A 72,089-nucleotide genomic window follows, 5' to 3' on the forward strand; every position below is an offset into this window, starting at 1 on the left:
TTGGCGGCAAGTGTTTTGGCATTGACATGAAATTCCGAATGAAAGTAGGTGGCTTGTTGTTCAGGGGAGGCTAAGTGGAATATCCACACCGGGCGTGTGGCCAGATCTGCCATGGAATTGCCCAATGCCATAGGCCCCGGCAGGGAAGAATGGGCCCTTATGTGGGTAATGTGAAAGGCAGCGGGCCGATTCCAAATGGCTTGCTGGAGGGTGAGGAAAACATTACTCACAGGGGATGATGTACTAACACTGCCCACGGTTTCTAATATGGAAACCGCATTCACCACATAGTGGGAATCGGAAACAATGTTTACAGGCTCCGGGAAATCTAAAAGTACCTGATTAACTATGAGGAGCTCAGTTATTTGGGGAGAGTCAGTCGCAAACTGAAAGGCTTTCGGCTTGCTTCCGGTAGCAACATAAGCACCGACTCCGGTATTGGAACCGTCGGTGTACACCACTACGGCTTCGGGGAGCGGTTTGGAGGATGTAATTTTGGGGAAAATTACGGGGTGAGACTGTATGAAGGTTAACAGAGGGTCGCGAGGGGTTCTGTTGGTAATTGTAGCGGAAACTGAGCAGGCCAGGATTGACCAAGAATCAGTGCAAGCAGTGAGAACACGCACCTGCTCTGCAGAATATGGCACAACAATAGTAGATGGCTCGCGACCAAAATGCTGGATAGCCTTCTGGTTTGCCATAAGCGCAACGTCCGCCACCATGGAGGGATAATGGGCGAGGGATCTAGTGGGTGACACCGAGGGGTGGATCCAAAGAAGGGGGCCGTCTTGCCAGAGAACGCCCGTGGGCTGTTTGGGCGTGGAGAGGACCCACAGGGTGAGGTCTCCAGACGGGTCCCACCGCTTAAGTGCGGCCTCGCTGAGCGCTTCGTTAACGGCCAGCAATGCTTGTTTTGCTTCAGAAGTAAGTTCTCGTGGAGAAGTGAGACTAGGATCCCCCTTTAGGACGTCAAAAAGAGGCTGCAGGGTGGCGTTGGGGATGCGAAGGAAAGGCCTAATCCAATTGATATCCCCCAGAAGTTTTTGTAAATCGTTGAGCGTGGAAACATTCGGATATTTAATATGCAACTTTACAGGTTTGGTGTGGGTGGGTGTGACCGTGGTTCCAAGGTATGTGACCACGGAGGACACCTGCACCTTTTCAGGGGAGATAGACAATCCTGAGTCTTGCAGCGCTCGTTGCAACCCGCCGTACAGGGCCCGAAGCCTGTCCTTTGTAGGAGCAGCGCATAACAGGTCGTCCATGTAATGGAGACACTTGCAGTCAGGAAACAGGTCTCTAATTGGGTCAAGCACACGAGCAACATAGATTTGGCACATGGTAGGACTGTTTGTCATTCCTTGAGGTAGGACCACCCATTCCCAGCGTTTATCTGGTTCCTGTTGGTTAGTAGTAGGGACAGTAAAGGCAAAACGGGGAGTGTCCTCTTTACATAAAGGAATGGAAAAAAAGCAGTCCTTGAGGTCGATGACAATCACGGGCCAATTTTTTGGGAGTGCAGAAAGTAGCGGAAGGCCTCTCTGCACCGGGCCCATGGGCTGCATTTGCGCATTGACTGCTCTAAGATCGTGTAAAAGTCTCCATTTTCCTGTTCTTTTTCGAATTGCGAAAATAGGCGTGTTCCATGGGGAGGTAGATGGGATCAGATGTCCCGCCTGAGCCTGCTCGTGAACGAGCTTTTTGACTGCCTCCAATTTTTCCTGTGACAGGGGCCACTGCGGAATCCAAACTGGTGTGTCTACCAACCAGGATATTGATAGGGGCTTTATAGATGCAGGAGGCAGCGCAGTGGCCCCTAAGAAAAACCCAAACCATTTCTATTGTGTTTATGTTCGGGCTGGACAGGAGAGGGCGTGCCCTGTAACTGAATGCCGAGGCCTCTTCCCGGGACATACCCCATCTTTTGAAGCATGGAACGCACCGCGGGGGAAGTGGTGGTTAGGGCAACGTCCATTTCCGTTAACACGTCCCGTCCCCAAAGTGAAACCGGAAGGGGCAAAACGAAAGGGGCAAAATGTCCTGAGTGACCCTCGTCGTCCTGCCAGGGTAGAAGGGCCGCGCTTTTCTTTGGAAAGCTGGCGAAGCCAAGCCCCTGTAGGGTCTGTTCAGCGACGTCAGTGGGCCATGTTTTGGGCCAGTCCTTTTCAGCTATAATTGACTTATCGGCCCCCGTATCTAAGAGACCTTTAACACTTTTACCATTAATCCACAGGGTAAGCATGGGGCGTTCGTTCAAAAGCATGTGCAGGCCAGTGAAATTGGTTCCGGAGAACCCGAAACCACTCGTGCCGCGGGCGGGGCCTCTTGCAGGGAATAGGGAGTGAAGACTGGGTAACAACAAAAGTTGAGCTATGCAATCTCCAGTATTAATTAAAACGGTTCCTTGAAATGTTTGTACCATGATTTTTATCTTACCGGTAAAATCAGAGTCTATCACACCGGGAATTACCGTCAGGCCCCGAAGGGCAACAGAAGATCGGCCTAGCAAAAGCCCAACCGAATTCGGTGGCAAGGGGCCTGAGTAATCACTTTCTACCAGCTGAACTCCCATCTCCGGTGTTAGGAGGAGTGGGGAGGCGGCACAGAGGTCCAGGCCTGCGGAGCCACTGGTGGCGCGGCCTGAGGGGGTTGAGGGTATGGCAACAGCGGAGGGGGGGGCACTGAGGTGTAGGCGTTCACCTGGGGGCCCCTCGCCGGAGCGGGGAGCCCCCTCTGGCCGTTTTTTGTCCCCTGTCTGTTACCGGTGAGGGGATTGCCATCGGCATCAAAGGCGGAACGGCAGTCTTCCGCTTTGTGAGGGCCCTTGCGGCACCTGCGGCAGAGCTCTGCACTTGTGGAGTGCGCTGGGGAATGCCCAGATGCAAACGCAGGGCAGTCACGCTTTCTGTGACCAGGTTGGTGGCACTGGAAGCAAAGGCCAGAAGAGATCGTGGGCCGCGGGCGCCCCTGGCTCTGACCTCCTCCCTGTTTTTGTGTAGAGTTATAGGTGGCCAACATGGCGGCAAGGCCTGCGTTAGTAAGCGGGCCGCCGGCGTCCCTACAATACTTCAGCCAAGAATCCACAGATTTGTTTCTATGTTGCCGGAGGATGCCTTTACACTCACTATTAGCCTGCTCATATATGATTTGTTTGATCAATGGTTTTACGTCTGCGTCCGACGGAAATATCCGTGACGCGGCCTCGAGTATCCGAGCTACAAAGTCAGCAAACGGTTCGGTCAGGCCTTGGACAATCTTGGTAAGGTGGCTAGAGGATCCACCCGAAGTGGCCGCCTGTCTCCACGCCCGTCGGGCGCACTCGGAGATTTGTCTGTACACTTGTCTTGGGTATTGTGTTTGATCGGCCTGATGGGGTCCTCGCCCTAATAGCATGTCGGCGTTCCACGCGGGGTTGCCGTCCTCAGCGTTTTCGTCCGCCTGATCGTGGCAACACTCGGCATTCATAGACTGCCATAGAAGAAATGTGCCGGGACTTAAGCAGGCGCGAGCCAACTGAGTCCAGTCACTGGGTGTTAAGACCTCTTGACCGACTGACTCAAGCAGGGAGATAGTAAATGGGGCGGTGGCACCGTAGTCAGAAACTGCCTGCTTGAGGCTTTTTAGGACCGCCATGTCCAACGGTGCGTATCTGACCTCTCGGGTGCCCAGGCCCAAGACCGGGTAAGCATGGGCTGAGCCGGGGGCGTCAGCTTTTAGTTGTTTCCAGGCTTGCCGATGAAATTGCCTCCCTGTTACGGGTGGGGCAGTAGCGACAAGCGGGGCGGCAGGCGGCCACGGCGGTGCGGGTGGAGCTTGGGTTGGCTGCCTAACATCAAAAGTGCTGCCGCCTGGGGGCGCTATGATTTCAGACTGATAATCAAGTGGGTAGCCACCAGGGGGAGCCGCGGGGGCGGCATCAGCGGCTCTCAACCTTCGACGCAACCGCGAATATAAAGGGGGGGGTGATTTATGCGGGCTGTCGCCCTCCCCCTCCGCGTCAGAGGAGGAGGCGCCGGACTCAGAGTCCGGGGCCGCCAGGGAAGTCTGACACCCAATTTCCTTAAACTCTATCAGGTCCTGAGCGCTCTCGGACTTCTGAGAACGGACTTCCTCAAAGGTATCACGAGCGGCTGCGAGCGCCGGGTCGCTCGTCCGAGTCGACCCCTCCTCCCGAAGGCATGCTCGAACCAAGTCCCACAGGGGAATTACCATGGGATTGAGATCAGGTTCTTTAGGGTCCTCGGCCGTGCGCCGGAGGTCCTGTCCAAGTTTCTCCCAACAGCTAAGAGTGATCTGGCCTGTATGAGCGAACCACGGAGCAAAGAAGTCAATGCTCCCGAGGAATTCAGCAATCGTGGATCGAGAGACTTTAATTCCCTTGTTGCGCAGTAGCGCCTTTAACGGGGCAATCAAATTTGACTGGCTCGGGGCATTGCCCATCATGAATAAAAGAGGGAAAACACTTCCTCAACAAAGAGGGAAAACACTTCCTCGAAAATAGGGTGCGTCCACCCCTTACCCGTGAGACCTACCTCGCTCACGGGGCCACGCCGGTAAGACTTACCTCGCTTACCTTCCACGCCGAGAGTCAAGCTCTTTCGTTTCCCCGTACGGGCCACCAGCTGCTCGGCGCCGCTCTCGTCCAGCAAGAAACCGACACCGGGCGTCTCGTAGAAGAGCTCTTTATTACTCAGGGCGCGGGAGATCAGACCTCGATCTCTGGCGGGCAGGAACTACTCGCACATCCGGTGGTCGGGGCATATATACGCAGTACACGTCACGAATCATATGATTACAAGGCTGTGTCAGGATAGGACAGCTCAGGGGTAGCGCGGGAAACTTTGCCGGGGAAGAAGAACCCGGAAGCAGGAAATGAGCGCCATCTTAGCGCTGCGGTTCCTCGGGTTTGGTCCCCTACACCCAAAGACATTCTCTGCTGAACTTGTTACCTCACAGATGTCCTTGCCTTAGTCCCTTGTGGGGAAGAGTGTCATGGTGATAGAACTGGAAGGTGCATGCTGCCCTCGACTGTCTGATGTAAACATGTGACTTGTGTCTGGGCATTCTCTCAATCAAAGTCACATAGCTCTTGTTTGTAATCAGGTCTTATTCCCATATCCTTGCAAGGAAACCTGAAGAAAGACAGGACTGTTATAGGAAATGCTTGGTAGCTGCTATAGTTTGAATATGGTTTATCCCGTCTGAAACACATGTTGAAATGTAAATACCATTCGAAGATACTAAGAAATGGGACCTTTAAGAAAGTAGATGGCGTTGTCATCATGAATTGATTAATTTATCCATGTGATTATTGGATTACCAGATTAATAAGTCAGTGGGTTATCTTGAAGGTGAGTCTGCTATAAAAAAAATTTGACTAGGTTTCTTGTGTATCTCTTACCATGAGATACCTGGCTAGCCTCAGAACTCTTCCAAGAATCAGGCCATCACCAGATGTGGCCTTTGATATTGGACCAGAACTATGTCAAAATAAAACTTTTTTTTAAAAATAACTAATTGAATTTGTGGTAGTATGTTATTAGCAAGCCAAAATAGAATAAGGAAAAAATTTTAATATATTATTGATTTGTGTGGAAATACTATAATCATGATGCATTTTCATGAAAAATACTGTCTGGGCTTAATAGAGTCTACATAAGAGCTGACTGTGTTACCCGTTGACTATCTAAAGACTATACCCATAGTGAAGGGTTCAGTAGAAAAGAAGAAGAAAAGAAATTAGGTTTACATTTTTGTAGATTCTGAGCAGTAGCGAGTTCCTACCTTTTATTCCATGTGTGAACCATTGCTAGAGTTTAATTCAAGGGTCATGACAAGCTGCTGTCAGTATTTGTACCACAAATGGAAACTCAAAAGAATTCCATTTATCCTGCTGACTGTTGCTTTACAGTAAAATCATAAATAATGAAACCTGGGACCGGTGTGGTGGTGCAATGGGTTAATTTTTTTTTTTTTGACAGGCAGAGTGGACAGTGAGAGAGAGACAGAGAGAAAGGTCTTCCTTTTGCCGTTGGTTCACCCTCCAATGGCCGCCGCGGTTGGCACGCTGCGGCCGGCGCACCGCGCTGATCCGATGGCAGGAGCCAGGTGCTTCTCTTGGTCTCCCATGGGGTGCAGGACCCAAGGACTTGGGCCATCCTCCACTGCACTCCCTGGCCACAGCAGAGAGCTGGCCTGGAAGAGGGGCAACCGGGACAGGATCGGTGCCCCGACCGGGACTAGAACCCGGTGTGCCGGCGCCGCAAGGCGGAGGATTAGCCTAGTGAGCCGCGGCGCCAGCTGCAATAGGTTAATATTTTGCCTGTGAAACCGGCATCCCATGTGGGTGGCGGTTCTAGTCCTGGCTGTTCCTCTTCTGATCCAGCTCTCTGCTATAGCCTGGGAGAGCAGTAGGAGATGACCCAAGTTCTTGGGCCCCTGCACCCGTGTGGTAGACAGGACAAAGCTCCTGGCTTTGGATCTGCACAGCCCTGGCCATTGCAGCCCTTTGGGGAGTGAACCGACGGACAGAACACCTTTCTCTCTGTCTCTCCCTCTCACTGTGACTCTACCTCTCAAATAAATAAATAAAATCTTAAAAAAAAAATAATGAAACCTAAGCCGTGTGTTTCTCATGAGTTGTGGAACTGAGCTCCTCCTAATGAAAAGGCAGATTCCAGATAAATAGCTCCCCTCCATTTTTAAATATTTATTTATTTGAAATTCAGAGTTACACAGAGACTTGAAGGAGAGGCAGAGAGAGAGAGAGAGAGAGAGAGAGAGAGAGAGAGAAGGATATCTTCCATCCACTAGTTCACTTCCCAATTGGCTGCAGCAGCTGGAGCTGCGCTGTTTTGAAGGCAGGGCCAGGAGCTTCCCCTAGGTCTCCTACACGGCTGCAGGGGCCCAAGGACCTAGGCCATCTTCTACTGCTTTCCCAGGCCACAGCAGAGAGTGGGATTGGAAGAGGAGCAGTCGGGACTCGAACTGGCGCCCATGTGGGATGCTGGCACTGCAGGAGGTGGCCTCACCTGCTACACCACAGCGAAACAGGCCCCTTTTTACATGTGATAAAAGCTGAGAATTTTGTGTGCCATGGGGACTCCTCAGTCACAAGCAAGCCATGTGGAATAGATAATAGGGTTCTGAACCTAGATGAACTGCTTCTGGAATTATAGAAGGATTTTTACGTATGCTGTAAGTATTAGATAACGTTGTGGATAAGGAACTGTTTCCTGTTAATATAGATTAGAAAATTAGGGATTTAAAAAAAAAAGCTTTTAAAAGACTTTCGGACTCATTTTCCTCCTTATTTTCTTTTGAATTCTAGCTCTGACTCAGCCATGAAATTTGTAGTTAGAAAAAGAATAAGAAAAGCCAGATTTGTTCCTATTGGTAGAAAACTATGATTAGAAACATCAGTGCATTTACTCTGGCCTCAGAATCAGCCCTTAAGGCATTCAGATCCAGCGAAAAAAAGCCCATGAGAGTATTTTAGGCATGAAAGCCAAGACACTCTGGCCAAAAAAAACCAAAAACAAAAACAAAAGCAACAACAACAAAACACCTATATGAAAGATCTCTGTGAGTGAGATTCCAGTGGAAAGAACAGGTCAACAAAGAAGGAGGTACCTTTCTCTGAAGGGAGGAGAGAACTTCCACTTTGACTATGACCTTGTCTAAATAAGATCAGAGTTGGTGAACTCAAAAGGCCTCCATAGCCTTGGCAACTCATGACAAAAAGAGCCTAGGGTGATTACTGACGCCATAAACAAGAGCGTCAATTTGTTAAGTCAACAACAGGAGTCACTGTGTACTTACTCCTCATGTAGGATATCTGTCCTAAATGTGCTGTACATTGTGATTTAATGCTATAACTAGTACTCAAACAGTATTTTTCACTTTGTGTTTCTATGTGGGTGCAAACTGTTGAAATCTGTACTTAATATATGCTAAATTGATCTTCTATATATAAAGAGAATTGAAAATGAATCTTGTTGTGAACGGAAGGGGAGAGGGAGTGGGAGAGGGGAGGGTTGTGGGTGGGAGGGAAGTTATGGGGAGGAAAAGCCATTGTAATCCATAAGCTGTACTTCAGAAATTTATATTTATTAAAGTTAAAAAAATCAATGCACTTATATTATATTTTACATGTGGGATCATATTGGGTAATTATAGTGGGCACATAATTTTATTTTGAATTATTTCTTCTACCATTTCTTATGACACAGGTATTTAAGAATGTTGATGTGTTCTTTTTTGTAATTGTGGATGTTAATAGGAAGTAATTAAGGTTAAAAATTATTGAAATGTGCATTGGTCTTAATCTTGGAGATTTGGTTGTTGGCACGTATGTAGACCAGTGATTTGCTTATTTAGGTAAACAGAAGTGATATGTAACCACTAAATGTTACCATTAAAAATCTTCTCATGTTGCCTTCCATGAAAGATAAAAATTGTTTCTTAAATAATTGAAGAAATATTAATAATTCATGCAGGTTAGAACACTTGGAAGGCTCACCTTGTCCTTTAAGACACCATCTCTCGTGATTGTCAGATTCTTGTATTTTTTCAAACATTTCTGCATTTGATTTTCCAAAAAGATGTACCTTGTGCAGATTTGTCTATTTATTAATGACTGAACAAGTAATATACTAAACGGTGACAATATTGACATTACATGGTGACATTGATTATTTACAGAGCTATCTTTTTATATTCTCACTTAGCTACGATAAAGAATATGCTACTATATGGGGACAAAGTCCAGGTCTTATTTCTTCTAAAAGCTTTCAATATTGGAAGTTAAAGTAAATAATTTAATTTTATATATAAAAAGAATTGTCCTGCTTTCAAAGCAGCTGTATGCTAGCTAATTTGGAAATATAAAGAAGTTATATAATAACATTAGAAGTAGAAAAATGACTGATTCTCACTGACTAATGGAAATAAAATAATTGTAAATCTTGGCCAAGCCAAAGTTTTGGGCCAAATTTGAACAATTTTTAGTTCTAATGTAAGTATCAGATATTCTCAAATAGGAGAGAGATGTTTTTGCACTTACAGGTACTATTCTTAAACTATTTACTGTTGAGATACTTTTATATATACTCCTTGTCTGTGTAAAAATTGGTTTAAAGTTTGGGGCCGCTTGTATAATTTCCTCATTCCATTTTTTGTATGCTTATCAGAATAAAAAATACAAAACTCAATTGTTTTTAATCTTGTTCAGATTTTTCTGTATCATTGATTTATTTTTGATGTTAATCAAATCTGAGCCTAATCTAAGAATTGATACCTCAGGATTCCAGGACTTTGACTTAAGTGAGACAGAATCACAGTTTGGTTCTTAATCAGATGTATGCAATTTAGTAACATTATCAGTTTATCTGAGATTTAAAAATAATGTTTCAATATTAAATTTAACCTAATCCTTGGACTCATAAGTCTAATTGTATGAGAAAATTCACAGAGATATGTCATCACTGACTAAATCAGGCCACAATTTATTGCTTCATCCTGTAGCTATATTCTACAGTCAGAAGGAAATGAAATATAATTGAGTTATGTTATTGTTAATAATAAAGCTAATATTAAACATAGTAAGAGCAGTATACTAAACTGGAAGAAAGCTTTCTTTTTCTTTTTTTTTAAAGATTTATTTTATTTTATTTGAAAGTCAGAGTTACAGAGAAAGATAGAGACACACAGAGAGAGAGGTCTTCCATCTTCTGGTTCACTCCTCAAATGGCCGCAACAACCAGAGCTGAGCCCATCTGAAGCCATGAGCCAGGAGCTTTTTCTGTGTCTCCCATGTGAGTACAGGGGCCCAAGCACTTGGGCCATCATCTGCTGCTTTCCCAGGTGCATCAACAAGGAGCTGGATCAGAAGTGGAGCAGCTGGGACTTGAACCAGCCCCTGTAAGGGATGTTGGTGCTGCAGGCAGGGGCTTTAACCCAGTGCACAACAGCACCAGCCCATGGAAGAAAGCTTTCAAGTTTTTGATCCCTCTTCCATTTTGTTGTTGGGAAGAATTTGAAGACAAGATAGCTTTGATGGATTTGGATGTTGATTTTTTTGTATTTTTTCTTTTCAGCTGGGGTAGAATACCTTTGTAAAACCATATATATTCAGAACCTGGGTCCAATTAAAATTCTCTAATAAAGGCTGTTTGTGTAAATCTAATAATGACCTATTTTTCCTTCCTGTTTTTGAGTTTTTTAGGTCTAGAATTGGGTAATGTTTGATGCTACTACTTTATGAGCTACTTGAACCTGTATCCCTTTATCTTGCCTCCTCTTCTTTTACTATGGAAAAGCTATCTGTTCTACTTAGGACCAAGTCTTCTGATGTAGTAGCGCCCATATTCCAAGGATATGATTCAATAATCTTTCTTTTTCCTATAATTAATTTTCCCAGTATAATTTTTGATCAGAACAATCACATGATGGAATATTTTTTCCTACAAACCTTTTATTTAGGGTATACAAAATTCATGTATTTTACAAATACAACTTTACAAATATCTCACTCTTCTTCTTCATCCCTCTCCTATTCCCATTCTTAATTTTTACCAAGAACTATTTTCAGTTAACTTTATACACATAACATTAACTCTATACTAAATAAAGAGTTCAATAAATAGAATGAAAAAAAAAACTATTCCTCAACTATAGAGACAAGGGCTATTCAAAGTAATTACATCTAAATGTGGCAATTTCATTTCTAAAGATTTCCTTTTAGGTGCTCTGTTATTGATCATGGGTCAGGGAGAACATATGGTATTTGTCTTTTTGAGACTGGCTTATTTCACTAAGTATGATGATTTCGTTTCATCCATTCTGTTGTGAATGACAGGATTTCATTTTTCTTTTTACCACTGTGTAATATTATATGGTGTAAATATCCCATAATTTCTTTATCCTGTCTTCACTTGAGTGGCATTTGGATTGATTATATATATCTTAGCTATTGTGACTTGAACTGCAATAAACATAGGGGTACAGATAACTCTTTGATATGCTGCTTTATTTTGTTTTGGGTAAATTTCCAGGAGCAGGATTGCTGGGTTATATGGTAGGTCTATATTCAGATTTCTGATGTATCTTCATAATATCTTCCACAGTGGCTGCACCAGTTTGCATTCCCGCCAACAGAGCATTAGGGTACCGTTTCCCCCAAATCCTCATCCTCATTTGTTGTTTATTGATTTCTGTAAGAAAGCCATTCTAATGGGGGTGAGGTGAAATGTCATTGTGATTTTGATTTGCATTTCTCTGATAGTGATCCTGAGCATTTTTTCATGTGTCTGTTGGCCATTTGGATATCCTCTTTTGAAAAATGCCTGTTTAAGTCATTTGCCTGTTTCTTAACTGGGATGTTTGCTTTGTTGTTGTTGAGTTTCTTGAGCTATAGATTCCTTTATCGATTCCATAGTTTGCAAATAGCTTCTCCCATTCTGTCGGTTGCCTCTTCACTTTGCTGAATGTTTCTTTGGCAGTGTAGAAGCTTCTCAATTTGATGTAATCCCATTTGTCAATTTTGGCTTTGATGACTGTGCCTCTGGAGTCTTTTCCAGGAACTCTGCCTATGCCAATGTCCTGCAGGGTTTACCCAATGTTCTCTAATAATTTGATGGTTTTTGGTTGTAGATTTAGGTATTTGGTCCATTTTGAGAGGATTTTTCTGTAAGGTGCTTCATACTTCCGCTTGTAGAGATCCAGTTTTCCCAGCACCATTTATTGAAGAGACTGTCCTTGCTCCAGGGATTGATTTTTGTTCCCTTGTCAAAGATAAGTTGGTTGTAGATGCGTGGGTTGATTTTTGGAGTTTCTATTCTGTTCATTGGTCTGTTCATCTGTTTTTGTACCAGCACCAGGATGTTTTGATTATAAGTGCCCTGTAGTATGTCTTGAAATCTGGTATTGTTTTGCCTCCAGCTTTGTTTTTATTGTATAATATTATTTTGGCTATTTGGGGTCTTCTGTGTTACCATATGAATTTCAGCATCTTTTTTTGTATGTCTTAGAAGAATGTCCTTGGTATTTTAATTGAAATCACATTGAATCTGTAAATTGTTTCTGGTAGTATAGACATTTTGATGATATTGATTCTTCCAATGGATGAACATGGGAGATTTTTCCATTTTTCTGTGTCTATTTCTTTCTTTAATGTTTTGTAATTCTCATCATAAGGATCTTTGATGTCCTTTGTTAAATTACTACAAAGAGCTGTATGCCAACAAATTGGGAAATCTGGAATAAATCTATAGATTCCAGGACACATACAACCTACCTCAATTGAGCCATGAAGACATAGAAAACCTAGATTGAACAATAACCAAGATGGATATTGGATCAATAATAAAGACTCTCCCAATAGAAAACAGCCCAGGACCAGATGGCTTCACTGCTGAATTCTACTGGACATTTAAAGAAGAACTAACTCCAGTTCTTCTCAATCTGTCCAAAACAATTGAAAGAAAGGGAATCCTCCCAGACTGTTTCATTAAGCTCACATCACCTTAATTCCTAACTCTGAAAAAGAGAACTATAGACCAATTTCCCTGATGAACATAGATGCAAAAATTATCAACAAAAATTAGCCAATCGAATATTACACATCAGAAAGATCATTCACATGGGCCATGTGAGGTTTGTCCCTGCTCTTCAGGGATACTTCAGCATTCACAAATTAATCAATGTGATACATCACATTAACAAACTGAAGAACCAAATAATATGATTATCTCAATAGATACATAGAAAGCATTTGATAGAATATGACATCCTTTCATATTGAAAAATTTAAGCAAATTGGGTATAGAAGGAGCATTCCTCAACATAATCAAGATATTTATGACAGAGCCACAGCCAGCATCCTATTGAATCTGGAAAGTTGGAAGCACTCCCACTAAGATCTAGAATCACACAAGTATGTCCACTGTCATAGTTGCTATTCAATTTAGTCCTGGAAGTTTTAGCCAGAACCATTAGGCAAGAAAAAGAAATCAAAGGGATACAGGTTAGGAAGGAGGAAGTCAAACTATCCCTATTTGCTGATGACATGATTCTTTATTTAGGGGATCCAAAAGACTCCACTAAGAGGCTATTGGAACTCATAAAAGAGTTTGATAAAGTGGCAGGATATAAAATCAACACACAAAAAACAACAGCCCTTGTATACATAGAAAATGCCATGGCTGAGAATGAACTTCTATTATTAATCCCTTTCACAGTAGACACAAAAAAATCAAATACCTTGGAATAAATTTAACTAAGGATGTCAAAGATCTCTATGATGAGAATTAGAAAACACTAAAGAAAGAAATAGAAGAAGACGCAAAAATTGGAAAAACCTTCCATGTTCATGTATTGGAAGAATCAATATCCTCAGATGCCAGTGATGCAGTCTGGTGCTTTAACCCACTGCCCCACAGCACCAGTCTCTGCTGTTCTTTATACTTCCCTATTAAGCTCTTGGTCTAGGGCCCTCCCTGATCCTTCTTATTGTATATTCTTTCCCCAGATAGCCCATGACTCATTCCCTCACTTTATTTAAATCTTGTTGAAATGTCACCTTATTTTGAAAACTTTTTCTCAGCACCAGATATAAAATAATACAATCTGCCCTAATTGCTACTACCTTGGTATTTTTGTGTATGCATCATTATTTGTAGTTATTTATTTATATGTTAATTTGTTTTTGTCTGAATTATCCCACATGGAAAATCTATGCTAAATGAAGGTAGCTTTAAGGAATGTATGAAATAAATATTCATGATATTCATATAATATAGACCAGTATTTCCTTAAATTTGAGCATAATCATTATCATATGAATATCTTGTTAAAAATAAAATATCCTTTTTAAGGGATGGGATGACTTGGTCACCGCATCATCCAAATGGCCAGTAGAGGGGTGGTTACTGCATTAGCATACGCTGAACAAATATTTTTTGAATGACTCAATGATTAAATGTATAAATCACTATAGAGATTCATCCTCCACCTGTGGGGGAAAAATGTGAGATTTTATTTCCCTTTTTACAAGTGACTAGTGACTAGTGAACATGTGTAAATTGCAGTTGAATGAAGATTGAATTATGGAGGATCTTGAATTTTAGAGATTTGGAAGAGAAGACAGAGGAGCCAAAGAGGTAGGAAAAAATTCAGGATAGTGCTGTATCGTGAAACACAATTAAGCATGTGTTTTGAGAAGGATAGAATGATCAATTATGGTTAATACATTTAGGAAAATGAATACTGAGAACTGATCACTGAATTTGGCAAGATGGAGATAAATTATTACCTTCACAAATAATTTACAAGAAATAAAAAAAGATTAATTATACTAGATTCAAGAGAAAAAATGGAAGTGAAGGATAGGAATTCAGAAAGAATGGAAAAATAATTTTGAGCAGCTTTGCTGTGAAGGGTATCACATAGATGAAACATTAAATAGAAGGTGATGGTAGCATTATTAGTTATTTATAGACATATAGGAGTGAATTAGTAAAATAGGTGAATCATGAATATAGGAAGTTATTGGTTGGGTTTTGAGAAACATTATTCTAATAGTTCTAGGTTTTCAGATAGAGATTTTGAAATACAGGAGGTAGGTTAGTTGGTTTGTCCAAATTGTACAGATAAGAAGTAAGCTAAGTGCTCTGATTCTTTCTCCTGGCAGGAATTCCAGCCTGTTGTGGGAAAAGGAGAGCAACTGAGGATTTCTATGGGAAGAAGTTGAATGATAAAAACTAATTTTTATTTATAGAAAGGGCTGGGGAATCCCTAAAATGTGAAGGTTAGGAAGTCAGAGTGGGTTACTGATGTAATACCAATAGGAATTAATGAAATAGGGAAAACCATCAGAGGGGATATTCAGTTATGTTTGAATTGTGGGCTGAATGCATGATGAGAAATGGTGAAAAGCCATTTGTAATCATGTATGGAATCTAGATAAATAAGATAAATTAAATATTCTTATTTGATATCACAAAGTTGTGATTAGACAATGATAGTATGCAAGAGTACTCTTGAGAAATGAAAGAACAAGAATTAAAGACAGTTACTGGGAATATTAGCACTATAATTTCTTTGAGCCTGCATTGCTCCCACTCTGATCTGTGACTGTTGTTATCCTCTGCACATACCATATTCACAGTGGTTTTGAGTATTTCACCAAGCGGAGGATGTGAGTACTATAAAAAAATATGGTGTTACTTCAGATGTAGTGTGAAATTGCAATGATAAATGCTGTAAACCTGATCAAATGGGAGAGCATTTCAAATTACTTGAAAAACATCAATTGAGAAAAGATAAAAATACCTATCAGTGAAAATATATGTTTAAATGACACTAGTTCTTAGATTTGCCTGTACATAGGAATTTCAAACTTGAATTTGAAAATACAAAAATAACTGTTGAGAAAGCAAGCTGTGTAACTGTTACTTTAAAAAGCAGCTGTTATCATATGTCATTACAGTTTGCAGAGATTATCACCTCCTAAAATACTGAAAAAATCAAATTGCTGACTAATGTAATTGGAGGTGAAGGTCACCTTTTAGGAACCAAGTGACTACAGTATGATCCTACTTTAAAAATCCATCTTGCTAAGTTGCGTGGAGAAGAGATTTCCTCTTAAAATTATGTTTTATTTTATCATAAATTATATTAAACCATGTAAATATATATGTATTTATGTATGTGTGTCTATATAAGTATTTTTATAATCAAAGGAAAATCCATCCTTGTATACTGTTCCCCTTCTCCCTTCAAAAATGAGCTGTAGGAAAGTGGGGGTTGGGGAAGAATTTGAATGAAAATAAAAGGAAAAACAAGCAAGAAGAATTAATTTTGTGTCAGTGTGTTGATGTGAGGTAAATGTCTGTGCTACATGTGCTGTTACTTGCTGGTGCATTATGGGATGATAAAACCTGGCTTGATGTGAACAAGAGTATCTGTTCACATAGGGTATCTGAAATTGTTCTGCATTTAAATGTAAAGTGCTCTCCATACTGTGGAGAGGGGAAATTTTTGCAGATTAATTTACATTTGGGGAAATAGTGATTTTCCTTGGAAATATGTTGGCATGTAAATGTGTGTATATATTTTGTTCTGATAGTAGAAAGAATGAGTGGGACATATTTCCACCTACTGCTGATGGTAGTTTTTCAAAATGTAGTTCTTTCCATTGGTTCACCCCACAAATGGCCACTACAGCCAGTGCACTGTGCCGATCCAAAGCCAGGAGCCAGGTGCTTCCTCCTGGACTTCCCTGTGGGTGCAGGGGCCCAAGCACTTGGGCCGTCCTCCACTGCCTTTCTGGGCCACTGCAGAGAGCTAGACTGGAAGTGGAGCAACCAGGACTAGAACCCAGCACCCATATGGGATGCCAGCGCCACAGGCGGAGGACTAACCAAGTGAGCCATAGCACTGGCCCCCGAAAGCACACCATTTTATATAAAAATTGGTGAACCTGCATATGTTATAAACTGGTGGAAATGTGCAGTGATCATATGTACCATTAAACTTGATTATTTCTATTGTTTTTGAAGTTAGGAAACTTTCCAGAAGTTAGGAAAAGTAAATCATATAATTATTCAGCAATAGGTCAGGCATACTTACTTTGTTAAGAATACTTTGTTAAAATACTTCTTGTGTTAGAATTTTGCTTTGGCGTTAATATTTTGTAGACATCTAGTATTTTTTTTTTTGTTCTAGCTAATACTGTTGGTTGAACTCTGTAATTAATACACAATTATTCTTAGGTGTTTAAATTTAACTGTAAAGTGATCCCTGTTAAATATAAGAGTGGGAGTAAGAGAGGGAGGAGATGTACAATTTGGGACATGCTCAATTGGACTTGCCCCAAATGGTGGACTTAGAAATGTGCCAGGGGATTCCAATACAATCCCATCAAGATTGCATGTACCAGTGCCATCTCACTAGTCCAAGTGACCAACTTCAGTTCACAATTAATCACACTGATAGGTCTAAGAGTCAAAGGGATAACACAAACAAGACTAGTGTCTGCAAATACTGATAGAATCAAAAAGGGAGAGAAGGATCCAACATGGGAAGCGGGATACACAGCAGACTCATAGAACGGCAGATGTCCTAAACAGCACTCTGCCTCAGAATCAGCCCTTAAGGCATTCAGATCTGGCTGAAGAGCCCATTAGAGTATTTCAGGCATGGAAAGCCAAGACACTCTGGAAAAAAAAAAGACCTAAATGAAAGATCTCCACGAGTGAGATCCCAGTGGAAAGAACGGGCCATCAAAGGAGATTCCTTTCTCTGAAGGGAGGAGAGAACTTCCACTTTGACTATGACCCTGTCGGAATAAGATCCAAGTCAGCTTCCATAGCCTTGGCAACTCATGACTAGAGCCTAGGGAGATTACTGACGCCATAAACAAGAGTGTCAAATTGTTAAGTCAACAACAGGAGTCACTGTGTACTTACTCCTCATGTGGGATCTCTGTCCTTAATGTGTTGTCCAATGTGAATTGATGCTATAACTAGTACTCAAACAGTATTTTACACTTTATGTTCTGTGTGGGTGCAAACTGATGAAATCTTTACTTAATATATACTAAATTGATCTTCTGTATATAAAGATAGTTGAAAATGAATCTTGATGTGAATGGAATGGGAGAGGGAGTGGGAGAGGGGAGGGTTGTGGGTGGGAGGGAAGTTATGGGGGAAAAGCCATTGTAATCCATAAACTGTACTTTAGAAAATTATATTTACTAAATAAAAGTTTTTTAAAAAAGAATGTTTAATGTACAATAAAAAGTCAAACTTCTGAGAGCGTTTGACTTCAGTGCTGATTAGTTTTAAGTGTCAACTTGATTGGATCATAGTATGTTCAGATATTTGGCCAAATTTTATTCTGTGTGTTTCTGTGAGGTATTTGTGTGGCTGAGATTAATGTTATGTTAGTAGACAATGAAGTAGATTTCCCTTCACATTGAGGAGGATGGACCACATCCAATCATTTAAAGACCCAAGTAGAATATAAAGCCTGATCATCACTTGAGTAAGAGAGAATTCTTGCCTGCTGAATATCAAATGAGGACGCTGGCTCTCTTAGTTTTCAGCCCTTCAAACACAGTGCAACTGTATCATCACCTCTCCTCATTCTCATCATTGTTGCCTCACCTTGCAGATCTTGGGACTTGCTAGTTTCCATAATCATGAGAGTCAATTCTCTTTCTATATAGATGAATAGATGTAAACATATATACAACCTATGGTTGTATATATGTTTCTCAGGGGAACTGCTGTCATCTTTAGCTGATCTCGATTCTCTAATGTACTTGGTTCATTTATTAGTTATCAAAAAACACAGTATTAATTGTTGCCAGGCCCAATGCTAGCTACTGAACATTCAGGAGACAACACTACAGATGTTTTTTCCTGCTTCTATTTAAAATTACATTCTAGTTAGGGGGTGACTGACAGCACACAAAAATATACAAAGAATGTTATAATTACATTATGGAAAAAAGAGAACAACTAAGTGGCAGCTTTTACCTTGTTAAAGACATGAAGATGGCTTCCCAGAGATGGTGATATTTAAGTTTGTTCTTGAGAGGTGAGTGGGGGTTTCACAAGAAAGATGTTTGGGCTTTGGAGTAGAGAAATATTGTCTACACAGGCCTGTACTCAGATGAGATTTTTACATGTTCATTGCACCGATTTATTTGTATTAAAGGGAGGACCATGAAAAGTGATAATTGAAACGAACTCTGTTATACTTGGTATTTGTGTTTAGATTCTAACAACAAAGGCAAGCTATGTCAAATGTTTACTCAGGAGTGTTACATGATCAAATACCATTTGTAGAAAGAAAAAAGAAGCCACTTTTATTGCAATATGGGGGATGAATGCTAGGATGACAGGGGTGGTTGTGAAAGAGTATTTGGAGTGACAGATGAGTTGTCCAGACAAGACAGGATGGTTGTTATGACTGGAAGGTTTCCTGGGAAAGTAGTAGGATGTTGACAGTGGTATCATTTACCCAGACATGGAAAACTGGATTGTAGCAGATCATCTAGAGTCTGGTATTAGATGTGACACAATTAAATGGCTGAGATATCCACACTGAAATGTTTAGTAGGCAGGTGCCTCAGAAGATAAAAATCTGGGCATCAGGGTATATAAATGACTTAAAGTCATGTGACTGAATGAGGTTCCTGAGGACAAGGGGTATAGATGGGAAAGAAGAGAAGGCTAGGACTGAGAGCAAGGGACTTATAATATTGTCATTGCAAGAGTACTGGAGATATTTTAAACAGGAGCACTTACTTTGTGAAGGGGAAGAACTTTTTCCAGATTGTTTACTTGGGATGACTTGTGATAGTTGATTACAAAACACCCTTACCCAAATGCCTCCACTTCTTTACTATTCACCATAAAGTGTGTTGAATCTATATATTGTGTAAACTCATATTGTCCCCCATTTCTGTGTTCTTAGATCAAAATAGATATTTCTTCATTACTTTCTAGGAGATTATTAGATTTGACTTGAGTCATCTTTTTCCCAGCTGTAATTTAGTATCCATTGTCAATGTTGCTGAATTGTACCTGGGTCAGGTAAGCCCCTGAGATAATTTCAGAAACAAGTGAGAGATGTTCAATGGTCCTCGCTTGAATTCAGTTTAGTTTGCTGATTATTGGTCCCATGGTTTAATCAGGATTCTAGAGGAGAAAAATTATAACTTGTAGGAATCACAAGTCTATTGCAGTCAATGAAATATCTATGAAAATATTTAAAAAGTGGTTCAGGACATTCTCCCACACTGGAAATGTTCATTTTCAAGGGGGGGAAAAGTTAAATCTTTCTTTTAAAAAACCCACAATCAGACTTCTATTATCAAGGTAAAGCCAATTTTAAAATATAAGGATTTTTAGATGTAGTAACCCATAGAAAATTTTTATTTTAAACCTTTCTGTTACTCAACCTTCTGGCTTTGAAGATAGCCTTCAGAATGTAAATTGATGCAGCAAATTTTGCTGTTGGAGCCCAGAACCAACACTTCTGATGCAGTATCTCAAACAATGTTACTGCCTTCCTTCTCTACCAATTACTAAGAACTTTGTCAGGACTTAAAATGGAATAGCAGTCAGGTTTTATTAGACTTTAACACAATACTTGCATGAGAATTTAAACTCCTCTGCCTGCCATAAAGTACTGTACAGACTGTTTTACCATGAAAAGTTGCCTCTTTTATTCTTGCATTTGATGGAAGATTTCGGAAGCCTACATGTCTTACAGATTTTAAAAATAAAGAGCTACTAGTTTTGTGTCCTGGAAGGAATAATGGATTTGTAGGACTTTTTAGGGCCCATTTACAAGAAGTTATTTAGCACTTAATAAGTACCAAGGTGTGCATTAAATACTATGTGCACATATAAGACAAAAATCACCATCCCCTGAGAGCTCACTGTCCAATGAAGGTGAGATAGAAATATAAATATCTTTACTGTGTTTTATTTATTTATTTATTTATTTTTTGATTTAAACTTTTTTAATGAATATAAATTTCCAAAGTACAGCTTATGGATTATAATGGCTCCCCCCTATAACTTCCCTCCCACCCACAACCCTCCCCTTTCTCGCTCCTTCTCCCCTTCCATTCACATGGAGATTAATTTTCATTTCTCTTGTATACAGAAGATCAGTTTAGTATATATTAAGTAAAGATTTCAACAGTTTGCACCCACATAGAAACAGAAAGTGAAAAATACTGTTTGAGTACTAGTTATAGCATTAAATAACAATGTACAGCACATTTAGGACAGATATCCTACATGAGGAGTAAGTGCACAGTGACTCCTGTTGTTGACTTAACAATTTGACACTCTTGTTTATGGCGTCAGTAATCTCCCTAGGCTCCAGTCATGAGTTGCCAAGGCTATGGAAGCCTTTTGAGTTCACCGACTCTTATCATATTTAGACAAGGTCATAGTCAAAGTGGAAGTTCTCTCCTCCCTTCAGAGAAAGGTACCTCCTTCTTTGAATACCCGTTCTTTCCACTGGGATCTCACTCGTGGAGATCTTTCATGTAGGTCTTTTTTTTTTTTTTTTTTTTTGAGAGAGTGTCTTGGCTTTCATGCCTGAAATACTCTCATGGGCTTTTCAGCTGGATCCAAATGCCCTAAGGGCTGACTCTGAAGCCAGAGTGCTGTTTAGGACATCTGCCATTCTATGAGTCTGCTGTGTATCCCACTTCCCATGTTGGATCATTCTCTCCTTTTTTTGTTCTATCGGTTAGTATTTTCAGACACTAGTCTTGTTTATGTGATCCCTTTGATTCTTAGTCGTATCATTATGATCAACTGTGAACTGAAATTGATCACTTGGACTAGTGAGATGACATTCGTACATGCCTCTTTGATGGGATTGAATTGGAATCCCCTGGTATGTTTCTAACTCTGTCGTTTGGGGCAAGTCAGCTTGTGCATGTCCCAAATTGTCCCAACTTGTACATCTCTTATTCCCACTCTTATATTTTAACAGGGATCACTTTTCAGTTAAGTTTCAACCCTTAAGAATAACTGTGTTATAAAAGCAGCATATATGATCTCAGTATTAAATAGCCCTGTGGTTATTTATTTATTTTTAAAATAATTATTCTTTATAAAAATGGCTGCAATGGCTATTTATTTTGTGTTGTGCACCATCGTAAATTCTTTACATATCTTATCTCAGTTAATCCGCAGAATAACATGAGGTTGATATACATTTTAAAGTTGAGGAAATAGGCTGAGAGGAGATAAGTAACTTGTCCTAAATCATGTAGACAATAAGCAGAGAAAAAGAAGTTTAACCTCTATTCTGTCAGACTTTACTCTTTGCCTTAGCTACTTTGCTGAGTGTTTCCCTAGAAAGGTGAATACTGATAAGGGATTTGAGAGATATAAATTTCAAAAAAATAATCTCAGGGATTTTATAGAACTAGCAATGAATTTTCTGGGAGATCCTTTGATTTTTTTTTTTTTTGTCTTTTTTTCATGAACTAATGATTTCATAGTAACAGGTTTATTTATTTATTTTTAAAAAATTTTTTTTAATACTTTCTTAATAATACTGATATCCCTATTTTCTTTGCCATTTCTGGCTTCTATGCTTTACGCTTTTTTTTTTTTTTTTTTTTTGACAGGCAGAGTGGATAGTGAGAGAGAGACAGAGAGAAAGGTCTTCCTTTTTGCCGTTGGTTCACCCTCCAATGGCCGCCGTGGCCAGCGCATCTCGCTGATCTGAAGCCAGGAGCCAGGTGCTTCTCCTGGTCTCCCATGCGGGTGCAGGGCCCAAGCACTTGGGCCATCCTCTACTGCCTTCCCGGGCCATAGCAGAGAGCTGGCCTGGAAGAGGGGCAACCGGGACAGAATCCGGCGCCCCAACCGGGACTAGAACCCGGTGTGCCGGCGCCGCAAGGCGGCATAGTAACAGGTTTATTACACCTACAACTAATGACCAGAAACTGTCAAAATTAAAGGGTTCAAGATTTATGTGACATTACTTTATTGCAGCCCACGAATAGTTGTCCATCCCTTATAGGAGTATATATTTGTATATGGTATATGCATATATGGAAACAGCACATGGAACCCTGTAAATTGTACAATTTTAATGTCAGCTAAAAATAAAAATCAATTGTCCCCACCTGAAAAGAAAGAGAAAGAGATGCACAGAGGTACATAGAATATGACATATCCCCTCTAATCTATAGTCCCTGCCCCAAAACTTTCATATCCATATAGTAGCTATTTTCTACTTCCATGGAGAAACAGCTGTAATTACTACAATGAGATCGGTAGAGAATAATATAAAATCAATTTTTAAAAAATTTTTATTTATTTATTTTTTATTTTTTGACAGGCAGAGTGGACAGTGAGAGAGAGAGACAGAGAGAAAGGTCTTCCTTTGCCGTTGGTTCACCCTCCAATGGCCGCCGCGATAGGCCCGCTGCGGCCGGTGCACCGCGCTGATCCGATGGCAGGAGCCAGGTGCTTCTCCTGGTCTCCCATGGGATGCAGGGCCCAAGCACTTGGGCCATCCTCCACTGCACTCCTGGGCCGCAGCAGAGAGCTGGCCTGGAAGAGGGGCAACCGGGACAGAATCTGGTGCCCCGACCGGGACTAGAACCCAGTGTGCCAGCACCACAAGGCGGAGGATTAGCCTAGTGAGCCGCGGCGCCGGCCTTAAAGTCAATTTTTCACTTGTGCCTTACAGTCGGATGAACTCTACTATAGATATATGATCCTCAGTCTTTAATGGGTACATCCATCAAGTAGTGTTTGATATGTATATACTCTGATAATCTGTATTTGGTGGGAATATGTTGTTTTCTCCTGTCCAAAATCTAGTTTCCTTCTGATATTTGCCATTCTTTTGATAAGTGTATTTTGATTTTCCTTTGGGAAGGTACCTCTTCTTAGTTTTTAACAAACATAATTTGAATAAAGTTGATCACTATCTCCACAGTTGTTTAGATATGGAAACATTACTCATTAGGCACACAGCATTCAATACCAAGAGTGTGCAAGAATGTACAATTGGAAAACAGAAGCCAAAGGGAATGTAAGCCTGGAGGTACTGAGTGCTTCTGCATGGAAAGTACCCATCAAATGACAAAGCCAATCCACAGAAAACCTATGCATCTTTTGTGTGTGATTGACCTTTGCCAACACTGAATACCTGATTCCAGCTGTTTCAAAAGGAAGAATTATTCATTCAATTCTTTAGTTTCTGAAGCTAATAATCTTTCTTTGTTCTTTTTGTTCCTCTCCCAGGGCGGTTGTAGTTGTTTCTGTCATAATCCACTAATAATGTGAAAATTACCTGGAAAACAGAAGACTTGGAACCTTTCCATAAATAATTTACTATATAGTGAGATAAAGAAGATTATCCAGCATATAATTATTATAGAGTGGATCTGTTATTTGATGTAATACTACAAAGTAGTCTAAAAATATCTCATGAGATACTGACAGTAGGCAGTGCAGAATCTCTGTTTAGTACATAATAAATCTATTCAATCTTAAATAACCTATTTAATATTTGAAAGTGCTTCCCCATAGTCATAGTCAACAGAAATGTAGAAAAAGTACCTGAAATGTGGTGAATAAACAATCATATTTTACATCAGACAAAAATCATAAAGATATATGAAGAACTCTTAAGAATATCACTTGCTTTTTGTACTAGATCAAATAAATATAATAAGAAATCATAAGAAAAACAAGCAAGCAAACACTTCCACCAATTGCAAAACCAATGGTACAAAAAAAGGGAAAACTAGACAAAGCAAATAGAAGTATCAAGAGAGTATGGTTTTGGAACTAATTATGTTAAGGTTTTCCTTGACTATTAACTTCAATTTGAAATTCTCTTAGCTATTTAGTTTTCTATCATCCATAACATAGAAATTAAAGAAATTTCAAACTTCTCTACTGCAGGCTCATTTTCTCCTTTATTATGGCAGAGTTAGACTGGTGTGCAGTTGGGAAGAGCAGGACAGAAACAAATCCCCTTGAGCCAAGGCCTTTGTAAGAGATCTGTGAATAGAGAGATATCTCAATGATGTTGATGATCATCATGAAAATGAGGATAATGATGGTGATTACTATGGGCATCTGTGGTTCTCCAGCAATTGTCAACTTTCATGGAAGAGTTCATTTTTCCCCCAAAAGTATTGTTAACTCTTATCAGTATCTAACAGAGCTCTGTGACCCAAAAAATGTGATAATTTCTTGCCAATTTAGGACTATTTATAGAAAATGATTAATCTTCTTTTGAAAAAAAATCTGTTTAGGTACTTTGCCCATCTCTTAGGTGGTAGAGTTTTTGTGGTAGAGTTTCTTGATCTCTTTGTAGATTCTGGTTATTAATCCTTTATCAGTTGCGTAATTTGCAAATATTTTCTCCCAATCTGTCTGTTGTCTCTTGACTTTCCTGATTGTTTTTTTGCAGTACAGAAACTTCGCAATTTTATGTAATCCCAATTGTTAATTTTGGCTTTGACTGCCTATGCCTCTGGGGTCTTTTCCAATAAATCTTTGCCTGTGCCTATATCTTGCAGGGTTTCTGCAATGTTCTCTAATAATTTGATGATGTCAGGTCATAGATTTAGATATCTAATCCATGTCGAGTGGATATCTGTGTAAAGTGTAAGGTAGGGGTCTTGCTTCATGCTTCTACATGTAGAAATCCAGTTTTCCCAGCACCATTTGTTGAACAGAATGTTCTTGCTCCAGGAATTGGTTTTAGATCCTTGATCAAGTATAAGTTTGCTGTACTTGGTTGGATTGATTTCTGGTGTTTCTGTTCTGTTCCATTGGTCTATCCATCTGTTTTTGTACCAGTACCATGCTGTTTTGATAACTACTGCCCTGTAGTATGTCTTGAAATCTGGTATTGTGATGCCTCTGGCTTTTGGTTGTACAAGATTGCTTTAGTTATTCGAGGTCTCCTGTGTCTCCATATGAATTTCAGCATCATTTTTTCCAGATCTGAGAAGAATGTCTTTGGTATTTTGATTGGTATCGCGTTGAATCCGTAAATTGCTTTTGGAAGAATGGACTTTTTTTTTTTTTTTGACAGGCAGAGTTAGACAGTGAGAGAGAGAGAGACAGAGAGAAAGGTCTTCCTTTTCCATTGGCTCACCCCCTAAGTGGCTGCTATGGCTGGCACGCTGCGGCCAGCATGCTGTACCTATCCGAAGCCAAGAACCAGGTGCCTCCTCCTGGTCTCCCATGAGGGTGCAGGGCCCAAGGACCTGGGCCATCGTCCACTGCACTCCTGGGCCACAGCAGAGAGCTGGACTGGAAGAGGAGCAATGGGGACAGAATCCGGCGCTCCAACCAGGACTAGAACCTGGGGTGCCGGCACTGCAGGTGGAGGATTAGCCAACTGAGCTGCGGCACTGGCTGGGAGAATGTACATTTTGATGATATTGATTCTTCCAATCTGTGAACATGGAAGATTTTTCCATTTTTTGTATCTTCTTCCATTTCTTATTTTAAGTTTTGTAATTCTCATTGTAGAGATCTTTGACATCTTTGGTTTATTCCAATGTATTTGATTTTTTTTGTAGCTATTGTGAATAGGATTAATCTTAGAAGTTCTTTTTCAGCCATGGCATTCCAAATGGCCAGCAAACACAGGAAAAATGTTCAGGATCACTAGTTATCAGGGAAATGTAAATCAAAACCACAATAAGGTTTCACCTCACCCCAGTTAGAACTGCTTTCATACAGAAATCAACAAACAACAGATGCTGGTGAGGATGTGGGGAAAAAGGGACACTAATCCACTGTTAGTGGGAATGCAAACTGGTAAAGCCACTATTGAAGACTGTTTGGATATTCCTTAGAAATCTGAATATAGCCCTACCATACGACCCAGCCATTCGACTCCTGGGAATTTACCCAAGGGAAATTAAATTGGCAAATAAAAGAGCTGTCTGCATCTCAATGTTTTTTGCAGCTCAATTCACAATAGCTAAGACATGGAATTAACCTAAATTCCCATCAAGGGAAGACAGGATAAAGAAATTATGGGGTATGTACTCTATGGAATACTACACAGCAGTAAAAAAATGAGATTCAGTCATTTGCAACAAAATGCAGGAATCTGGAAAACACTATGCTGAGTGAAATAAGCCAGTCCCAAAGGGACAAATATCATATGTTCTCCCTGAGCGGTGACAACTAACTGAGCACCTAAAAGGAAACCTGTAGAAGTGAAACTGACACTGTGAGAAGCAATGACTTCTTCAGCCCTTTTCCTGACTGTTGAGGAAGAGCTTACTATTTTATTCCTTTTAGTGTTTTCTTTTTCTACTTAATATCATTAGTTGAACTCTTTACTTAACACAGAATTATTCTTAGGTGTTTAAATCCAATTTAAAATGGATCCCTGTTAAAAATAAGAGTGGAATAAGAGATGGGAGAGATGTACAGTTTGGCACACACTCTCTTGGACTTATCCCTAAGGGTAGAGCTAAAAACTTGCCATCAGACTCCAAATCCCATTAAGTTAGTAGGTACCAGTGCCATCTTACTACTTAAAGTGATCAGTTTAAGTTCATAACTTATCATAAAGATAGGATTTAAATGTCAAATAGATCACATAAATAAGACTGATAGAATAAAAAGGGGAGAGTGAGCCAACATAGGAAGCAGGACACACAGCAGACCCATAGAGTGATAAATGTCCTAAACTGCCCTCTGGCCTCAGGATCAGCCCTTAAGGCATTCAGATCGGGCTAAAAAGCCCATGAGAGTTTCACAGGCATGGAAAGCCAAGACATTGTGGCAAAAAAAATGACCTAAGTGAAAGATCTCTGTGAGTGAGATCCCGGTGAAAAGATGGGGCCACCAAAGAAGGATATACCTTTCTCTGAAGGAAGGAGAGAACTTACACTTTGACTATGGCCCTGTCTAAATAACATCAGAGTTTGTAGACTCAAGAGGCTTCCATAGCTTTGGCAGCTCATGACAAGAGCCTTGGGTGATCACTGACATCATAAATAAGAGTGTCAATTGTTAACAACAGGAGTCACTGTACACTTGCTCAGCATGTAGGTCCTCCATCCTTTATGTATTGTACTATGAGAATTAAAGGTAAAACTAGTCTTCAAACAATACTTTATACTTTGTGTGTCTGTGTGGGTTGGAACTGTTGAAATCTTTACTTAGGATAGAGTTGATTTTCTGTATATAAAGATAATTAGAAATGAACCTTAATGAAGAATAGGATGGGAGAAGAAGAATGAGGTAGGATGGTTTGGGGGTGAGAGGGCGAGTATGGGGGAAAGAACTGCTATGATCCAAAAGTTGAACTTACAAATTTTATATTTATTAAATAAAAGCTTTCTATAAAAAAGAGAATGATTATCCTGGCTACATATTAATATTTGCTATCATATTAAATCAATGGCCTTTGAAGTAAACTGTGAAAATAGCTAATGTCTTAAATTTTTCCATTGTAAATATACCTATACGTGCCTCAACTGATGGCAGTGCAATATCACTCAAATATTTTTTCAGAATATTTAGCTTAATATCTATGTAAATATTATATTTATTAAGTATTTATATAATCAGATTTATTAAATATTTCTGCTTCTTTGGCATTAGCTTGATTTTTCTTCCTCTGTTTACAAGGAGCAAAGTTTCATACAATTCCTGACATGTATACCTATCAGCTTTTTTACTAAATTTATGTCACTTTTCAAACTTCCTAATATGAAAAATCTCCCAGGAAAATTACTTATCCTGAGCTGGATCCAGGTACCTGCAGTTGTCTCCATGTGGTCAAGGGTGTAGGTACCATGGTTGCAGACATGAATAGAGGGTATTTAGAGTAAATAATGGGGATAAGAGATTACTCTTTCCCATGAGTCTATTTCCCTGAGGTATGAGGGGTGATGGGAAAATAATAAATGTTAGAGGAGTACATGATAGGAAGTAGTGTGAGATATGATTTTGAAATAATGTGGAAATGTGCAAGTTCAGCTTGAGTGGTAGAGTTCATTCTGGGACGTCAGAAATACAAGTTATGTGAGTAGGTAATGCCTAGATGAGGAGGCCTGGCTTGTGATCAGATACTATATTTTATCATGCAAGTCAGCGTATTGTAAATATTGCAGTGGGATCACAGGATGGATGGATGGTTAAAATGCAGATTCACAAAGCCAACACTGGATACTAAGATTCCAGACCAAATTGGACCGTGTGTGTGTGTGTGTGTATGTGTATTGGGGGTTGGGGAGGAACAAAATGTAGAACAATGAATTTCATCAAGAAGTTTGGAAATTAACTGCATTGTTTTTTTGTGGATTTTCAATCAGAGTGATTCTCCTAACCCTCTTAGGTGTTCTCCCTTGCCATCAGGGTTTCAGCAGAAGAGTAATATTTCCCTTAGGAGTAGTAAACACACACATATTTGCATACACACAAAACCACACTTAATTCTCCAATCTTTGCTAGAATAAGCATGTGTAATTTAATGATTAAGTAGCTAAAACTTGACTCGTGAAGGGAATGCTTAGAAATATTGCTTCTTTAAGCTCCTGGCTCCTGGCTTCGGATCGGCGCAGCTCCGGTTGTTGCGGCCAACTGGGGAGTGAACCAGTGGCTGGAAGACCTCTTTCTCTATCTCTACCTCTTTCTGTAACTCTGTCTTTCAAGCAAATAAAATAAATATTTTTTTTAAAAAAAGAAATATTGCTTCTTTAAAGTGGAGAATGGTAGTCAATTGAATGTGTTAATTTTAATTTTTATTAAAGTTATTTTTATTTTTGCAACACTTAGTTTAAAGACTCGTAAAATTGTATAAATTTGTTGGAAGAAAATCTATCTCCAGATTCTTCTGCCCAGCCCCAACCTCTTTTTGATTTTTGTATCTCAGGGACATCTTTTTTCAACAGACTTTTATGGAAAGTACCTCCACAAATCTGAATAACAGCTTATGGTACTGCTCCTTGATTTTCTCTTTTACCCAAAACCTGTTGACTCCCTGCCAAGGAGGAGGAGATTTTACCACTCTGTCATCATCCCTGTCTTAACTGCCAAGCATAAAAATATAACCTTTCAGTCAACATAGTTAGACCATTATTGTGGGTAGATGAATATTTAACCTCTATGAATCTTTACTTTGATCATATCAATCCTAGTCACAACACAGCTGTGTAGTACAATCTGATCATTATTGCTTTGGTGTGTAACTTCCTGTTTCCTTTTAATTATTAATTGGCTTTTCTAATAAATAACTATTTAATTTATATTACACATAGATATATGTATTTATATACTAATTCTCCTACATTTGTCTAAGTGTATTTTCATCCTGTTCAAGAATTTCAGGCATTCTGTTACTTTTTTCTCCTTAACAATATTTTAGAACCTTTCTCACCTCCAGTCTGTTCAGCTATACAGCTGTCAATCAGGAATTTCCCTTCACTATTGTCGTGGGATTCTCTTTATCTCTTTCTTGAATTGGCTACATTATTTTCAGAAACTTATGACTTCTTTATTTTGGTAGAGTATCTTTTCTAGTTTCTATTTTTCAGAAATGGCATGTGGGATTTTTTGGAGACCTTGCATGTCTGAAAATATCTTCTGTCTACAAATATACTTAGCTGATGATTTTGTTGGGAATAGAATTCTAGGTTGGAAAATATTTTCTTTCAGAATTTTGATTTCATTGCTCCACTATCTTTTTGCTTCCAGTATTGACTTTTGAGAAATACGAATTTATATGTAAGTACAATGATTAATTAGATAACCTGTTTCCACCAGCTACAGAAGCTTTTAGTATCTTTTCTTTGTCTACTGTGTACTGAAATTTTAGAGATATACTTTGATTTGTTTTCTCTCCACTTTTCTTTTTCATGAACAATTGATTAGTTCTTTTAAACTGAGACTCAAATATTTCCATTTTGGAAAATTGTTTTTAAGTATTTTGTTATTATATTTCTCCTGTTTCACTATTTGTCTTTTATCTATTTCCATTATTTGGTTCTTGGCCTTCAGATATTGATTTTCTAATTTTTAAAAATCATTTTTGGAGCCAGCATTGTGGTGTAGTGGAATTAGCTGCCGCTTGTAATGCCAACATCCTGTATGGGAGCAGATTTGAGTCCTGGCTGCTCCACATCTGATCCAACTCCCTGCTAATGCACCTGGAATGCATCAAAAGATGGGGCCAAGTCCTTGGGCCCCTGAACCCATGTGGGAGACCTGGAAGAAACTCCTGGCTCCTAGCTTCAGCCTGATCCAATTCCGGCTTTGTGGCCATTTGGGGAGTGAACAAGCATATGGAAGATCTCTTTCTCTCTTTCTCTACAGTGGCTGCTCCACTTTACATTCCCACCAACAGTGGATTAGGGTACCTTTTCCCCCCACATTCTCACCAGCATTTGTCGTTTGTTGTTTTTTGTATGTGAGCCATTCTAACTGGAATGAGGTGAAACCTCATTGTGGTTTTGATTTGCATTTCCCTGATGGTTAGTGATCCTGAGCGTTTTTTCCACTGTCTGTTGGCGATTTGAATTTACTCTCTTGAAAAATGCCTGTTCAAGTCCTTTGCCCATTTCTTAACTGGGTTGATTGTTTTGTCGTTGTTGTATTTCTTGAGCTCTTTATAGATTCTGGATGTTAAGCCTTTATCAGTTGCGTAGTTTGCTAATAATTTCTACCATTCTATTGGTTGCCTCTTCGGTTTGTTGTGGTGTTTTTTGCAGTGCAGAAGTTTCTAAGCTTGATTTAATCCCATTTGTCAATTTTGGCTTTGTTTGTTTGTGTTCTGGAGTCTTTTCTCAGAAGTATAACTGTGCCAGTGTCTTACAGAGTTTCCTGAATGTTCTTTAGTAATTTAAGGTTATCAGGTGATAGATTTAGGTCTTTGACTCATTTTGAGTGGATTTTTGTGTAAGATGTAAGGTATGGGTCTAGTTTCATACTTCTGCATATGGAGATCCAGTTTCCCCAGCACCAGTTGCTGAAGAGACTGTAATTCCTCCAGGGATTGATTTAAGCTCCTTTGTAAAAGATAAGTTGGTTGGAGATGCATGGAATGATTTCTGGATTTTATATTCTGATCTATTGATCTACAAGTCTGTTTTTGTCAGTAGCAGGCTGTTTTGATTATAATTGCCATGTAGTATGTCTTGAAATCAGGTATCATAATGCCTCCAACTTTTTTTTTTAACTTTTATTTAATGAATATAAATTTCCAAAGTACAGCTTATGGGTTACAATGGCTTCCCCCTCCCAAAACTTCCCTCCCACCCACAACCCTCCCCTTTCCCACTCCCTCTCCCCTTCCAATCACATCATGATTCATTTTCAATTCTCTTTATATACAAAAGATCAGTTTAGTATATATTAGGTAACGATTTCAACAGTTTGCCCCCATATAGCAACACAAAGTGAAAAAAAAATACTGTTGGAATACTAGTTATAGCATTAAATAAGAGTGTACAGCACATTAAAGGCAGAGATCCTACATAATATTTTTTAAAAAATTAATTAATTTTCTATGCCGTTTCCAATTTAACACCAGTTTTTTTTTTCATTTCCAATTATCTTTATATACAGAAGATCGATTTAGTATATAATTAGTAAAGATCTCATCAGTTTGTACCCACGCAGAAACACAATGTGTAAAAATATTGTTTCAGTACTAGTTATAGCATCACTGCACATTAACAACACATTAAGGACAGATCCCACATGGGATGTAAGTACACAGTGACTCCTGTTGCTGACTTAACAATTTGACACTCCTGTTCATGGCGTCAGTAATCTCCCTAGGCTCTAGTCATGAGTTGCCAGGGCTATGGAAGCCTTTAGGGTTCACTGACTTTGATCTTATTCCGATAGGGTCACAAGTCAAAGTGGAAGTTCTTTCCTCCCTTCAGAGAAAGGTACCTCCTTCTTTGATGGCCCCGTTCTTTCCACTGGGATCTCACTCACAGAGATCTTTCATTTAGGTCTTCTATTTTTCTTTTCCATGGTATCTTGGCTTTCCATGCCTACAATACTCTCATGGGCTCTTCAGCCAGGTCCGAATGCCTTAAGGGCTGATTCTGAGGCCAGAGTGTTGTTTAGGACATCTGCCATTCTATGAGTCTGCTGTGTATCCCACTTCCCATGCTGGATCTTTCTCTCCCTTTTTGATTCTATCAGTTAGTATTAACAGACACTTGTCTTGTTTGTGTGATCCCTTTGTTTCTTAGACCTATCCAAGCCATCGAATGTGAACTGAAATTGATCACTTGGACTAGTGAGATGGCATTGGTACATGCCACCTTGATGGGATTGTATTGGAATCCCCTGAATGCCTCCAACTTTGTTTTTGTTCTATAAAATGATTTGCTATTCGGAATCTCCTGTGTTTCCATATGAAATTTAGCATCATTTTTTTTCTAGATCTGAGAAGAATGTCATTGGTATTTTGATTGGTATCACATTGATTCTGTACATTGCTTTTGGTAGTATGGACATTTTGATGACGTTGGTTCTTCCAATCCAAGAACATGAAAGATTTTTCCATTTTTTTTGTGTCTTCTTATATTTCTTTCTTTAGTGTTTTGCAATTTTTTTTTGTAGTGATCTTTGACATCTTGGTTAAATTTATTCCAAAATATTTAATTCTTTTTGGAGCTATTGTGAATGGGACTGATCTTGAAAGTTCTTTCTCAGCCATGACATTGTCTATGTATACAAAGACTACTGATTTTTCTGTGTTGATTTTATATCCTGCTACTTTACCAAACTCTTTTTTTAAAAAAAGATTTATTTATTTAGGGGCTGGCGCTGTGGCATAGCTGATTAGGCTGCCGCCTGCAGTGCCAGCATCCCATATGGGCACTGGTTTGGGAGCTGGCTGCTCCACTTCCAATCCAGCTTTCTGCGATGGCATGGAAAAGCAGTAGAAGATGGCCCAAGTGCTTGCAGCTCTGCACCTGTGTGGGAGACCAGAAAGAAGCTCCTGGCTTTGGAGTGGTGCAGCTCTGGCCATTGCTTGAGAAGGATTGGAATTAGTTCTTTAAATATTTGTTAGAATTAATCAGTAAAGCAATCAAGTCCTGGGATTTTCTTTGTTAGGAGGGTCTTTTTTACTGATTTAATTTCTGCATTGGTTACTCATCTGTTTAGATATTATATACCTTCCAGACTCAGTTTTGGTAGATTGTTTGTGTCTAGGAATCTATCCATTTCTTCTGTTTGTTGGCATACAGCTCTTCATAGTAATTCCTGATGATTCTTTTTATTTCTGTGATATCTGTTGTTACATTTATTTTTTCATCACTGATTGTATCGATTTTAATCTTCTTTCTTTTGCTTATTTGGCCCAATGGGGTATCTATCTATCTATCTATCTATATATGTTTTTTTCCAGAAAACCAGCTCTTAATTTTGTTGATCTTTTGTATTATTTTTGGCTTCAATTTTATTTCTTCTCTAATTTTAATTATTTATTTCTTCCTACTAATTTTGGATTTGGTTTGTTGTTTTTCTAGATTCTTGAGATGCATTGATAGCTCATTTATTTGATACCTTTCCAATTTCTTCATGTAGGCACTGATTGCTATAAGGTTACTTACCTCTTTTTTAAAAAGAATTATTTATATATTTGAAAGTCAGAATTACACAGAGAGAGGAGAGGCAGAGAGTGAGAGAAGTCTTCCATCCTTTGGTTCACTTCTCAATTAGCCGCAGTGACTGGAGCTGTGCCGATCTGAAGCCAGGAACCAGGAGCTTACTTCAGGTCTCTCAAGGACCTGGTCCAGCCTCCACTGCTTTCTCAGGCCATAGCAGAGAGCTGGACCAGAAGTGGAGCAGCTGGGACTCGAATCGGCACCCCCATGGGAAGCTGGCACTGCAGGCGGCAGCTTCACCCACTATGCCACAGTGCTGGCCCTAACAATGCTTTTGCTGTATCACATAAGTTTTGATATTTTGTATTGTCATCTTCATTTATTTCCAGAAATTTTTTTAATTTCTTCTATAATCCAGTGTTCATTCAGGAGCATGTTTTCAGTCTCCATGTATTTCCATATGATCTAGAGATTCTTGAGTTACTGATTTTCAGCTTCATTCCATTGTGGTCAGTGAAGTTGGATGGTATGTTTTTGATTTTTTTAAATTTGTTGAGACTTTTTTTATGACTTAGCAAATGGTCTATTCTAGAGAAAGTCCCATGCACTGATGAGAAGAATGTGTATTCTGCAACTGTAGGATGACAAATTCTGTAGATATCTGTTATGTCCATTTGGTCCATAGTGTCAATTAGTTCTGTCTAATTTTCTGTCTAGTTGTTCTGTCCATTGATCAAAGTGGGGCATTGAAGTCCTCCATTACTACTGTATTGGACTCTATGTCTCCTTTAGACCCATTAACATTTCTTTTAAGTAGCCAGATGCTCAGTAATTTGGTACATATACGTTTATTATAGTCACATATTCCTGTTGAATTGATTCCTTAATCATCACATACTGCCTTTCTTTTATTAATTATTTTTATTTATTTATTTATTTTTATTTTTATTTATTTTTTTGACAGGCAGAGTGGACAGTGAGAGAGAGAGACAGAGAGGAAGGTCTTCCTTTTGCCATTGGTTCACCCTCCAATGGCCGCTGTGGCTGGCATGCTGCAGCCCGTGCACCACACCGATCTGAAGCCAGGAGCCAGGTGCTTCTCCTGGTCTCCCATGTGGGTGCAGGGCCCAAACATTTGGGCCATCCTCCACTGCACTCCCTGGCCACAGCAGAGAGCTGGCCTGGAAGAGGGGCAACTGGGACAGAATCCAGCACCCAGACCGGGACTAGAACCTGGTGTGCCAGCGCTGCAAGGCAGAGGATTAGCCTAGTGAGCTGTGGCGCCGGCCTCTTTTTTTTTTTTTTTTTTTACGATTTTTTGTTCAAGTCTATTTTGTCTGATATTAAGATGGCAACACTTGCTTTTTATGTTTTCTGTTAGCATGGAATATCTTTTTCTATCCTTTCACTTTTAGTCTGTGTGTATCTTTGTTGGTGAGATATGTTTCTTTTTTTAAAAATTTTTTTGACAGGCAGAGTGGACAGTGAGAGAGAGAGAGACAGAGACAAAGGTCTTCCTTTTGCCATTGGTTCACCCTCCAATGGCCGCTGCGGCCAGCGTGCTGTGGCCGGCGCATCGTACTGATCCAAAGCCAGGAGCCAGGTGCTTCTCCTGGTCTCCCATGGGGTGCAGGACCCAAGGACTTGGGCCATCCTCCACTGCACTCCCTGGCTACAGCAGAGAGCTGGCCTGGAAGAGGGGCAACTGGGACAGAATCCGGTGCCCTGACCGGGACTAGAACCTGGTGTGTCAGCGCTGCAGGCGGAGGATTAGCCTGCCTTTGCATTCTTGCGTAATAATGGTTTTCTTTTTGTGTTTGTTTTTGTGGCACATCCTTCAGCATCTTTTGTAAGGCTGGCTAGGTGGTTACAAATTCTTTCAGTTTATATTTGTTATGAAAGGTCTTTATTTCACCTTCATTCATAAATAAGAGCTTTGCGTGGTACAGTATTCTTTACTTCTGAGGCTGGGTGAAGAGAGAAGTCAGCTGTGAGTCTAATTGGAGATCCTCTAAAAGTAATCTGGCATTTCTCTCGTGCACATTTTAGAATCTTTTCTTTATTTTTACAGTGAAGAGTTTGACTACAATATGTCATGGTGAAGTTCTTTTCTGGTCATGTCTGTTAGGAGTTCTTTGTTCTTCTGTGTTTGGTTGTCCCTTTCTTTCTCCCAATTAGGGAAGTTTTCTATAATTATTTCATTAAATAGGTCTTCTAATCCATTCTATCTTTTCACACGTTTTATTTTTCCATTTTCTTTTTCCCCTCCCTCCCTCCCTCCCTCCCTCCCTCCCTCCCTCCCTCCCTCCCTCCTTCCTTCCTTCCTTCCTTCCTTGTCTGACTGTAAGATTTCCAAAGATTTTTCTTCTTCCTCACCAAATCTACTGTTAAGGCTTTCCACCTCATTTTTTTATTTGATCTACTGAATTCTTCATTTCTAAGATTTCATTTTGATTTCTCTTTAAAATCTCAATTCCATGGGAAAAATTTTAATTCATGTCATGTATGGGTTTTTTTCATTCTGGATTTGCTTCTGATTGCTTTTGAGTAATCCTGTGATTAATTTTTTTGAAATCCATGTCTGGCTTTTCCTCAATCTCTTAATCTTCACATTTTAATATTGCAATGTTGTGTTCCTTTGGGGAGGGGTCATGATGTCTTCCTTATTCTTGTTTCTTGAATTTCTGCATTTGTTTTTATGCATTTGTGGAATTGATTTTTTTCCCTCTGATGGCATTTCTCTTTCAGCTATGCCTCTGTTGCTTAATGGAAAATCTGCACTTTCTGTGAATACCAAGAGGTGTGTGGTGGCTGTGGCCAGTGTGCTCTGGTACTTGCATGGGGGTGTGACCAGTATCTAGGGTATCACCCTAGTTGGGCCTGGTAAATCTCAATGCCTCAGTGTTAACCCCCAGTGTTTTCCGTGGCACCATATGAACTGTACAAATGATCTGCACAATCTCTGCTGTGAGCACAGTTCCTGCTGCAATAACCTGGTGAAGGCAGCCAAGGAGCTCTGAGCGTGTAGAGCTGTACCCAATGACTGTACGGAGACCCTGCTATACCCTACTCTTTATCATTTAACCTCTGAGTTCCCATGGTCTCAGCACACAAGGCTCCCACAGTCTCTGGGAGCATGGGTTTCTCTCTGCCTTGCCAGCCATTTCAGTCAATAGAGAGGCAGATTTTTACCCAAGACAGCTCTGCCTAGGCTCCTGGGAGGCTTAATCTAAAAAAAAAAATCCTCTCCATTTTGTAACAGTGAGAGATTTCTTTCTTTTTTTAAATTTTTTTTGAACTTTTATTTAATAAATATAAATTTCCAAAGTACAACTTTAGGATTATAGTGGCTTTTCCTTCCATAACCTTCCTCCCACCCGCAATCATCCCATCTCCCACTCCCTCTCCCATCTCTTCATCAAGATCCATTTTAAATGATCTTTATATACAGAAGATCAACTTAGTATATACTAAGTAAAGATTTCAACAGTTTGTCCCCACACAGATACACAAAGTAAAAAGTACTGTTTGAGTAGTAGTTTTAATGTTAATTCAACACATTAAGGACATAGATCCTACATGGGGAGTAGGGGCACAGTGACACACGTTGTTGATTTAACAATTGACACTCTTATTTATGATGTTAGTCATCACCTTAGGTTCTTGTCATGAGCTGCCAAGGCTATGGAAGCCTCTTGAGTCTACAAACTCTGATCTTACTTAGACAAGGCCATAGTCAAAGTGTAAGTTCTCTCCTTCCTTCAGAGAAAGGTACCTCCTTCTTTAATGGCCCCTTCTTTCTGCTGGGATCTCACTCACAGAAATCTTTCATTTAGGTAATTTTTTTTTTTTTTGCCAGAGTGTCTTGGCTTTCCATGGCTAAGAAACACCCATGGGCTTTTTAGCCAGATCTGAATGCCTTAAGGGCTGATTCTGAGGCCAGAGTGCTGTTTAGGACATCTGTCATTCTATGAGTCTGCTGCTATCCCGCTTCCCATGTTGGATCATTCTCTCCTTTTTAATTCTATCAGTTAGTATTAGCAGATACTAGTCTTGTTTTTGTGATCCCTTTGACACTTAATCCTATAATGATAAGTTATGAACTTAAACTGATCACTTTGACTGCATTGGTGAATGCCACCCTGATGGGATTGATTTGGAATCCCCTGGTATGTTTCTAACTCCGCCGTTTGGGGCAGGTCAGCTTGCACATGTCCCAAACTGTACATCTCCTCCCTCTCTCTGTTATTCCCACTCTCAAATTTAATGGGGATCACTTTTCAGTTAAATTTAAATGCCGAAGAATAATTCTGTGTTAATTAAAGAGTTCAACTAATGGTATTAAGTAGAACCAAAAAAATACTAAAAGAAATAAAATAGTAAGTTGTTCCTCAACACTCGGGACAAGGGCTGATCAAGTCATTGTTTCTCATAGTGTCCATTTCACTTCTACAGGTTTCCTTTTAGGTGCACAGTTAGATGTCACAGATCAGGGAGAGCATATGATATTTGTTCCTTTGGAACTAGCTTATTTCACTCAGCATGGTGTTTTCCAGATTCCTCCATTTTGTTGCAAATGACTGTGTAGTATTCCATAGAGTACATATCCCATAATTTCTTTATCCTGTCTTCTGTTGATGGGCATTCAGGTTGATTTCATGTCTTAGCTATTGTGAATTGAGCTGCAAAAAACATTGAGGTGCAGATAGCTCTTTTATTTCCAATTTAATTTTCTTTGGGTAAATACCAAGGAGTGAAATGGCTGGGTCATGTGGTAGGGCTATATTCAGGTTTCTGAGCAATCTCTAAACTGTTTTCAATAGTGGCTTAACCATTTTGTATTCACAGTAACAGTGGATTAGTGAGCCTTTTTCCCCACATCCATTGGTGTGTCAATTTCGTTTATTTTTCAAAAACCAGCTCTTTGTTTTTTGATCTTTTGTAATTTCTTTTGGATTCAATTCTGTTGACTTCTTCTCTAATTTTAATGATTTCTCTTCTCCTACTAATTTTGGATCTGGTTTGCTGCAGTTTTTCTAGATCATTGAGAAGCATTGATAGCTCATTTGTTTGGTGCCTTTCCAATTTCTGGATGTAGGCACGTATTGCTATAAACTTTCCTCTTAACACTGTTTTGCTGCATCCCATAAGTTTTGATATGTGTGTGTTATCTACATTTGCTTCCAGAAAGTTTTTGATTTCTTTTTGATTTCTTCTATGACCCGCTGTTCATTTAGGAGCATGTTGTTCAGTCTCCATGTGTTTGCTTATGCTCTAGGTTATTCCTGAGTTGCTAATTTCCAGCTTCATTCCATGGTGGTCTGCGAAGATGCTTGATATGATTTTGATTGTTTTGAATTTGCTGAGACTTGCTTTATGGCCTAGTATGTGGTCAGTCCTAGAGTAGGTTCCATGTACTGCTGAGAAGAATGTATATTCTTTAAGTGTAGGATGAAAAGTTCTGTAGATACCTGTTAGATCCATTTGGTTTATAGTGTCAGTTAAATCTGCTGTTTCCTTGTTGATCTTCTGTCTGGTTCATCTGTCTATTGCTTAAAATGGATTGAAGCCCCCCGATACTATTGTATTGGAGTCTAAGTCTCCTTTTAAGTTCCTTAACATCTCTTTTAATAAACCGGTGCCATGTAATTAGGTGCATATATGTTTATAATATTTACATCTTCTGTTGAATTGATCCCTTAATCATTATATAGTTTGCTATGAAATGTCTTTATTTCACCTTCATTCACAAATGAGGGCTTTGCAGGATATAATATTCTGGGATGGCTGTTTTTTTTCTCTTAGTACTTGGGCTGTATCTCACCATTCCCTCCTAGCCTGTAGGGTTTTTGATGAGAAGTCTGCTGTGAATCTAATTGGAGATTCTCTAAGAGTAATCTGGTGTTTCTCGCTTGCATATTTTAGAATCTTTTCTTTATGTTTCACTGTGTTGAGTTTGATTACAATGTGTCATGGCGAGGATCTCTTCTGGTCATGTTTATTGGGAGTTCTGTGTGCTTTGCTTCCTGTACTTGGATGTCTCTTTCTTTCTCCAAACCTGGTAAGTGTTCTGCTAGTATCTCACTAAAAATGCTTTCCAATCCTTTCTCTCTCTCCATGCCTTCAGGAACTCCTAGAACTCGAATGTTGGGGGTTTTAATAGTATCCTGTAGATTCCCAACAATATTTTTTAGATTTCTAATTTCCTCTTCTTTTCTTTGGTTTGACTGTATACTTTCCTGTACTCTGTCTTCTAAGTCCAATATTCTCTCTTGTGTCTCACTGATTCTGTTTTTAAGAATCTCAACTGTGTTTTTTATTTGTTCTATTGAATTCTTCATTTCATTTTGATTTTTGTTCAATATCTCAATTTCACATTGTATTAAATTCCTCATTTTATTTTGATTCCTTTTTAAGATTTCATTTTCACAAGACAGATTTTCTGTCAAGTCCTTCATGGATTTCAGTAGGTCATGCAATTGTTTTTGATTACTTCAGAATATTCTTATAATACATTTTTGAGTTCCACTTCTTGAATTTCTTCTGTACCATTGTTTTCATAATCTTGTATTGGAATGTCATGTTCTTTTTGGAGTGTCATATTGTCTTCTTTGTCTTGTTTCCTCAGTTTTTGCATTTGTTGTTTGGCATTGCGGAGATATTGTTTGGTTTCTCCCCCCCCCCCCTTTTTTTTTCCTGCTGTGGTAGCTTTTCTCATTATTCTATGATTCTAGATTAAGTGGACTATCTGCTTTTGGTGAATCTCTAGAGGCTTGTGGTCGGTGTGGCCAGAGAGCTCTGTTCAGTTCTTCAGGGTTAAGAGTGTGCCTAAGATGACACACTCAGGTTTGGCATGGGAAATCAATTTCTCTCTCTTTCTCTCTTTAATCAGAAGGAAGTAATTCCATTCAGCTGAGCTCTCCTCCTCAATGGCAATCAGTGCCTGAGCGCTAGCTCCAGTGGGTATAATATTCGTCTGCTCTGTCCCAAGGACCACACAAAGGACCTGTGCAGTCCTTAGTGTAACCTCATATTCCCCTAAAATGTCTCTCATCGGTAGTCAGGGCCACCTGAGCTTGTGGCGTCTCCCACCAAGACTACTCACATTTCAGCCACACTGTGAGTTCTCCCACATACCGTAATTTTTTGTTTGTTTGTTTGTTTTTGTTTTTTCACAGTCCCAGTTTATAAGCTCCACACTTTTACTATGTCTTACTCTCCTGTTATTACTCCCCACCAGAGTCAGGTTTTTCTGCTCAGCTGAGGGTGGACACAGCCCCGAGCTGGCACAGCTGTTATGTATGTCCAAAATGGCGTCTGCTCTATTGTCTCGCACACCTTTGTAAGATGCGTGGAGAGAGAGAATCGTGTCCGTACCATCTCTTTTATATTTTCTCTCCTTTAGTTAGGCTGGTGTACTTTCCCCCACGGGTCTTCAAGCCCTGTTCTCTCTAGGCTTTTCCTGCTGCTTTCCTGCCAGTGTCTTGGGCTTCTGTGGTTTCGTCTCACCTCTCTTTCTAGCGCTGGTGTGGAGATTCTCTTGGCAGCTGAGGTCCCAAGCTGTGGGTGCCCATGTCCTCCATGTAGATCCACTGTGTCCCTCTAATTCTGGAAGAGTTTCCTCTGCCATTTTTTCCCTAACTCTTCCATGAGACTCACTATCTGCACTTTTATTAAACTATCTTTTCCTGGACTACCAGTAAGCTCCTTCCCTATTCTGCCATCTTGGAACCTCTGCATATGTGTTCTTCAACTGTGAGAGATTTCATCAATATTTTTATCCAGTTCTTTTTTTTTTAAGATTTATTTATTTTAAAGGCATAGTTATGTAGAGAGAGTGAAGGAGAGAGAGAAAGTGGGAAAGAGAAAGATTGATCTTCCTTCTGCTGGTTCATGCCCCAATGATGTCAATAATTTCTGAGATTATGGCTCTCAGTTATGCCATGGTTCTCTTTAGAAATTGTGAACACTCAGATGAAATAATGAAGCCAGTTAAGAAATTGGCTAAGGATTATATACAAGTGATGAATAGACACATGAAAAGATGCTCAGCATCACTAGCCATTAGGATAATGCAAATGAAAACCAAAATGAAGTTTTATCTCACCCCAGTTAGAATGGCTGTCATCTAAAAATCCAAAAATAAAGAATTTTCATGAGGATATGGATAAAAAGAATACCCTAAACCACTGTTAATGGGAATGTAAGCTAGTATAACTATTATGGAAGACATTATGGGGGTTCCTCAGAAATCTGAAAATAGGTCTGCCATATCACCCAGCTATCCCACTCCTGGGAATTTTTCAAGAGGAGGAGAAATCAGAATATGAAAGAGTTATCAACCCAGCATCTATCAATTGAAGATTAGATAAAGAAAATGTGGTATATGTACACAAAGGAATACTACTCAGCCATAAAAATGAATGAAATACTGTGTTTTGCAACAAGATGGATGCATTTGGAGACTACTATGCTTAGTGAAATAAACTAGTCTCAAAAAGACAAATATCATATTATCTCAAATTTGTGATATCTAATGCTTAGAGTACAAAAATGTAATGTGTATGATTGAAATTAAAATTTTAAAATTTGATTATTGTGTATAGTCCTTGTCTATACTCCTGTGGAACAATAGTCTTTCTACTTAATACTTTTTGAATTCTTTACTTAATAGGAGATTAAGCTTGTGATTATAAAGTAAATTTAAAATATGTCATCTCAAAAATTCAAGGAAAAATAAGAAAGGAAGGAAAAAGGAGGGAGTGATGAGGCTAGGAAGTATCAGTGTTCTTAAAACTGTACATGTAAAATGCATGAAATTTGCTCCCTTTATATAAATTAAAAAAAAAAAAAGAAGGGGCTGGCACTGTAGCATATCAGGTAAGCCACTGACTGCAGCGTCCCACATGGGCACCAGTTTGTGTCCCACATGCTCTACTTTTGATCCAGCTCTCTGCTATGACCTGGGAAAACAGTAGAAGATGGCCCAAGTTCTTCGGCCCCTGCACCTGTGTGGGAGACCTGGAAGAAGCTCCTGGCTCCTGGCTTTGGATTGGTCCAGCTCTGGCCATTGTGGCCATTTGGGAAGTGAACCAGCAGATGGAAGACCTCTCTCTTTCTCTCTGCCACTCCTTCTCTGTGTAACTTTGACTTTCAAATAAATAAATAAATTTTTTAAAAAAAGGACAAGAAAAAAAGAGAAAAGGATAGATAAAAGCAGTTGCAGGTACAAATTTGGTACACATGGTACTTGTTAATAACAAGTTATCTCCCTGTACCTGCCCCAGACCTTTGTATGTCAAATTAATTTGTTAAATCTCTTTGATAAAAAGTACCATCATTAGAAACATTCCTGTTTGTTTACATTACTATTAGCTCTTTACCCAGTTAGAATGTTAGTGCTGTTGGGTCAAGGACCTTCTCTGTCTCATTTACTTCTCTGTTCTTTGTAGTGAGGACAGTGTCTAGAATGTTGTAAGTGCTCAGTTAACATTTCTGAATAAATAGTAAAAATAAAGTCAACAAGAGGAGGCTCTGATCCCTGTGGAAACATTGACTTCCCAAGAAGAGCAGCTATGAGATTTACTCCATTCTCTTTCTAATCATCAGAGACTCAATAATTTTTACTGACTTCATTCACCTCTCTTCATTGAATGACTAACCACTAGCATTTCATTTAGAAGTTTCTCATTTGTGTATGTACTGAAGATCAAAGAATCCACATATTTTTGACTCCGTATTTATTATGTTTTTATGTTTATATACTTACATTTTGTCCTTGGAAAACATAGATTATATTAATTCTAATAGCATATATTAACATTGCATTAAGCAGTTTTTTAGGCAGGCATTATATATTTCTCTATGAATATCTCTAAGATGATATTATCTGAAGTTTATTTTGCTTTTATTTCAGAGAGTAATATGTAACACCTTACTGAACAGTAAATGCATTCAATTAGTCAATATTGCTTGTAGGATTTTTAATGTATTTAGTTGGTATGCATTTCAAACTTGTTTTGAAAAGTTATTTATTTGTAGTACTTTAGGAGCTATAATCTACTAGGAACAGAATTTTCAGTGGAGTGCCTTTTAGAAGACAGTAAGGACAAGTTCTTATTTGAGTGGCAAGGTCACCATTTCAAATAACACAGTCCATTAAATATAAGGGGTTGGCGCTAAGCTGCTTGTATTTTGACTATGCATGACTCCTGACCAGTTGGCATGACTGCTATGTCTGCTATAACAGAAACCACAAACTAGCTGCCTTAATCAGCAGACAATTATTGTTCACAATTCTGGAGGCTGGAAATCTATGATCGAGGTACTCAGTGCTCAGTGAGCATTTTGTAGAGAACTCTCTTTCTGGTTATGGCTTCTGTTTCTGTACATGGAGAAACAGTCTTGTTTCCTTTTTTTTTGGTCAGGATGCTGATCCCACCATGTGGGCCTTACATTCAAAACCTAATGTAACCCTAGTTCCCTCCTAAAGGCGTATCTCCAAATACTGTCACATTAGGATTAGGGTTTCAACATGAATTTTTAGGGAAAGAAACATTCAGTGCATTGCAGTGACTTTATTTTATTTTAAACAATTTAACAGGTTACTATATTACTTAAAATTAGTCACTGGGGCCAGTGCTGTTTTGTAGCAGGTAAAGCCACCGCCTGTAGTGTGGGCATCCCATATGGGCCCTGGTTAGAGTCCTGGCTGCCCCACTTGTTATCCAGCTCTCTGCTATGGCTTTGGAAAGCAGTTGAAGATGGCCCAAGTCCTTGGGCCCCTGTATTCACGTGGGATACCGGGATGAAACTCCTGGCTCCTGGCTTCAGATTGGTGCTGTTCTGGCCATTGTGGCCATCTGGGGAGTGAACCAGTGGATGGAGGACCTCTCTCTCTGACTCTCCTTCTCTCTCTGTGTAACTCTGACTTTCAAATAAATAAATAAATCTTAAAAAAAGTCATATACTCAGTCAAAATTAACTTTTTTCTCAAAGGAACTGACTCACCAACATTTCTGCCAACTACTTCCATAATTTGTTACTGTGCCATTTAAAAGCAGTATCTGGACTAAATACATCCTGGAGATTTTCCTCATGGGCTTTCATTGTTTGAATTAGTATACTTATGGGATTTATGTTTATTAGACTAAAGGGAATTTGCATGAAACTTACTGAAACTTTATTCATCTTTGAAAATAAATGCATCTGAAAATTGGGGGGCCGGCGCTGTGGTACAGCGAGTTAGTGCCCTGGCCTGAAGTGCCGGCATCTGATATGGGTGCCGGTTCTAGTCCTGGCTGCTCCTCTTATGATCCAGCTCTCTGCTATGGCCTGAGAAAGCAGAAAAAGATGGTCCAAGTCCTTGGGCCCCTGCACCTGTGTGGGAGATCTGGAAGAAACTCCTGACTTTGGATCAGCGCAGCTCCGGCTGTTGCGGCTGTCTGGGGAGTGAACCAGCAGATGGAAGACCTCTCTCTGTCTCTGCCTCTCTCTGTAACTCTGTATTTCAAATAAATAAATCTTAAAAAAAATTGGTTTCATTTATTCTTAGATCAGAAGATTCAGGTTCTTGTCAGAAGCCTTCTATGAAATACTTTGTGTTCTTGGAAAATTATATTCTTTTTAGGCTTTTTTTTGTGTGTGTGAAATTGGGATAGTGCCATCTTGCTCTTCCTCATAAGACAAGTCAAGTAAAATGATATAATAAAAAACTACAGAAATATATAATCTTTTAAAACAGAAATGAGTTATTGCTTAAAAGAGAGTGCAAAAAGTTATATAAAATTAAATGTAAAACAAATCATTGCCTCTAGGAGACTAAAATCAAAGACAATATATGGGCAGGAAGATAAGTACTCCCTGCATATGCTATTATAACTAGGAAAAATTGTAAGACCTTGGTATAAAATCAGTGACAAGATTCTGGAAACGAGCCCATCTATAGCAAAACTGTTGACAGCAAGTAGAATAATGATTCCATTTAAAATTCTGATAACTGGTATTATTTGCTGCTTTTCTTCCCTCTTGGAGGGTAATATTTTCTGCTGTTCCACTCTTTCACATTAGACAAGTAGGAAAATTTGAAAGTAAATTTGTACCCATGTGAATCCATAAATTAAATAAAGTCATTGGGAAGAGAACAGAACAACTCCTTCAAAACCTCTCTTTAGTTTCTTACGATGTGACCTGATATAAACGTACAGAGTTTTGGACGAGATCTGATGAGTCTCCTTTGGTTTCATGATATCTGCAGTGTATCCCCTTCTCCTGCTCCTTAGTCAGTTGTCATGTTGCCTCATGTTGCCATTACATTTAGCTTGTTTGGCAGCTTCATCATTATGGTTTAAAAATATTTAATTTTATTTGAATGTCAGAATTACAGACATGGGAGAGACAGAGACAGCTTTTATCCCCTGGTTCACTCCCCAGATGGCTGCAACGGCCAGGGCTGAGCTGATCAGAAGCCAGAAGCTAGGAGCTTCTCCTAGGTCCCACACGTGGGTGGCAGGGACCCAAACTCCTGGGCCATCTTCTGCTGTTTTTCCCAGGCAATTAGCAGGGAGCTGGATTGGAAGTGGAGCAGCTGGGACATGAGCCAGCTTTCATATGGCATGCTGGCATCATAGGTGACGGCTCTACCTGCTATGCCGCAATGCTGACCCCAGTTTCATTATTCTTATCCTTTAATCTTTTTTAAGAAAACTTTTATTTAATAAATATAAATTTCAAAAGTACAACTTTTGGATTATAGCGGTTTTCTCTCATAACCACCCTCCCCCCCACAGACCATCCCATCTCCTACTCCCTCTCCCATCCTATTCTTCTTTAAGATTCATTTTTAATTATCTTTATTTACAGAAGATCAACTTCGTATATACCAAGTAAAGATTTCAACATATTGCACCCACACAGACACACAAAGTATAGAGTACTGTTTGAATACTCGTTTTACTGTTAATTTGCATATCATAACACATTAAGAACAGAGAACATACTTGGGGAGTAAATGCACAGTGACTCTTGTTGTTGATTTAACAACTGACTCTCTTATTTATGACTTCAGTAATCATCCGAGGCTCTTGTCATGAGCTGCCAAGGCTATGGAAGCCTCTTGAGTTCAGAAACTCCAACTTTATTTAGACAAGGCCATAATCAAAATGGAAGTTCTCTCCTCCATTCAAAGAAAGGTACCTTACAGGAGCGTTTCTTAATGGAAGTATTAATATAGGGGACCCTTGAAATTACCCTTCTTTATATGTGCATCTCTATATATGCATCAAATTCTTCCATGCAGCTGAGATTAGCCATAAAAGGTAGTAGCAGCAGGTTTTGGTATGTTTGGTAAAAGGTCTTGGTCATTTTAAATGTTCACATTCTCTCCAAATCATAGCTTTGGAAGAGACAAGTCTTAGGTTTAAGTTTGAGCGCTGTTGTCTTCTGATATTCCACAGGGACTTGATCTCTGTGTCTCAGCTGCTGCAGTTGTGAAGTGATGACTGCATCCTGGAAAAGGATGATTGTAAAGATTAGGTGTGTGATATATTAAAGGCCCAACATAAAAGATGCTTAGTAAATATTAGAGATCTTTTATCTCTTTACTAATCATGTTTGTTCAGTTTGTGCTCAATCATTATGATAGTGTGGGGCATATCTGTTTGTAATTACCATTGGCATTATTTTACTTTAAAAAAGATTTTTGGAACTTTATTTCCTCTGGAATTTGTTATGCCTGCATCTTGGAGAAAAGCTCAAAAAATCTTTAATTAGTTAACTTAATAAAAGTAAAGCTAAGTCAAACCAATTTAACTCAGTTCTTTAATAAGTCTCTTTCCAAATATTTTCTGGACTATAAGGAAGGGTTATCTGAGGGTAAATATTAATTTTGTTTTAATTTAGTGCACTGTAACAATGCGTGCTGATGCTCTTAAATTCAGCTTTTCTGCTGACTCAGGGACAAAAGAAAATCACTATTAAGTGAAGTCATCTCACAGCAACACATACTTTAGGGATTTGCAAACATGAGAAATTTAGGATAAACTTTTACTTAACGTATTCAACAAAGTGAGGTAGTTAGTATCAATTAAAACATCATAGATGAGTGATATTAAGTTCACAACTCCTCCGCCTTGCGGCGCCGGCACACCGGGTTCTAGTCCTGGTTGGGGCGCCGGATTCTGTCCCAGTTGCCCCTCTTCCAGGCTAGCTCTCTGCTATGGCCCGGGAGTGCAGTGGAGGATGGCCCAAGTGCTTGGGCCCTGCACCCGCATGGGAGACCAGGAGAAGCACCTGGCTCCTGGCTTCGGATCAGCATGATGTACTGGCTGCAGCGGCCATTGGAGGGTGAACCAACGGCAAAGGAAGACTTTTCTCTCTCTCTCTCTCTCTCTCTCTCTCTGTCCACTCTGCTTGTCAACAACAACAAAAAAGGTTCACAACTATTATTTGAATTATTTAAAGTTGTTTAGCACTATGAGATAGCTTAACTTTTGTGGTTTTCTGATGTTGGACTCTATTAATTGAAAATCCTTTTGGCTGGCGCCGTGGCTCAACAGGCTAATCCTCCACCTTGCAGCGCTGGCACACCGGGTTCTAGTCCCGGTCGGGGTGCCAGATTCTGTCCTGGTTGCCCCTCTTCCAGGCCAGCTCTCTGCTATGGCCTGGGAGTGCAGTGGAGGATGGCCCAAGTCCTTGGGCCCTGCATCCCATGGGAGACCAGGAGAAGCACCTAGCTCCTGCCTTGGGATCAGCGCGGTGTGCCGGCCGCAGTGCACCGGCCGTGGCGGCCATTGGAGGGTGAACCAATGGCAAAGGAAGACCTTTCTCCCTGTCTCTGTCTCACTGTCCACTCTGCCTGTCAAAAAAAAAAAAAGTTACTGAAAATCCTTTCACAAAAGGAGAAAGGAAGAGGAATTTGGTAGGAAGAGAGTTGGATATTAGACCGTTTAACCCACATTATAAATTGCTTTCAGCAGTGGGAGACTTTTAAAGCACAAAAGTGCTGGCTGGGATTTTGTAGTGTGTTGTATTTCTTCTTTCATTGCTCATCTTGTTGACCATATAATTAATGTGATTTGTTAAAAGAATTTTTTCTGTCTTTCCATCACTGAGCACAGGAAATGAAAAATTCACTTGCCTTCCAGAGCTTGATAGGAAACAAAAATGAATGAGTAGACTGGGGCATGGCCTGAGGCCAACTGGATCACACATTCTTCTAAGAAGGATGCTGTACCTTACCTTCGTGATCATTGCAACATGTTCTTTTTAAAACCGAACATATGGATTTTTAATGTAAAATCTCCATATTTTATAATCTCTAGGCAATTAAAAACATGCTCTTAACTGGAGTGAATTTGAGTTGCATCTGTGTATAGTTTGAGTCTCCAAACAGCAAGAAAAAAAAAAAAAGACAGCATCCAATTTGGATTTAAATTTCTTTGAGTTTTACCTCTTTTTTATTCCTGCCCCTACCCCACACACAGATAGCCTGCACTTAAGTTATGTCAAATTGCTTATCTTTTCCAGAACTCTTTGATCTTCTGCTTGCCTCTACTTTGTCGGTTCTTATCTTGGTGAACATACCTTCTCTTTGGCTCCAGCTCGATGAATTCTCTGCACTCTCCTTCAAGTACCAGCATGGAAAATGTCTTCAGAGATTTTTATGAGCATCTGATCCTGAGACCAAGGTAAATTCATTACTCACTAATCTGTACTTCTGTACAGCATTAGAGTACTACTTGCATATCTGTCATCATTACTCTTCCAGAGCTGCTGCAGGGACAGAGAGCACAGTGATACAGAGAAAGTATATATGGTTGGGTTTGGTCACCAGACAGCCTTCCAATTAATTCATCAGAGCACAATTTCACAATTGGCACCCCGGATGACACTGTCTCTAGGGAAATGAGTGAGGCTTCTAGCTGCCCACTTGAGTTGCTTGGCAAAATAGATATTTGAGTTTTCTGAGTCAGGCTCCACAGAACAGGTGACCCATGCTTTTTTATTTCTCAGACTAGTTTCATCATCTAGGTTCAGTCAAAGAATGGATAATCTTGTCTGCTTTTCTCCAGTCTTCCTGTCTTAGCACTTTGAAAAAGTTTTCTCAGAGAGACAAGGGAATGGTGAGCCTTTTCATGACATGACATTCATAAATAGGTTGAGCTGTGAAGCATTTATTTCCATGATCTTTATAAACAACTCATTCCCAAATCCCATTGCTGCCCATCATGACTATCCTGGAAGCCAATTTTTAAAGTATTCTCATTCTACCCAGACTAGGGACTCTTCTTGGGAGCTGGAGCTGTATCTTATTAACCTTTGTCTACAGAATCTAACAAACAGAGGGAGATCCAATACTTGTGAAATGAACATTCTGGAGGGAAGGAGTTCTATAAAATGATGGAAGATCTTAGTTTTCATCTACAGCTAATATTTTATCACCTAGGCTGTCAACATAGCACAGCCTCCTTGACCAGTCTCACATTTGCTAAACAAATAATGTGCAGGCTAAGAGAACACCACATTTACACTTTGTTCACATTTTAAGCAGATGGAGCAAACAGGGATTGCTGTGGTTTTAATTCATTTTCTCAGCCCTCATTGAGCTTGGAGTGTGCCCAGTGTTTGCTCAGCCTAGTTAGAGATCTCATCAGGATCACAGGCTACTCTCTTCATAATATCCTTGACTCATATTTGGAGATTATAGGTTGAAAAAAATTTTTGTCTAGAAAGTCATTTTGAGTAAGTATGAGGTTGGTGGAACATACTGTGATATTTCTTGTTCTAGTTGCTATAAAGATACTTAAAAATGAGGTCATATATAAAAATATAATCAAATGAGTGAAAACACCAATCATTTACTGAACATCTAATATATGCTGTAGTCTTTACCAAGCACTTTACAGAAATGATGTATGGAGGAGCTTCAGAGAACTTATGGAAAATTCTAATTATCTTTTAATTACATTTTCCTTGAAGTTTTTGATTCTCCCTAATGATAAGTCTGCAACTTCCCTGTGAGTTCAAGATGAAGACCCTGAAATACAAACATGCTAAGAAAATCAGTCCAGGTGCTTAAGCTAGTAAATATTTATCTGGTTTCAAAAGTCTAATCTCCTCCTATGAAACCAAAACCTGTGATTGCAATTTTACTTCAATTATCTTCAAAACTAGAATTTCACAGTTGCCCATTCTAGTAGTTCTAAAGTTCTATAAATTAGGAGCAGCATGAGGATTTCAGAGCTTTCAAAAACAATAGGATGGGTTGAAGGCCTTCTCCTAAGAAAGATGTGCCCTGAAAATCCTATATTGTGTATTTTGATTTTAGTCTTAGTCTCTGGTCTTTTATAGCTTTCTTATGGTCAAATGAAATGAAAACCTTTGGACAACTGAATCTTATTGATTTTGTTTCCTTGATGATGGTTATAAAATCAGGAATCAATTGATTTCAGTTTACAATCAGTGCTTTTCATGTACTAAGAACCTAGAGTGAGGTTCATGTTGGGAAGTTTTGGAGATGTTACTGGTGCAATATGTTGTCTAATACAGACTATAGGAAGGGAGATGGATAGGGATTGATCCAGAATATGGAATTTGGAATTTTGATGAGAAAATTTATGTGTTGAAATAGTGAAACTTTACTAAGTGGCTTTAATAAAAAGTTACTTCTTTTCTTTTTAATGACACGAAATCTGGAGGTTGATGAATTCTGGAATTGGTTTAGTGATTCAGTGACATCAGGGTTGGCATTTCTGCAACCCTCTTGGCCTTTCTAATATGCTGACAAGATGGCTACCACAGCTCTGGATATCAAATCTACCCTCAAAGCATAAGAAAGGAGGACTAATCATGTCAGTCATGATTGTCTCTTTTATCAGGAAAATTAATGATTTCCTAGAAATCCCTTCAGTCTATTTCTTGTTATAAATCACTGGCCAGGACTTTGTCTTACGGTCATTTGTAGCTATAAAGGAGGCTGGAGCATTGAGTATTTCATTTTCTTAGGCTCTACAATGGAAGGCACTACCTCAGCTCACCCAATTCATTGAATCATATGGTTATTACAGAATTAAATAAAATTTCCAGAAGCACTTAATAGAATCTGATTTACAGTAAGCAGATGTATAAGGGATCTTCAAAAAGTTTGTGGAAAATGCACATTATCTTTTAATTCCTTTTTTCCTTGGACATTTTGAAATATTGTTGTTTGAAAGTTATTATCATTGTCAGTAACACGGAAACAAGAAGTGGCTGTTAGTTTGGCAATCTCACTTCTCTATTTTTATCCTCTACTCTCTCAGTATGTTATAAACTGACTAGAAATAATGGTCTTCTACCTTTACTTTAAAAATTTATAATGTATTTTCTCAAATTACCTTTTCTTACATACTTTTACATGGAGTAATGAATTTAAGATAAAAATGATTTTTGAACAAATTTATTAATACATTTGGTTCGCAGGGTCACAGCAAATGCATAATAATTACTACAACAGAATTCTAATCAATTCTCACGTTAATGTGATATTAATACAAAGAGAATAATTCAATGTAGTTTATAGATACTTTAAAAAAAAGATTTATTTACTTATTTGAGAGCCAGAGTTACAGAGAAAGGGAGAATCAGAGAAAAGGTCATCCATCTGCTGTTTCACTCCCCAAATAGCCAAAATGGCTGGAGCTGAGCTGTCCTAAGTCAGAAACTGGCAGCTTCTTCCTGGTCTCCAACATGGGTGCAGGTGCCCAAACACTTGGGCCATCCTCTACTGCTTTCCCAGGCCATAGTATAGGGCTGGATCAGAAGTGGAGCAGCTAGAAATGGAACCAGTGCCCATATGGGTTGCTGGTGCTGCAGGCTTAACCCACTATGCCGCAGTGTTGCAACGTTGACACCTAGATATACTCCTAAGAATATAATGCTGCTTCCCTTTCTCCTTCCTTCCTCCTCCTTCCTTCCTTCCTTTCTTTTTTTTTTTAATTTTTGAAGTAATATATTTTAATTTGAAGTATAGTCAAAGGCTTAAAATTCCACTAAGAGAAGAGTTCAACAAGTGTTAAGTAAAAAGACTATAGTTCAGCAGGAATATAGGCAATTTACATCAGAGTGGATGCAACTGGAGGACATCATGTTGAGTGAAATAAGCCATACACAGAAAGACTAATACCACATGTTCTTCCTTGTGTGTGGGCACTAAAATTTAAAAAAGAAAAAAAAAGAAAAAGAAATAACTTGCTGTGTGTATAAGCATTGCTGCAAATATAGTTTTGTCAAACTTTGTTTTATATCTTTATCAAACCGATGATTAAGAATGATACACTACTATAGTTTGAATGGTTTATGATTATTTTAAAATTTACTCTGTATGAGTAAAGCAATTAATTTTTTTCATCAGCTCCCAAAAGTCTTTGAATTCATCTATATGATTTGTATATATATGTATGTATATACACACAAATATAAACTTGTTGATTACCAGTCTTTCCATAAAAATATATAGCAGGAATAAAATGAAATAATTAATTGAAACTTTTAATTTTATTTTAAAAATTTTATTTATTTATTAAAGAGAGAGGGAGAGACACTGAGTGAGACACAGATCTAGAGAAATCTTCCATCCATTGGTTCATCTCTGAATGGTCACAGCAGCCTGGGCTGGGCCAAGCTGTAGCCAAGAGCCCAGAACCCAAACCAGTTGTCCCACATGGCTGTCAGGGAGCCAGGTGCATAGCCATCTCCTGATGCTTCACTTCATAAGCATTAAGAGGAAGCTGGAATTGGAAGTGGAGCCTGGAGCTGAACCCAAGCATTAAAGTATAGGATATGGGCCTTCCAAGTGGCATTTAACCACTGTGCCAACCATCCACTCCAAAACAATTTATTGACTTCCACTATTGGACGAACATACTAATGTTGATATTGTACTGCCTTTGGGAAGGATATGGAAAACTTGCAGACATAGAAGGAGTTCTCTTTAAAATGGCCATTGACCTGTAACAGCAAACAATAAATAACTTGTCTGATTCTGAGTCTGGTTATCACCACATTGAGTTTTATTTAAAACCAAAAATGAGAAGACATAGTAGCAAGGCATTATATATACTCTAAAGATTTATTTATTTATTTGAAAGTCAGAGTTACACAGAGAGAGAAGGAGAGGCAGAGGAAGAGAAAGAGAGAGAGGTCTTCCATCTGCTGGTTCACTCCCTAGTTGGCTGCAATGGCCAGAGCTGTGTGAATCTCAAGTCAGGAGCCAGGAGCCAGGAGATTCTTCTGGGTCTCCTATGTGGGTGCAGGGGCCCAAGGAGTTGGGCCATCTTTCACTGCTTTCCCACACCATAGCAGAGAGCTGGATTGGAAGTGGAGCAGCTGGGTCTTGAACTGGTGCCTATATTGGATGCTGGCACTACAGGCAACAGCTTAACCTGCTATGCCAAAGCACCAGCCCCAATAAATTATATCTACTCTAAATAAGCTCTCATTTGATATCATGGAGTAGGGTTGTTTTTGTAAGTTTTGATTTGTTTACTCAGAGATTTTTTTTCTTTTTAAAAAGATTTATTTATTTATTTGAAAGAGTTACAGAGAGGCAGAGGCAAATAGAGATAGAGAGAGAGACAGAGACAGAGAAAGAGTGAGAGAGAGAGAGGTCTTCCATCTTCTGGTTCATTCCCCAAATGGCCACAGTGGCCAGAGCTGGGCTGATTTGAAGCCAGGAGCCAGGAGCTTCTTCTGGGTCTCCTATGTGGGTGCAGGAGCCCAAGCATTTGGGCCATCTTCCACTGCTTTCCCAGGTGAATTATCAGGGAGCTGGATTGAAGTGGAGCAGCTGGGACTCAAACTGTTGCACATATGGGATGCCTGCACCACAGGCTACGGCCTTACCAGCTATGCCACACTGCCTAGCCCCAGCTTATCTTAAGGGTATTTTATTTTGCAGATCTCTTCTTTTTTAGAAATTGTTCTTCAAGTCTGATACTACTTTTAGATAAATGTTACACTGTAATTATATTTCTAATTTCCTCTTCTTTTCTTTGGTTTGCCTGTTTCCTTTCCTGTTCTCTGTCTTCTAAGTCCGATATTCTCTCTTCTGCTTCACCCATTCTGTTTTTAAGGCTCTCTAATGTGTTTGTCATTTGATCTATTGAATTCTTCATTTCATTGTGGTTTTTTGTCACTATCACAGTTTCCTGTTCTACTAGTTGTTTCATTTCATTTTGATTCCTCCTTAATATTTCATTTTCACGAGAGAGATTTTCTATCTTGTCCATTAAGGATTTCTGTAGTTCAAGAATTTGTTTTTGAGAACTTCTTAATGTTCTTATCAATTTTTTGAGATCCGCTTCTTGCATTTCTTCGCTCTCATCATCTTCATAATCTTGAATTGGGGTGTCTTTTTCATTTGGGGGCATCATAGTGTATTCCTTGTTCTTGTTACCTTGGTTTCTATGTTTGTTTGGCATCTTGGAGGTGTTCTTTGTTTCCTTCGCTGTGGTGTTTTTTCTCATTATACTATGACTCTAGATTATGTGGACTGTCTCCTTTTGATGGATCCTTAGAGGCTATGATGGGTGTGGCCAGAGAGCTCTGTATGATGGGTTAAGGGTGTGCCCAAGGTGGCTCACCCAGATTGTTCTCTGGCTTGCTCTCTTGCTCTCTCTTTTTCTTTTTTTAGACTCAGTTGGGAAGAAATTCCACACAGCTCACCTGGTTGCCTTGGTTTTGGAGTTTGTTTTACATATGTAAAATGGTGCCTGCTCTTTGTCTTGCTCGGCTTTGTAAGGTGAGTGGAGAGAGAGGCTAGTGACCCTGCCAGTTCCCCCTACTGGTGCACTTTCCCCAGTGGGATCTCAGACCACGTTCTGACCTTCCCCGCCAATGTCTCGGATTACCTCTCCTTCCAGCGCTGGGGCTCAAATTCTGTGGCTGGGCTTCTGTGGCTGGGCTCCCTTGGTTCCCCGCTCTCGAGGCTCTGCTCTCACGGCTCCGCTCTCTGGCTCTGCTCCCACGGCGCGGCTAGGCGCGGCAATGGGCGACCTTGCTCTCCCCGTAGGTCTTCTGTGTCACATCCACTAGATCCGGAAGAGTTTCCTCTGCAGTTTTTTTTTTTCTGAGTCTCTTCCTGAGGGTACAGTAACTCCACTTTTGTTAAACTATCTTTTCCTGGACTGTTGGTGTGTGCCCTCACTCTTCCGCCATCTTGGCTCCGCCTACACTGTAATTATAAAACATTAGCCTCAAATTTGAAAAAGTAATTGTGATTAACTGATGTATCAAACCTGAAATGCAAATGTTAATAATAACATATATTTAAAGATATCATGTTCCATTTCATGTCAAAATATTGACGGAGACAGAGAAATGGCAAAAGTCATTGTGTGCAGTTACTCAATATGTTTATTCAGTAAATGAGTGAATTAATAAGATTTTAGAAGTATCTTCAGAATATAACCAAGTGTATGAGTCATCTAGTGCCATAATAATGCACTAGAGGATAGAATAGATGCATTTATTATTTCTAATGAGTCTGTGGGCTTCCTTGGAGTTATGCTGATACAGGCTGGGGTTGATTTGAACTGGGCTAGATAATGCATCTGTAGTTGGCTCACAGCTGAGCAATGAATTGTTTAGATTAGGATGCCTTTAGGTTGTATAACTCACCTTTAGTCCATATGTCTCTCATTGCCTTTCATCACAGTAGCCTAGCTGTGTTCATTTGGTAGTGGCAAGGTTCCAGGAGTGAGGAAGCTTATTTATGTGTGAGAATAAGCAAAAACATGCATACCTTTTCCAAGCCTTAGCCGGTAGCACATTGACTAATGTCCCATTAGCTAAAACAAGTTAAATGCTCAAACAAGAATAAAAGTGGGAGAGGCAAAAATCATGAATGTAGGAAAGCTATTTTTCAGATCATTGATCTATCAAACCAGACTTGGTTTGGTTTGGGGAACATAACAGGAACAAACTCTGATCTCTGAGTATTCAGATCACTTGGTTGTAATAGTCCTGATTGGTTATGGACTGATTAAACTATTTGGTATATAAACTAGTTTAATTGTTTTTTTTTCTCAGATGCTAATTATGGTATTCTTTTACCTGCTACAATTTTAATTTTTTAAAGTTTTATGAATATTGTAGTTAAATTGATCATAATCTCTACAATCAAATCTTCAAGTTTTTCTCAAAGATCAAGTCTACTGTTCCTTTCATTTATGTAGCAGTTATTATTTCTGATAATGGAGAAATCCTGTCACTGATAGAAAAACATTTCTTGCAAGTATTTCTAGAAGTAGATCATTGTAGACAAAAGGAGTGGAAAGTGTCTATTAAGGAGTAAATTTCATATTTGTAGAATGTGTCATATTCAATTATGACACCATCAAGGATTCCAAGATTTAGGTTGGTGTCCTCACATAAGAGCATAGAGCCATTAAGAGTTTTACTGTAAGCACCTTGGAAATGTGACTTTGTCATAATTGCTTGACTATCTGTTCTCAGCCATAAAAACTTACTGTTAGAGAAAAATCATGTCATTGCCTTAAACTTTTTCTAACTTTTTGAAAAATTGTGATATATAAGCAGATGCTTACTCTGGCAAGCACAGAACCTCACAATTTGCACTTGAAAAAATGATTGGAGTGTTTTCCTAAGGCAATTTGATCTCTAAGGCATATGTTGAAAGTTACATATGTCTCTGGTCCTCACTTAGCTATCACTAACTTATTCTAATCTTGTCACTATAAGGTAGAATAAATCAGGACTAAAATTTCAACATGGAGACTTAAATGCCCAGGGGAATAAAAGTGAAAAACCACAACAATTATTTTCTAAGATGTAAAGAAAATGTAAATAAGCACTGTTTGTGAGCTTATGAAAGATATGTGAAACAGCATACCACAGCCATCTGTTAAAACAGTTTAAAAGCAAAAGTTTGGTTAGTTATCAACTGATCTTAATGAACTTGAATGTTGTTGTTTTACCTGCAAATCATTTCAATTTAAAATCAACTCTTCATTATTTTTCAATCAGCATTCCGTGATCAGCGTCAGATCACTGTAGTTCATGCACAGCAGCAGGTGGACCAGATGCTGAACATTAAATTAGCAAACTAACAAGACAAATTTCTCCTTGAAAGCTCTGATTCCTTCTTTGCCTTCCTCCCACACACAAAAATCAGATACAAAATCAAGGAAGGAGAGAGGAGGAAAGAGAGAGAAAGAAGGAGTTACAGAGAGATTCAAAGAAATACATTGGTGTGAACTGCAGCCATATGGCACTGGAGTTGTTTATTTAACCTTTCTTTGTGTGTGTATTCACTTCTGTGATAGCATTGTATGTGGTAAATAGATGCTGATAGGAGACTTCTCTGTTGCATTTCTGAAGTTATATTTCTCCAGACTAGATCACTTGAAAAAGTCAATTCATCACTCAGATACTGCTACTTCTACCTAAAGAAGTATGAGGTTCTCTCTTTTCCATTCTGACCTTTTCCATAATAAAGATATCCAATTCTATTCACAATAACTGTTGGGCTAGATACAGTCGTGGAGAGGAGAGAATGTTGTTAGCAAGTTAGGAAAGGAAAGTAATGTATATTTATAGATATTGAGAAATTAAATCATATTCCAACTCAGCCATCCTACTCTTGGGCTGATCAACTTGTTATACTAAATGGGAGAACTTCAACTACTTTACCATTCTCTTTTTAAAAAGATGTATTTATGTGTTTGAAAGGCAGAGTTAAAAAGAGACACACACACATACACACACACGGAGAGAAAGAGAGAGAGAGAGAGAGAGGGAGGGAGAGAGAGGGAAAGAGGGAGAGAGAGGGGGAGAGAGAGAGAGAGGCAGAGACAGAGAGATCTTCCATCTACTAGTTCACTCCCCAAATGGCTGCAATGCCTAGAGCTGGGCCCAACAGAAGCCAGGAACCAGGAGCTCCTTCCGGGTCTCTCATGTGAGTGGCAGGGGCCCAGGGGCTTGGGACATGTTCTGCTGCTTTTTTAGGCATATTAGCAGGGAGCTGGGTCAGAAGTGGAGCATCCAGGACTCAAACCAGTGCCCATATGGGATGCCGACCCACAACACCACAGTGCTGACTTTGTGTTTTCTCATTATTAAGAATCTATATATTCTTTGCTGAAAAGAATATTAAAGGTACAGAAATATGCATGTTATTAGTCCCATGGGGGCTAGATTTTGTCCAAAAGAAAATAAGGCTTCTATATGTACTATACCACTTAGTAGCAGAGGGATGCTGAGTTAGATGAAATTCTGTTCTGGACTATTGACAGATCCTACTATGATCATGGAGTGAACAGTCAACTTTTCTCAAGGACACATGTGTGTTTAAGACGTTATATTATTTATGATTTATGGAAAATTATAAGAAAATAAATGTCATAGTTTTATCTATGATTACAAATGATGTAAGTGCTATTGCTACAATTTTGAAACATAAAAACAATGTATTATGTAGAATAATATTGATACCGTTGGATATATGATTTTATGTTAAATTAAGTACTTAACAGATTATTTGTGATAATGTTACTAAGAACATATATTATTTTGGATAAATTGAATTCCAATAGTACCTTAAATGCAATAAGCATTCCTACTATATGATTGAAGATGAATGAATTTATACCACTTATAGGGTTGGGTACTGAGCCTGGTGGGGTTAAGACACTCCCATCCTTCAATTCTTGGTTCAATGCACAGCATAAACTTTTGACTCCAGCTCCCAACCTATGCAAACTCTGGGAGATAACAATTATGGCTGAAGTTGTTGCATCCCTGTCATCCGTATGGGAGATCTGGATTGCATTCCTAGATCCTGGAATCAGTCTCCATTGAGCCATGGGGGTTATGGGCATTTGGGAAATCAACTAACAAATGGAAACTCTCTCTTTTGTGTGTCTAACTATATCTGTCTTCCTCTATGTCTGCCTTTCAAAAAACAAAAAAAAAACTGCCGAGTTTATTCCGTGTACCACTGGGGTAATATAACAGATGAAAGCTCTTGAAGATGAAGCTTTCTACAGTATACAATATTCACAAAGACAATCTGATAAACTCCCGAGTCTTCTTAGATGATAGTTTCATTCTTCAGAACAGGGATCAACAAACTATAGTTCACAGGCTGAATCTAACTCTTCACCTATTTTCTGTATTTTTTTTTCTTAGAACAGATTTAGGTTTACAGAAAAATTGAACAGAAAGTACAGAAAACCCCCACCTACTCTGTCTCACCCTACCTGCATTTCACCCTATTATTTACTTTTTGTGTAGTCATTGTACAGTTGCTAGAACAGAATACTTAATATATACATTATTAACTAAATCCATAGCTTACATTATGGTTTATTCTTTGTGTTATGCTTTCTACAGGTTTTGACATATATAGCAGGGAACTTCAAAAAATTTGTGTAAAAATAGAATTAAATATTTTGTTTCAAAATTTTTGAAATCAAGTAGTTTTTTCATAATATACATTTTCCATGAAATTTTTGAAGTACAGTGAGAGGGAAAAATAAGAGGTGTAGGAGTATAGGTGGGAGAGCGGGTACAGTGGGAAGAATTACTATGTTCCTGAAGTTGTATTTATGAAATGCATGCAAATAAATAAATAAAAATTACTAAAAATAGAAAAAAATATATAGACACCATTACAATATTGCATAGAATACTTTACTGCCCCCAGATTTCCCTGTGATGGACCGTTAATCCTTCCTTTGTATTTCTGCAACCCCTGACAGCTACTAAGTTGTTCATGGCCTTTATAGTTTTGCCTTTTGGAGAATATCACATAGTTTGAATCATACAGTATGTAGCTTTTTTTAGACAAGCTGCTTTAGTTTAGCAATGTGCATTTAGGATTGCTCTATATCTTGTCATGACCTGATAACACATTTTTCAAATTGTTGAACAGAAGCTGTTTTGTGGATATATCACAGATTATCTTGGTTGCTTGAAATTACTAGTTATTAAAAATGAAACTGCTATGTACTTCCATGTACAGTTTTTTTTTTCAAAATAAGATTTGTTTATTTATTGATTAATTTGAAAGAATTACAGAAAGAGAAAAGACAGAGAGAGAGAGAGAGAGAACAAAGAGTAGATAAATCCGTCTGTTGGTTCACTCCCAGATGGCTGCAATGACTAGTGCTGATTCAGGCTGAAGCCAGGAGGCAGAAACTAGTAGATTTCAACAGTGTCTCCCAGGTGGGTACCAGAGGCCCAAACACTTGATCCATCTTCTGATGCTTTTTACAGGACATTAACAAGGAACTAGATCAGTCCACTCTGCCTGTCAAAAAAAAAAAAAAAAAAAAAAAAAAAAAAAAAAAAGAAGTGGAACAACCAGGACACTAACTGGCATTCGTTTGGGATGCTGGCATCACATGTGGTAGCTTTATCCACTTTGCCACAGTTCTGGCCCCTACAGGTTTCTATGTGGATGTATATTTGCAAGTCATTTGGATAAATATCTCAGAGCAGCACTGCAGAAGCATTTGGTTTAGTAATCTTTGTAAGACACTGCCAAGTTACCTTCCAAAGTAGTTATACCATTTTTCATCCCACCAGTGGTGAGTGACAGTTCCTGTTGCCCTACATCCTTGCCAGCATTTGGCATTGCCCGTGTTTTGGAGTTTAGCCATTCTAATAGTTGTGTAGTGTTGTCTCATTGAAACAAAATCATGCTCATTCATTTCATTTGTATCTGTGACTGCTTTCATGCTACAATGCAGAGTTGAATAATTGCCATAGATAGCATATGTCCCCAAAGCCTAAACTGTTAACTATTTGGCTCTTTACAGAAAATGTTTGTGGAGACTTACTTTAGGATATTTTTCTCTATCATATTATTTGATGAATTTTTTAGAACTTATATAAAATTCCTACAAACTATTTGTTTTTGGTCATCTAGATAACCATGAAGCATCCAAAATCTTTTTTTGGAGAAGTGAAGTAAATGCATTACTCCTGCAATAGTTTAAAAGATCCATCTTGTAAAGAATTTGCCAGAAAAAAGAGAGAACTTGATTTTTTTTTCTAAACAGAACACTTATTGAGATGTGATCCTCCTTTATGTGTTTTTTTTTTTTGTGTGCTTTTATATAGTTTTCTTGAAAGATAGGTAATTGTTTACTTGGGAAGGAATGTGGTCGGGAATGTATGCCAAAATATAAGCTATTATATAACATGGATATATGAAAGTGAATCTATTCTAATGGATTCTACATGAATTCCTTATTGAGCAATGTTTTCCAAATCTGGTTGCTATATATTCCCAGGGATGAATCCATCTTACTGATTTATAATCTGAATTATGGAGTTTCAAAATTGAGTATATAGAGTTTTTTTTGTAGCTTATAATTTTTAAATTGCTAGACCAAATATCAAAGTAAGGAATTTATTGGAAATTGAGAACTGATGTTCAGTAGCAAACTGATGCTTGGGAATTTAGTCCATTTTGATTGGCAGTTAGTCTATTGGCATTAAATAAAATTTGTTTTTATGGTATATGCATGTCTAGACACTTTCAGAAACACTTTAGTTTTTGGAATAAGAATGTGGCATTAGAAGAGTACCCTAAAAATCATTTTTGGTTAATGAAATAGTCAAAATTTTGGTACTTCACTTATCCCAGACAGTCACCATCTGTTCATGTTAACCTGATTATAGGACTACTCTCTACGCATGGAGATTATGCCTTTATTGACTGTCACAGCCACAAAAAATGGAGTACCTGACTGAGATTGAACTGCTGAGTGACTATAGCAACTTTGGTGAAATACTGTATTTTCTTCTCTTACTGCTTTTTTATTTTTTCAAATTGTCATATGTAATTCACCTTAAAACATTCATTCTCTAATGCCTGACCAGAAACCTATTTGAAAGTTAGATAGTATTCGGGGAAGAGAACAACATAGCTGCCTGCAGAGTCTGTAGAATTGTTTTAGGGGACTATTTGTGTCACTACATAGTTATAGTTAAAAGCAAAACCATAAAATTTTTATCTTGACTTCTTCATCTTTAAAACCTGAATAATTCCTATTCTTCTTGAGTGACATTACTATACATCAAATGTAGTCATCTAAGCAAAACCGTGATAAAGGGAGAAATATACCCATCTCTTTTGAAGCCATGGACTACAGTTCAGTTTTTTCATTCTTTCTTTTTTTAAAGATTTATTTTATTTATTTAAAAGACAGAATTGCAGAGAGAGGTAGAGACAGAGAGAGAGGTCTTCCATTCTCTGGTTCACTCCCCAGATGGCCACAATGGCCAGAGCTGCGCCGATCCGAAGCCAGGAGCCAGGAGCTTCCTCTGGGTCTCCCACACGGCTGCAGGGTGACCAAGGACTTGGGCCATCTTCTACTGTTTTCCGAGGCCATAGCAGAGAGCTGGATCAGAAGAGGAGCAGCCAAGACTAGAAACTGGTGCCCATATGGGATGCCGGCGCTTCAGGCCAGGACTTTAACCTGCTGTGCCACAGCAGCAGCCCCTTCATTCTTTCTAAATCATGCCTATGAGAGCATTTGCACTAAATTTTTAATATTTTTTAGTTTCTGGCAGAGCAGTGTTTACATCCTTTATTTGGCATTTAAAGCCCTTTGCAACTGGCTCCACTATGAGCCTCCTCTGGGCAATCTGAACTTACAGCTGTCCTCTGTGTGAAGTAATTTTTACTTTGTGCCTCTACAGTGCTCTTTCATCTGCCTAGAATATACTTTTTTACCCACCATTTTCATTACAGTATTTCTATCTCTTTTTATAAATTCTACCTGAAATGTTTAAAGCATCTGGGTTTTTGTCAACCCCTCTGGCCCAGTAGTAATACTTTTTCCTTTGTGTTCTTCTAAGACACAATTATTTCAGCAAGCATCATTGACTACTATGATTCGTCTCAGTGAAAACATTTATAAACCGATTTTATATGTTAAGATATGCATTTATTTCAAATTTTACTATTTATGAAATGGGGGTATATCTTTAAAAGATTGATGTCTAGTTGATGATTTTCTTTATTTTCCATAAACCTTTTATTTTGATTTAACTTAAATTGATGGTATTTTATATTCCGTAGAATATAGTCTGTTCCTTGTCTTCTTTTGCTATAATTTGAGTTTTCTAGTAGGCAAGGAACATGTCTTACACCATTTTCTATTTTCCACAGTTCTCTGCACATAATAGGTAATCAATAAATGCTTTTTAAAGCAGTGAAATACATAAAATGATATAAAAATGAAAAATGAAATATGCTATTCTTGGGCTCTGTGTGGAATGAGATCCTGCAACTTCTGTGGAAGTTCAAATCATAAATCCCTTTTCATTCTTTACATCATTTGTGCCTGTTGTATACTTGTCATGATTTACTGTGAGAATTGTGTTATACTTTGGCTCTCATGATGTTTTGAGCATGATCTGTTTATTTTTCTTCCTGAAGTCCAGCTGCCACATTAATTTTTGTGCTAGAATGCTTAAATAGGCAATAGTAGTACCTTTGGCTTTATTTTACTTTAGTAATCTTGCTCAGCCAGCACAGAGGCCTATTAGTAGATATCTTGGCATTTATTTATAACAAATTCTTTATATTTATTGACTGTAATTCTTTCTGAAAGTCATCCAATATATTTTGATGCCACTCTCTAGCTCTAGTTAGGAAGAAATGTCAAATAGCTTCAAAAAGGCGTTTGCATGCTTAGAATTTTGAGAGATTCACTTGAAAAATTTAATTTTGCTTTGTTTGTACCTTTATTATTCTGTTTTTTTAAAAATACGGTCAAATTTTGTAGAAATTATTCTCACTTGCTCTTTGAGCCAAAACATCTTATTAATAGTTTTTCCATTTTTAAAATTGAGTTAGAATTTTATCTGAAAGGCACAGAGACAGAGAGACAGAGAGAGGCAGAGATAGAGACAGATAAATCTTTCATCCAACTGTTCACTTCCCAAATGCCCACTACATTGGTCCAGACTGAACCCAGGAGCCAAGAACTCAATCCAGGTCCTCCACATGGGTAGTAACAGACTTAAGTGCTTGAGCCATCACCTACTGCTTCCAAAGATCTGCATCAGCAGGGAGCTAGAATCAAAAGCAGAGCTGGGCCGGCGCCGCGGCTCAACAGGCTAATCCTCCGCCTAGCGGCGCTGGCACACCGGGTTCTAGACCCAGTCGGGGCACTGGATTCTGTCCCGGTTGCCCCTCTTCCAGGCCAGCTCTCTGCTATGGCCCGCGAGTACAGTGGAGAATGGCCCAAGTGCTTGGGCCCTGCACCCCATGGGAGACCAGGGGAAGCACCTGGCTCCAGGCTTCGGATCAGCGCAGTGCGCTGGCTGCAGCGTGCCGGCCACGGCGGCCACTGGAGGGTGAACCAATGGCAAAGGAAGACCTTTCTCTCTGTCTCTCTCTCTCTCACTGTCCACTCTGCCTGTAAAAAAAAAAAAAAAAAAAAAAAAAAAAAAAAAGAAAAAAAGCAGAGCTAGTACACTCCCATATGGGTTGTGGGCATCCCAGCAACTTTATAGCTAGTATGGCCATATGCCTTTCCCTGTTACTTCTCTTCCTACCCTGGGGTTGTTGTTAAACTTGCTTAAGGATAAATGCTAAGTAAAATAACAATAGTAAACATTATCTATTGTATTCTGATTTTTGTTTATGATTTTTCTAATGTCTGTCTTGATTACAAAATTAATTACAGTAGCTAATAGATTGTGTTTATCTTCTGCCATGCTCCATGGAAAGCATTTTATATCAGTTATCTCATTTAATCTTTACATTAGTTTATGATGAGAAGGAATCAGTATTCCTGTCAATTAAAGGCCAAATGATGTAATTTATCATCTCAGAATCCTCCAGCAGCATCTCATTTCCTTCAGAGTTCTTGCTATAAAGTAAAATCCCTTACTTGTCTGTCCTCTCAGTGCCCATCCTATTACTTACCTGGCCTCGCCTCCTGATATTCTGCCTTTCAGCTTTCTGCTTCACTCATCATTACCTGTTTTCTCAGGCACCATCTTGCTTTATAGTCTTCCCTTCAGATCATCACCCATCTGGCTCTGTCTGAAATGTCATTCTCCTCCAATAATTAATATCCCATTCTTTGTTTTATTTTACTTTTCTTTCCAACATTTTTCATGTTCTAATTATAATCTATACTTGTCTTCTTTTTTTTTTTTTTTTTGACAGGCAGAGTGGATAGTGAGAGAGAGACAGAGAGGAAGGTCTTCCTTTTTGCCGTTGGTTCACCCTCCAATGGCCGCTGCGGACGGCGAATCTCGCTGATCCAAAGCCAGGAGCCAGGTGCTTCTCCTGGTCTCCCTTGCACGTGCAGGGCCCAAGGACTTGGGCCATCCTCCACTGCCTTCCTGGGCCATAGCAGAGAGCTGGCCTGGAAGAGGGGCAACCGGGATAGAATCCGACGCCCCAACCGGGACTAGAACCTGGTATGCCGGCGCAGCAAGGCGGAGGATTAGCCTGTTAAGCCACGGCGCCGGCCAATATACTTGTGCCGGCCAATATACTTGTCTTCTTTATTAACCCCCTCTCATTGAAAAATATGAAGACAGGGTTGTAGCCTTATTTGTTAATTTCTATATTTACAGGCTCTAAAACAACGTGTGGCACAAAATTCAGAAATAATAAATACCTGTTGAATGAATAAATTTATAAATCAGACAAGTCAAATAACTTAAGATCTTTTAATTGGTGGAGGTAGGATTCAACACAGACTTATTTTTGCTTATTTAATATTTGAATGTATTTCAGGAATTTGTCATACAAAAACATAAGGTTGCCTGTACCTTCCCAATAAGCAGTTCATTTACATTGTATTGTTTGGCAAAGCAGACCAAGACTCCCTGTGCAGATTAGACTTGGCACACTCTGATGTGTTTTTCATAAGCTTTGTTAGATGCGTGAGACATGTGAGTTGTCTTCTCTGAATCTGTTTTTTAATTGAAATGTGTCTATAATCTCCTCTCTGAATCCACAAATTGTACTGTAGTCTGTTGAGCAAGATTGATCCTGAGCATGTGGGACACATTTTAAAAAAGGAAGAATTTTGTTTGTTGTTTTTGATATAATAGCTAAGGCACTGGAAACAGATTGCATGGACATTAAACTTCTGTCAACACATCTATGTTCAACAACTCCACAGTAAATATTGGCCTTGATGACTCCTGTTTCTGAAGATCTGCAAAGAGCTTTGGCTCCAATTTTTTGAGCTTTTTTTCTAAACTTTGACTTCAAAAAATGTATCTCTTTAAATATGCATTTTGAGAGCCTAATTTGACATGATTCTGGAGCAGTAGCTAGAATAAAAATCAGTCTGCTAATAGGAGGCAAAAGTCATTTCTGAAAATGATACTATAGCCTCCTTATTAAGGTTGAGGATGATTTGAGTTGACTGATTTGATTGCTGCTCTCTTCCTAGGTCTCAGCGCATGGAGTGGCTTGCATATGTAATTTAGATCTCTATGATTTCCCTCAAGCTAATGATGGACATAAAGCTGAAATCTCCACTTTTCCCCAGATAGAACATATACATTCTTGCTCTTTAAGTATCTGTCTCATAGAAACAAAAAGATTGTTTTGGTTGATGTGCAAATGGTAGTTGATGACTACTTGGTGGTCTGGTTTGTCTAATAAAGGAATTCAAAATTGTCCAAATAGTTCCTTGGAGACCTAGCAGCATCACTATATGTAGGTTCTTGATAGAAAGAAGATAGGAGAGGCATCTTAGCCTAGTGTTCCAGATAGTGCTTCCTGCTGTGTAAGTTTTATACTTGCAGACTAGTATTTAAATGGTATGTTTGAACCACAGCTCTATAATTAAATGACATTTTATAAAATCCACTTTATTCTCCCAGATTTTTGTATAAGAGAGTAATCCCTGATCCTGTCATTCTTTCATCTTGTTTTCTTTTTGGCCAAACCCCAAATATCTCCTTTTCTTCAGTCAGGTATCATTGTACCTGATCTCCAAATTTAGAATTATCAAATCATGGAGACTGGACTTACTATCAAAGCTCTCCTTGAAGGAGAACGGAGAAGCAAAAGGAAAAGAAGATGGATGAGCAAAATAGGACTGATTTATTTATTTATTTATTTATTTATTTATTTATTTATTTGTAACTGGGAGTTAAGTAAGAGGTTTAGGATCAAACACTAAATTTCTCTGGCTCAATTAGAATGATTTTTTTGTAAGATCAGAACTATTACCATGAGTGGTTCCATAAATATCAAATCTGATAAAAAAGTATCTACTAACCCATAGTTTATTCATGAATGGTTCAGAGATATGACAACAGACATTTCGGGAGGGATATTTGACTTTCATACAAATGAGCCAAGATATTAGAGCAGTAATTAATTCTGTAGTCACCTTGAAGGTAAAATTTAAAGTTTGCCTTTGGTTTGGACCTTATATGGAAAATATAATTGGGGGACCAGTGCTGTGACATAGTAGGTTAATTCTCCACCTGTTCGCTGGCATTCCATATGGGAGCTGGCTCTAGTCCTGGCTGCTCCTCTTCTGAACTTTCTCTCTGCTGTGGCCTGGGAAAGCAGTAGAAGATGGTCCAAGTGCTTGGGCCTCTGCACTTTGTGGGAGACGCAGAAGAATCTCCAGGCTCCTGGTTTTTGGTTCATCCATTTGGATGTGAACTAGTGGATGCAAGATCTTTCTCTCTGTCTTATCCTCTCACTGTCTATAACTCTACCTTTCAAACAAATAAACAAAATCTTAAAAAAGAAAATATAATTGGGACTGTGGAAGTGTCCCTTTTCTTAATTTAGAGAACCTTTACCCTACTTTTCTGGAAATTACTGACAGAGAGTACAAATGGAATTTTTGAAGAAGTGCTCTCCCTTCCTAATTTGATGAACTGAATTGATTTAGAAGGCAACACTGAAATTTCTGCATATTTTCCCACTAGAATCACTAGCTTTTTATAGAGGGTTAGCTTCTAAACCCTGCTTGATTAATTTTGGTTTTCACAATATTTCTGCAGATGTATTCAGAGCTCCTATGTTCCTACCACTGTGCCAGGTGAAGGTTACATGCATGATGTGTCTCTGCCAGAATTTTGCTTTCAGATACAGAATCAGTGTTCTGCAGGATATAGTCTTAACTCACACCCACTCTTATAAAACATGCTTGTTTAGTCCTTATCTCTAAAATTTTCCCACAAGCATGGAAAATGATAGTTATTTAAATTAACTCCCTCCCCCTTATCATATGATGCCTTCATTTATGAAAAATGTATCTAACAATATTCTTTCCAGTGTATGTGATAAATTTTATCTACATGTTACTTTTATTTTGTATGTGAGTATCACTTTCTTGATTGTATATACAAGATTCCTGCCAAGGGTGTTTTTTCATTTTTGGTAAAAGAGTAACTGGGTATGTTAATTGTGTGGTGAATGAAGATAGACACTATAATTTAATTTGAAAATTTATTTTAAACTTAATTATTTGAGAAGGGGAGAGAGAGAGAGAGAAAGAGAGAGAGAAAGGAAGGGAGGGAGGGAGGGAGGGTAAAAAGGAAGGAAGGAAGGAAGGAAGGAAGGAAGGAAGGAAGGAAGGAAGGAAGGAACTATATCTTGCATCTTCTGGTTGACTTTCCAAAATGCTTCTAAAAGCCACAGCTCGGTCAGGCCAAAGTCAGGAGCTGGGAGCATGATCCAGGTCTTCCAATTGGGTGGAAATAAAATAAGCAAAGAAAGAATGACGAGTAAAATAGACAGATGTTATTAATAAAAAAGAAAGCAAACATTTAAAAAATTCTAAAGAAGATAAATACAAATCTGGTTCTTTGAAACTGCCAATAAAATTGATCAACTCTTGAAGTTTATTAAGAGAAATAAAACAGGGTAACAATACTGAAAATGTTCATTTGCAAAAGCAGCACAATGTATCTGTCAAATGATGAATTTATAGAGGGAGAGCTATGTGCTGGGCATTACAGTAAGTGTTCTATTTCATTTATTCTTCATAGCAATTTTTTAAGATAGCGACTACGTCCATCCTCATTTTTCAGTTGAAGAATCACAGAGATGAATTAGTATGTTTAAGATTGCACAGCTGAGAACCAAACCCAGACTTTTAGCTCCAACAACTTTATTTCTAACCAGTGCTTAGGGATGGTAGCCAATATTCTTGTTATTTTACTTTTAATAGGATACCTCAATGTAGATATTATAAGTCTCCTTTATAAAAATTATACTGTGAAGTTTAAAGTACTTCTTAGTTGAATAAATCTTCCAGGAAAATTTCTTCTATTGCGTTAACATTTTAATTCTTATTTTTTAAAGATTTATTTATTTATTGAAAATCAGTTACAGAGAGGGAGCAAGGGAGAGGGAGCTATCTTCTGTGCACTGGCTCAGTCCCCAGATGGCCACAGTGGCCAGGGCTGGGCCATCCAAAGCCAGGAGCCAAGAATTTCTTCCAGGTCTCCCACGTGAGTGGCAGGGGCTCAAGCACCTCTACTGCTTCTCCCAGGCTATTAGTAGAGAACTAGATTGAAAGTGAACAGCTGGGATTAGAACCAGAGATCATACGGGATGCCAGTGTTGCAGGTGGTGGCTTTACCTGCTATGCCACAATACCGTAACACCGATTCTGGCATTAACCTTTTAAAAGTGTGTTGTTAGACATTCATACAACTATCTATGGACAGTTACTACATGCCAATGTGGAAAATCTGGTATCTGATTAGGGAAGGGACTGGAGAGCTTAAACTCTTTGTCCCTGAGTTCTGTGATTCATTTGCTGAATAGGAGGAAGTTTTTAGAAGGGTATGCATTCTCTCACTTGTAGTCTGAATGTGGCTCTTCAGGGGTGGTTGGTAGTTGGTGGGAATTTTAGTAATGTGATTTCTTTTTTTTTAACTTTTATTTAATGAATAAAAATTTCCAGTGTACATCTTATGGATTACAATGGCTTCCCCCTCCCATAACTTCCCTCCCACCCACAACCCTCCCCTCTCCCGCTCCCTCTCCCCTTCCACTCACATCAAGATTCATTTTCAATTCTCCTTATATACAGAAGATCAATTTAGTATATATTAAGTAAAGATTTCAACAGTTTGTACCCACATAGAAACACAAAGTGAAACATACTGTTTGAGTACTAGTTATAGCATTAAATCACAATGTACAGCACATTAAGGATAGAGATTCCACATGAGGAGCAAGTACACAGTGACTCCTGTTGTTGACCCAACAAATTGACACTCTAGTTTATGGCACCAGAAACCACCCTAGGCTGTCGTCATGAGTTGCCAAGGCTATGGAAGCCTTCCAAGTTTGCCGACTCTGATCATATTTAGACAAGGTCATAAAAGACAGGATGAGGATAGTAACGAATGATCCTAAGAGTGGCATTAACCAGGTCTGAACAATTATACAGCATTAAGTGGGGAAGAGGACCATCAGTACACACGGGTTGGGAGTAGAGCCATTGGTGGTAGAGTAGAGGTTATGATTACGAAGGAATGAGGCCCAAGTGTGCTAGACAGGGCCTAGAACAAAGGACAGAGTCATGATTAGAGGAGCTAAGAAAGGTGCTGTCTAAGCTACTAAGTTTTCTGATTGAGAGGCAAATAGAACCTGACAGAAGGGGCTTGATAATAATCTGTTGGGTTTTAGGCCTTGTAAGTTCAGAGGCCCAGACCTATCTATCTCTTCACATGGGGTACATCCTAAGGGAGGTGTGAACCTCCTAGGGGAAGGCACTCTTTTGACTTTCATTACTTAGCTGGCCTGGGAGGAGAGCTGGCCAGGAAAAGGCAGGTGGCATCTCTAACAAGAAATTTACAGTTCTGCCTGCAATGTTGCTGACCCTACTTGACCATCCCCTCAGCTGCAGTGGTCACTTTGGAAGCTGGACTGAGTGAAGGGCTTTTCAGCTTAGAGCCAATAAGATCTGTGGCTCTGACCTGGGCA

This window comes from Lepus europaeus, chromosome 4, assembly GCF_033115175.1.
Source record: "Lepus europaeus isolate LE1 chromosome 4, mLepTim1.pri, whole genome shotgun sequence".
NCBI classification, from domain to species: domain Eukaryota; kingdom Metazoa; phylum Chordata; class Mammalia; order Lagomorpha; family Leporidae; genus Lepus; species Lepus europaeus.